The sequence below is a fragment of the Peromyscus californicus genome, unplaced genomic scaffold, assembly GCF_007827085.1.
Source record: "Peromyscus californicus insignis strain IS unplaced genomic scaffold, ASM782708v3 Scaffold_12__1_contigs__length_115047231, whole genome shotgun sequence".
NCBI classification, from domain to species: Eukaryota; Metazoa; Chordata; class Mammalia; order Rodentia; family Cricetidae; genus Peromyscus; species Peromyscus californicus.
This window is the reverse complement of record NW_026294413.1, coordinates 20,865,667-20,937,755: the sequence shown is the minus strand read 5'-3', so window position 1 is coordinate 20,937,755 and position 72,089 is coordinate 20,865,667.

Sequence of the window (72,089 nt, the reverse complement as noted above, 5' to 3'; positions counted from 1 at the left end):
AAGCCAATGTCAAGAAGATTCAGCAATAACTACTAAAAAAGAATTAGTGTTTTGGCAATGTTACATAATTGATATTGGCTATTGACTACAAAATTTAGTTTTGGAATTTTGGAAAAATAAATTTTAAAATTTGCAAAAATAGGAAAAGGGAAGACATAAAAAAAGAACTATGAGAAATTAGCCAAATAGATAGTCCAGAAGACTGGTTATAGAAACTAGTAACTTATGAGAACATTAGATATTAGTATGAGATTTCCACTTACAGCTTAAATGCAGTTGAGCTGTGTAGACTGGTTTTGAACTCCCTCTGTAGCACAGACTAGCAGGGAAATTCCATGAGACTGTGTCTCCATGATAGGTACTTGGGTTCAAACCGTGTAAGTCATTTAACTGGCTTCCAATCCAAATTGGCTTCCTCACTCAGTGATATGAATTTAAGACTCCTCCATGTCTGCTGGTGATCTGACAGCTTCTTTCTTCTCATCACTGACTGTGTCACCTATTGTGATTAAATAATAATTTGTCTATTGACTCATTGAATAAATAAATACAGAGAACAAGAAAGGAGTTTCTAGGAGAAAATTCGGAAGATCAGCCAAAGCCCTGAACCATTTGCATAGTCAAGAGTGTGCAGGTGGCACTTGGGGCTGGATTCCACAAGGACACAGATACACTAGAAGCAACAGCACCTGCTGTTCTGAGATGGCTAGTTGAGTGCTCATTCCCATTACCCACTAGTCAGAGAAATTTTACCATCCTCATGGCTTTTGGACCACAGAGAGAAGGGCCTCTCCACTTATCACTGGTTAGAGACTGAGAACTGTTACTTGTCCTACCCAACTAGTCTTTAAAGCTGGTCTAAAGTGATTGAATTGGAATACTACTCGATGGTAAAAATAATAAGCTACCAATAAACAGTACTGCATGAATAACTCAAAAAGTAACTATACCAAGTAGGGAAAACCAAACATAAAAGGGTACTCGATGTGTAATTCCACTGATCTAAAAATTGGTTGAGATTTGACATCAAGGTTAATTTAAGTTATCATTAGCTTCATAAAACAGATACATCAAGAATCATAATTGCAGAGTTGGGGGAGGGTCATCTAAAACTAAGTGCACTAAAATGATTTAACAAAACCTGTTACTTTATAAACTAATCAAAAAGTGAAAAGGAAGACTAATATAAAATGTCCACATTGAAGAGTGAGGACTAACAAAATTTAAAGACTGAAAAGAGGTACAGCCCAAGAAGTAAGAATAAATCAAGATCAGTGTGGCTGAGTACTTTGCTCTAGTGTGTTCAAAGACTAGTAGACATAGAGGAAAAAAGAATGGAGCTGAACTAAATTTGGAGTTTTCTGGAAGAGCATGCCTGAGAGTGAGAGGAACATGTAAGGGTGTCTGACAGGAAATTCTGATCAGAGAGCAAGGGATGTGTCTTAGGGTTTCTATTGCTGCTATGAAATACCCTGACAAAAACAAGCTGGGGAGAAAAGGGCTTATTTCACTTACAGGGTTACATCACTGTTCATCATTAAAGGAAGTTAGGACAGGAACTTAGACAGGGCAGGAACCAGGAGGCAGGAGCTGATGTAGAAGCCATGGAGGAGTGCTGCTTACTGGCTTGCTTCCTATGACTTGCTCAGCCTGGTTTCTTATAGAACCCAGGACCACCAGCCCAGGGATGACATCACCCACAATGGGCTGGGTTCTCCTACATCATTCACTAATTAGAAAATGTTCCAGAGGCTTGCCCACAGCCTCCATTTTATGGAGACATTTTTGCAATTGGAGTTTCCTCCTCTCAGATAACTTTAGCTTGTGTCAAGTTGACATAAAACTAGGCAGCATGGGATGTGAACTGAAGGCGAAGTGTTCAAGATTTGATAGGAATAAAGAGCAATGACAAAGTGCTTGAAAGCTGATTACCATGATGGCTAAGCTAAGTCACTGTCAATTTCATAAAAGTACAGTGAGAGCTGTCCTTATATTGTAAGTACTGTGCAATAGACAGTAATTACTAATACACTATTATAGTCAAAGAATTATTGGAACTTGATACCAGAGAAACTGAGCAGGGAAGTATTTGTCAATATTGCATGGAGGAAGAGGAAGGTGCAGAGGCTGGGGTATCAAGCTTGGTACCCCAGTGGATCTTGGAACAGAGATGTCAAGGAATTAAGAGGCAGGAGTGTTCTAGACAATTCGTGTGGACAACAAAATCACTAAGGACGGTGACAGTCAAGGAGGGACTAACCAACTATAATCTACTCAAAGTCACCTTAAACACATGCCAAGAGGATCCCAGTATTTAAAGAAATGTGAAATAAAATTACAGTGACAAATCTTATGAGATCAAAAGCCTCAAAAATGTAACTTCCTGCAAATGAGGGTGAACAAACACATGTTTAATAGAGTTTCCAGTATGGAGAACTTGTCAGCACAGGATCCACAGACAAGGATGGAATCTCCACTTGAAAGGGCTACTGGTGGCAGAGCCTTGGAGCAATCTAGATTTCCCTCGAAGCCGAAAGATGAAGGGAATGTTCAGGAGAAAGGGTGAGCATGTTTCAGTGGCACCAGGCTGTGGCTTTCAAGAGATGTCGACAAAGTTGTTTATGAAAAAACCCTGTATGTTTGAAAGGCTATAAGTAGATTTTGTCTTGTAAACTGTGTACTAAGGCGGATGTTTATGTGCAGATAATGTTTGTGGTTGACATCCCATTTCAATGAAAGCATTTTCTGTGGAATCAATAGAATGGACAAATACCAAAGATCTCTCTTATGTCCTCAAATTACGTGGATAGCTAACGTCTCTAACCTGGCAAAGCTGACTCAGGTTAGGATCCATACACGAACAATTAGCTAGGGAACAGAAGCTTTGTTAATAAGCACAACACACTTAGTTTATCTCAAAAAAAAATTTTAGTTTATCTCATAGATAGAGAACACCGTTAACCATGGCTAACAGGAAAGCTGATTTTCATTGTTTTCTGCTCGCCAGATAAATTAGGATCCTTTAGATTTCTCAATACACAGAATAAGAATGCTCAGCATGCTTGACTAAAAGATATAATTCCTTCCCAGAGAATCCCAGCTCCCCATCACCTCATTTTGCAGAATACAATGTGCATTGCAGGTGCAAAGGAAGTGGAAGGGTGGAGTTAGGACCCAGTCTCCTTGGCCAAGACACTACTTCCTTGACTTTTTCCTGCAGTGTAAGGGGGAGAAAGGAAGAGGCCAGTGCCAGGAGCTAGTTCCCACAGCAACAGCCCCTCACACCAATGGGTAGCCTGAAGGAGGGAAAGCTGAGGCACAGCTGAAGCCACAGGATGGCAAACCCACTCTCAGGCAAGTCAGAGAGGTAAAGAGCATCAATATTGTCATTTTTGCAACTGAATTCACAGAGGGGTGGTTTCCTGGTCTTGAAGAATCACACTTTTTTTCCTTATGCATCCTCAAAAACAAACAAACAAACACCTCCCAAAATCCTTGTTCTACACATACCCTAGACAAAAAAGCTTACTCTACTCTTGATCTCTCTATTATTCATCCTTTGTTCAAGTAAAAGACCTAAACCTTTCACTCATCATACTGCCAAACTTTTAACGTGACTAAATTAAACCAGCATATGAAAATTTAAAGCTTTATTATTGCAAACATATGCTCTTCTATGAAACTTTAAAGAAGATGGAATTTCAGAATGCATCCTTCTCTTCTGCAGATGGCTTCTGGGTTTTGCTGTTCTGCAGAGAGAAAAGAACTTTGAAGCCTGATAATAAAGAGATGATCTAATTTTTATACTTTCAGAGTAACTTTGTATGCTAGAAGTTGATACCTTTTTCCCCCCACCTAGACAGGGTTTCTCTATGTAGCCCTAGGTGTCTTAGAACTCACTCTGTAGACTAGGCTGGCCTCAGACTCAGAGATCTGTCTGTCTTTGCCTTTGCTGGGATCGAAGGCATGGCCTACCACTGCCAGGCTAGAAGTTGATTTTTTTCTTTCACAAAGATACATAATAAGTTCATTCCTTTAGTTCTAAGGATCAACTAAGAAAACAGACTGTGAAGAATTTTTCTGTCATTCAGACACCATGATTTATCTTCTTTCTCATGAAAACTTACAACTCTTGCTTGAGTGACAGTGTTTGAAACGTATATGTTACACAAAGTACCTATCAAGGCCTTTAAAATAAATATGTATGTAATTAACTTGTCATTTATATCACCATATCTACATAGTGATGATTGAAGATCAAAACATCCTTAAAAAGTCTTCCAAGGTAAGCCTTATCCTGTCATCAGCACTGACCACTGTAACAAGTGTTTCTGTCCAAGTTAATGCAAGCTTACATGAAAACATGACATTGTTAATTTTTCCTCTTCATTGGTATGTGTTCCTTTCAAGGGAAAATATTTGATGGGTTTAACAGGGTGATTTCTTAACCCCCAAACTTTGTTCAACATTGTCTTATGATTATTAGGAAAAGTAGACCTGGTTTGCTGTTGAGAATGTTTCATTTGTATTGCAAAAGGAATTTTCTTTATTTTTTTATAGACAATAAATATAGTTACTTTTTGTCTGAGACACTGTAGCTAGGAGCATTAAAATTTGTGTTGATCTATCTTCCTCCTGATAATTCATCGCGTATGCTCTAAATCCTTGCTTCCTGTTCATCAGTGCATTCCCACTAACTCAGGGATGAAGAACGTGTCCTCACCGTGGTCCTCAAGCCTTGCCTGGCTCATGTCCATCCCAGCGCACCTGCTTCTTGCCGCCTTCACAATCCCCCTTTACCCCATCATCCCGCTCATCCTCTCAGGAGCTGCTGAAGGTCTTGCTCTCCTCAAACATGCGGAACACCCAAGGCCTTTAAAGTTGCTCCCCTCGTGATCGGGGATGCTTTTCCTTCAGCTAGCCATGGATGGTTCCTTTGCTTTCTCCAAGCCTTTGTTTCAGAAAAGCCCCTAAAACCACTTTGATGCACAACTTTTCTCAAAACTCTCTTTCCATCTTATTTTTTTATTTCACCCATTTACCACCAGACATACTGCATGTGGATATGTACATTTGTCTTTCATGGCACTAACATGTAATTCTTGTTAATACCCACAACATTCTACTCATTGATAATGGATGGAATAGAAACTCCTATTTAAAATGAATAGGAGGAAATCTTTCTCTGTCTAAATCCACTTCTGCCCCAAAACTCTTCAGAGTTTTGAATATTCTTTTTCAGTTACTGTGCCCTGGACACATGGAAGGAATATTTAGAGTTATGAATAATCTATGAAGGTATAATTACAAATACCCAAGGTTAAGTCAGTAAGGCATAGGTTTGGCTTTGTTTAGTCCTTAATATGCTGTTTGCCCTTTTGAAAGCAGTATGATGAATTTTTGAAAAATAAAAATCAGAATAAGCACATAATTACTAAATAAAACATGAAGATATTTATGCCATCATTAAGAAACTTCTCTTCGTAGGTAACCCAGACCCAGAAAGACAAATGTCTCATGTTCTTTCTCATATATGGGCACTAGCTTTGAGTCTTTAGATATTTGTGTTTAAATTGAAATACCCATAGAAGTCAGGAACTGGTAAGGGACTATGGCCATGGGGAGCTTTAAGAAAAGAGAGGGGGAATAAGGGAGCAAGAAGGGTTATATGAGCTGGGAGAGAAGAGTATGGGTGGGTACAGGGAGGTATAACTAGCACAAAAGGCCTCCAAAGCAGCCTTATGCTGTTGCGGGGTGGGGTGGGGGTGTCTTTGCAGGTATTACAACTGGCAAGGAAAGGAACTTTGAAGAGTCAAGAACAAAATCTCAGTACAGCGAAACAAAAATTCAGTCAGCTGCATCAAAATTTCCAAAGAGTCTGATTCCATGGTTTAATTTTCTTTCACATTTAAACATGGTAAAACTTTGCGGGGGTTGGGGGAAGTCTCTGTGTCTCATCACAAAGCTTCAGAGATGGCTATATCAAAATTCCCTTGCAAAATACCCCACTATAGCAAAGTACCTGAGACCTTTATCCTAAGAATGAGTTCTGTTGACTTGCAAACAGTGTTCAGGGCTAGGACTTAGAAAGGAAGGATTTGTAAAAAGCAGAAGGATGGATTCTACTGATGGAGGATGCAAAGTCCATGGACCTCTTTCACTGAGAGACAATGTCCATGATTAGGGCCTAAACAATGCTCAGGATTTTTCAGAAATTCAGGTGGAGACTGGCTCCTACTAGAACAGCAAAGGATCACCAAGTTGTTAGACTACTTTCTCTCCCGCATTCCAGATGACCAGGCATCATTCTTCCTTCCTCTGAAGAAAGTATGCCCAAGTGTTTAACAAGTCCGGTTCCTTCAGTGCTTTCTTTAAGCTGTACCTCATACATTATGGAAACCCAGTACCGTAGATGCTTCCTAAACCATACACACACACACACACACTCATATATCAACTGTTGTTGCCTTGTAATGGAGGAACATTATCCCTCCCAGATACCAACAGTCTCTCAAACAAAATGTCCAGTTTCAGGTATGGGTTACCTCTTTTTATATTGTTTGAGGGACCCCATTAAGTGGGGTCCAACAACCCTCCAAACATCACAAGCTGTATTACCCTCCAGAACTTCTAACATCCTTGCTGAAGACACCACACATGTAAGACACAAAGAAACCAAGCTGGCACTGATCTGTAAGCTTCATCCCTGTTGATTAGCTTTCATAATGATAATGGATCTCTGCTTGCTAGTAATCAACAGTCTTAACACATGTCTGAACCCTGTGAATCATAGTGACAAGCAGTCTGGTAAGTCATGTCCACCGGCACAACAGTGCTATACAAGAATTTTTCTTTTCTCCTTGATAGTCCACGTCTTTACCAGAAAGCATCCAAATATCAGTATTTTTACTTTATGCGATTGACACTTGATAGTCATGGACTGACTAAAATCTTTCTTCCAATCTAAAACTTTTATTTACTTGACCTCATGATGCTGTTCTTCTGTTGCTATCTCTATTTTCTTTTTCTGTAGTATTAGTTGTTATGTGGTAAGTGCTCCCAAAGTGTTTTCTATCTCTCTTAATGACTTTACACTTTTGCATTTTTAATCTCTTTATCTCTCTGCAATGTTATGCCAGAATACATCTGTATTTCCTTCTTGTTCACTAACTGTCTCTATCCCTGGAACCAATCCATAAATTTTCTGCTTTTGCTCTCATTTCAATGACTATATTATTTGTAGTAGTTTGTTTATTTTTTTCTTTGTCTGTTCTCTTTACTATTTTCTTATACATTCTCCTGTTTCTTCAGTGGTTTGTATCTTACATTTTGTCGATGATCCTTAACAAACATACTGGAAATTGACTTTCATATTTCTCTATTAACTTTACTTTTACCTATACCAAGTTTATTACATAGCAATTGCTCCTAAATTCTCCCAGCTCATCATTTCCTCCTTCCATTTCCTCTTTCCAAACCACCCTATGTACAGTTTAATTCATTTCCTCTATTTATAACACAAAAATAAAAGGTCTGTGGTTCATTCAATCCACTACATTCAATCCAAATATTTCAATTGAATTTAATGATAGCATATTTACTTTTATTTGTTGAAAATATAGGCTTCATGATTCCTTACTTTCTAAGCATTGATTGTCCTTTGTATAATATCCCAGGAGACCAGAATGTGCTTTGAGAACTTACTACAAAAGATTAGCAATCTTTCATTCAGTGGATACGTTTTTTCCTTCAAATGTTCACGTGACTGATAGCTTATCATTGTCTATTGTATGTTACAAATGAACACATCAGAAAAGGAATTATAGATGTGAGGGAACCAGAGATAACCCTAGGAGCATTTCCCATGCCCCACCCCTGGATAATATTCAGAATGTAACTAGGAGGAAAACTACGTCATGACAATTAAAGAATTATTTTCAGAGTAGTTAGTCTCAGAACTATTGGGCTTTTAAATATTGTAAGATTTACTGTACTTTAGCTAGAATACATTCAGAGTGTGTGCAGCATGAGAGGTTGTCGTTACTCTTCTAACACTGTGGGAACAGCAAGCGTGAAGACATTCACTTTGGAAATCCCAGGGAGCATGGGTGGAGAGTCCTCTGATGGGGCCCACAAGTTACAGTGCTTGAGACACTCTTCCTGCACAGTCAGAAGCCGACTTCTCCCACTCAGAGCAACTTCACACACACTTTTCTAAAGTGTCTTCTGTTTCTCTGAAGTTGACGGCTTACATCTCGCACAGCATGTGAACCAACTTTTTCTCTAAACAAATTTCAAGTTGTTAAACAGCTGTCATTATTGCACAGATTTTTTTTTTTTTTTAGTCAACAAACCATGGGAAAGAAATAGCTCATGGGATGAAATAGGAGAGACAAAATTCCCTACAACTGAGACTTGATTAAATTAGGAAAATTTCGTTGCGTTCAGTGAGCTCAAACTTCAAATGTTCGTAAGAAAAAGGAAAGAGAAAAGTCTCCAAATGCCCAAAGTTCTGGGCATATAATGCTCACCAGGGAGACAATTATGGAACTCATAATAAAAGAAACAGAAAAGGGGAAGCCTGTAATTTTAGGTCCTCTAAACACAAGGGCTGCTTCACAGTGTGAGGGACAGAGGAATACTCAAAGCTATTTTTTCAATTAGTATATAAAATGCTGGATTTTATGACGGCATCTTCAGACACACATGTGTTTGTTACTCCTCTCTCACTCCCCACCCTGTCCTCCTGTTCCTTCACTGTGCCCTTCCACACTCAGTAGCTTCCTCTCTTTTTCTTATTACATGTGTTCTGTTTCTTTCCTCCTTCCAAACACACCCCCATTCCTGTAGTTTATAGTCTACTCCCCATAAGATATATAATGAAAATGTAAAGACTAGGATCTGCACATGAGCGATGACATACCCTTCTATCTGAATCTACCATACCTCACTTAATATAAAATAATTTCCAGATCCATCCATTTTCCTACGAATTTCATACGTTCATTTTTCTTTATTTCTGAACACAATTTGTATGTTCTACAATTTCACTCTTCCTTTTCTGTTGATGAACATTTACAATAGTTTCGTTTTCTTGTTCTTGTGAATAAATCAATACTTAACATAGATGCACAAGTACCTCTGTATAGGATAGAGAGTCCTTTGGTTATATGCCCAGGAATACTATAGCTGGGTTTTATGGTAATTGTGTTTTTATTTTTTTTGAGAAGTATCTAGACTGAGTTCATTAGTGACTGTACCAGCTTGTATTTCCTCCCCAGCTTCCTCCCCAGCATTTGTTACTGTTTACTTGATGATAGGCATTTCTACTAGGACTAGATAAAAATCTCAAAATAGCTTTAATCTTCAAAGCTACTTTTTGTGACATATAATAAATAACAAAACAATTGCTCAGGAAAAACCTGTGGGAAGGGAGGCAGCTAAGGGTGATAAGCAGACTATCCTCCTCTCCCTTTCTCTCCCTGGTTCCACTAAATGTCACTGTCCAAGCACTACCTACACAAAAGCAGAAAGGCTGTTCACTTCGTGTTGTATGGGCTCCTACTGTCCTTACGTAATGAGAGACACAACAATGCTAGGCGTTAGACTGAGATATTCAAGGTTTCAGAAGCAGTTTAGGACAAAGATTCCCAGCTTGGGCCACCTAAAACATATTCCTGAGAAAGCTAAAACAGAATTGGTCCAACCAGGGGGCGGGTGAGCCACCATCAATGGCAGCTGAGTGCAGGAGGGAAGCTACCCTAACTCTATATGGCTGTAACTGATAAAGTTGGCTTGGAAAGCAAGCGTCTATTTTCACAAATATTCACATGTACCAACTATAGCCAGACCATGGAAAGAAAAGTAGATAACATATTTACTTTGGGAGATAAATAGATGAATATTACCACTAGATGAAAACTGAAATGTTCCTCTAACTGAATGGGGAAGAGTTTTCAAATAAACTTAGTGGTTCAAAAATATTTTCATAGATGTAACTCTTAGATAAGTGAAATGATTTTCTGGTGAACACAGATTTTTAAAAGATTATCTGCACTCTTGGCTACTTGGATTAAATCTTTGTCCTAAATGAGCAACTACTTAGAAGGCACTCAAACAAAACATCCATGAATGTTCCTTGGTATCTGCAGTCCACAGATAATTGTGAAATTATTTATGTGTTTTAGTCTCCCCTCTTTTTATAATGAAATGCTGGAGATTGAGTAACTTCTAAAGGATAGGACTTCATCTGGCTTGTGGTTTTAGGGGCTGAGAAGTATGGAACCACCATCTGCCAGACATCTGGCTAGTGCCTTTTGGCTGGATCCTATACCAACAGGGACATCACATGGTGAAATAGAATATGCATATGTCATTAAGACTGATTCTCTTTCTTGGGAAACTACTAGTCCACTATGAAGCTGAGGCCTGACAATTTCATCTAATCCCAATTACTTCTCGAAGAACACACTTCAAAATGTCCTCAGCATACCAATTTGGAATTCAGTTTCCAACATGAAGCTGATAAGACACACTGAAACCATAATGATGTAAAATAATTATTATAGCTTGGAATCCACTAATTAGAAAGTTTGTTATCCTATTTAAATAGTCAAGGATGGGGGGCTGTCAAAGCAGAGCATTAAAACCTTTCAGAGAAGTGTGTTTCACTGTGTATCACTTGCCATGCTTAATTTCTATTCTTTTTGAGGACCTGCCCTGCTCAAGGCACCAAGTCAGGGAGCATAGAATAGGCTGTATTGATAACCAGAGCACTGCTTGCAAGGCTCCGAGATTCCCTGTGTTTATTCCACATGAGGCAAAGCTCAAATGAATTTCCTGGGTGGGGATACAGATCAGTGGTAGGGCAATTGCTTAATATGTGAAGCCCTAGGTTTCTACCCTAGAACACACACATACACACACACACACATACACACACACACACACATACACACACACACACACACACACACACACACACACACACACACACACACACAGAGACAGAGAGACAGAGACAGAGACAGAATCGAAAGGCAATTTTATACTATGTACTTGCTCTATCTAGCCTATTGAACATGTAGCCAAGCTACAAAGCACACTGTAGGGTACTGTTTCCTCTTGTGATTGTGTAACTTAAGGGAAGCTGAGTTTTTCTACCAATCATCATAAAGCACAGAACTAACCTGAGAAAAGTTCAAATTTAAAGTGTGATTCTATTGAGAGAAATGGGCTTGACACCATGATAGTTGACAAACTGAAAGAGGAATTGTCCTGTGTCAAGGACTGCCTGCATGTTGAGCACAGTGTCAGGCAGTGGCGAAGTAGAGCACTCAACCCTGACCTGCACAGCACACCTGTGCTAAGAGGATCCTGGGAAGGCTCCTACAGGGCAGGCAGGCCATGACCTTGAGCAAGCTCAGCCTCAGACTAACACCCACTGGGACAAGCAATGGGTGGCTGATGGTGATTAAGTCCCCTGTAACCCTTTCTCCTGTTGGGTTCTCAGAAACAATCCAGGACCCCACAAAGAGAATCTAAATTGACCTTTGTAGTTTTGCCCTCTGGTATAATTAATTAGCAGATTCTCAATCATAATGCAGATGAGTGCAGGGAAAAGCTACTTACATAATGAAATGTGGTGTACTGTGGGAACAGCTTCTTCACTTACTGTATAATGGATGTAGCTTTAAGAAAACAAATGTTTCGGAATTAGGTGGATATAGAGGAAAGATGTTTCTCTTGATCTCTCAGTCTCTGTTTTTCTCTGTGTCTCTGTCTCGCTTTCCCTTTGGGGACTTTCTGTACAACAGATAGACAAAGTGAGGTGGGAGGGTTATTTTCAGAAAGAAGAGATAAAGAGATGAAGTCGGGGACTCATCATGGAGGGAACATTGGGAGGATGAATGAAAGCATTGTGGGAAAGATAGGGTGTGATGGTTTCCATATAAGTTGGAATTAGAGAAGAGACAGATTGAGTGTGCTTGGTTGTACAACTCTCCTGCTTCTGTCTCATGCTGGAGTCTAATTCATTGAACAAGTTGGATGACATTCTAGTGGAAGTCTTGTGCATTTCTTCAGTACAAAACATAAAAGTAAATACATGGGTTTGTAAGTATTCAGCCAACCAGTGGAAAGTTTATATATATATATATATGTGTGTGTGTGTGTGTGTGTGTGTGTGTGTGTGTAGATAAAGAGGATATAATTAAGAAATTAAGAGTCACATGATGTTAGTACAGCCCATGACTGGTACTACTAAAATATCAAGAAAAAGAATGGTGTTTATGCTTAACGTTTAAAGTATGACTTAAGAAATAAACTCCAAACCTCCAAGAAGATTAACTATGAGCTGTAGATTAATTGTAAAGTTTAATGGAAGAGTATTCTCTCCTCAGAATGAACCCAGCAATGAGAATGTCAAAAGAGAACAATCGCCATAGAACCAAAGGGAAGATGGAGAGTGGTCGTGAAGGCTTCACACAAGGCAGCACCAGCCTCAGACTGCGCAGGCTCCTGCTTCACTGCCAACCAGCACCGCACAGCTGCAGAATCCGAAAGCTCCTAAATCCTTCCAGACCAGGGGTGGGGAGCAAGAGATAAAAAGAATTTTTGTTTAAGTGAGCAAATTATTTTTTTCCACCATCTAATAGATTTGACCAAGAAAGAAATGAGAAAGAGAATGTGGGGGGGGGGGAGGAAGATGATGAAGAGGAAGAGAAGGAAGAAAAGGAAAGAGGGAGGAAGAGAGAGGAGGAGGGAGGGAGGCAGGTAAAGAAACACCAAAGTCCAGTCTGATTTACTAATACCTATGTAAATATTATTGCATATTAATTGATTGTTAGGTTAATGAATAATAAGCAGAATTCAATAACACATTTAAAAAGAGAAAATTATACAAAATGACCAATTAAAATTTATTCTAAGAACTGAACAGTGGCTAAAGGTTAGAAAGTCCATTAATGAAAACCAGCACACCAGCAGAATTAAAGTAAAAGAAATTTTAGAAGCATATCATATACATACATACATATATGTATATACACATACATACATGTACATACATATATGCAAGGTGTTTGACAAAATACAGTACCAATATTTTTTCTTTTTTGCTTTCAGATGTTTTTTTATTTTTATGAAAATAAAACGTATATACAGTTTTAGAAGTTTGATAATTTTACATGGATTAAATGAAAAATAACAAACTACACTCTCAGTAGAGGTTCTGCCTTCCCAACCCCTCACTCACTCTCAACTGTTTTTCCCTTTTATTGACAATAGATTCTTTCATCATACAATATATTCTGATTATGTTTTCCCTCTCTCTACTCCCAGTTCCTCCCCACTGCCCATCCCTCCCAGATCCACTCACTCCCTTTCTATGTCTCATTAAAAAAGAACAGGCTTCTAAGAGATAACAACAAAATAAAATATAGTAAGATGAAGGAAAAACCATTAGATCAAAGTTTGACATGGCAACCCAACTGAAGGAAAAGAGCTCCAGAAACGGGCAACAGAGTCAGAGACCTACTCATTCTCACAGTCAGGAATTCCATAAAAATAGTAAGCTAAAAGCAGTAATATGTACACAGAGGACCTGGTGCAGACCCATGTTGGCCCTGTGCTTCCTGCTTCAGTTTCTGTGAACCCATAGGAACCTTGCTCAGTTGACTCAGAAGACTTTCTTCTCCTGGTGTCCTCTATCCCCTCTGCTCTTACACTCTTTCCTGACTCCTCTCCTGTGGGATAACCTGAGCTCTGAGGGGGAGGATTTGATGGAGACCTCCCATTTAGAGCTGTGCATTCCAAGGGCAGCCTCTCTGAGTAATGTCTGGCCGTGGGTCTCCGCATCTGTCCCCATCTGCTGTAGGAGGAAGCTTCTCTAATGATGACTGAATAAGGCACTGCTCTGAGTATAATAGAATATCATTAGGAGTCATTTTATTAATATATATATATATATATATATATTATACATATATATATTTATTAACCAAAAGTGTTCGGTTTTATCCTAGGTCTCTGGGCTCTCTAGTCTCTGGTTCTTGATTACCCAGGCAGTGTCAGGTATGGGTTCTGTCTCATGGTTTGGGCCTTAAGTCAAAGCAGATATTCATTGGCTACTCACACAAATTCTGTATTGGTGAAATTATGAAGGCCACTCCATGTAGTTAAAAGGAGATTTATTTAATGGCATAACTTACAAATGAAGGGATAGGTAGGTTGAGGGTTCTGGGGAAGACGCAGCACAGTCCGGCAATGTTCTCTGGAGAACTCTCCTCAGTCTGCCTCTAGTGTCCAGGGTCCAGGAAACAAGAGAGCGCAGCACATCCAGATCTCAGGTCTTCAGGCCCTCCCTTGGCCCCGCCTTGTGGGTGTGATAGTTACCAAAGCCTCAATGGGGGTTGGAACTTCCAGACCAAAGCTGGAATGGCTACCCACTACAATTCTGGACATGGGGTGGGTGGGGACTGGAACAGGAAAATTAAATGGGGAGGTGGCATAGGGTAGAGGGAGATAATGTGAGGAGAGATCCGAAATTGAAGGGCATTTGAGGTATGATATAGAAACTTAGTATAATGGAAACTTCCTAAAATATGTGAAGGTGATCCTAATGAGGTCTCTTATTAATGGGGGACACAGAATCTCAACTAGGCATCTCTTGTTACTAAATGAGGCTTTCAGTAGTGGGACTGGGAAGCATTCAGTTGAGTTGTTGGCCAAGCAGGTCCCATGGAAATCTTCAAAAACCCAGGCTGTTGCCAAGATAATGAGTTGCTCTCTGCCAACTGACAATAAGGCCCCATTGTCTAGGACAACACTTAAACAACTCATTCAACGTGGAGAAGTCCAGTTGATGCCTACCTGGAGCCTTTACCCTATGTTCCAGTGTCTTTGATGTGGGAAGGTACTCTGTAGGCGAGAATCATAAAACACCAACTTAGCCACCAAACCTTTGGCCTACTACCAGGACCTTTCATTATCTTGTTTCGAGAGAAGGTGTTGTTGAGTAGCAAATGGTGGCCTGGAATTCAAGATCCCCCTGCCTCAGTAACCTAAGTTCTTGAGTAACAGGAATGCACCACTAGGCCTGGCTACAAATATCTTAAGAAAATAAGACTCGAGCCAGGTGGTGGCGGTGCACGCCTTTAATCCCAGCACTCGGGAGGCAGAGGCAGGTGGATCTCTGTGAGTTCAAGGCCAGCCTGGGCTACAGAGTGAGTTCCAGGAAAGGTGCAAAGCTACACAGAGAAACCCTGTCTCGAAAAACCAAAAAAAAAAAAAAAAAGAAAAAGAAAAAGAAAACAAAACTCTTATTAAAGTTGGAATTGATGGATAAATCTTCACTGTTGCACACATCAATAGTCATCATTTTATTTCACATGGAGACACTTCTTGAAAAGCTCAGAACATGATCAAGTATCCACCTTCATAATACATAAAACCTTAATATTGTGAATATATTACAAAGTTCTGAAAATGCAAAACTGTAAGTCCAATAGTCCTATTAAAATTGAGCTTGATTGTCCATAACTCTAAAAATAATTTGAGGTTGAAATGATATTAAGAGAATTTTCTGTAATTTTAAGTGAGTTGTAAAGTAAATGAGCTCACAGAGGAAGAAACTGTGTTTAAAGCTGTAAATTATGTATAGGTGGCTCCATGCAACTTACAATAAGGACAATCCAGACTAAGAACCAGGCTGATATTCCATTTCTTACTTATTGGTTTCATCAGCTTGAAAAGTTTCCCCAAATTTACTAAGTAGCATGCTTAAGAAATCATCAATTGGGGGAGAAATGGCTCAGAGGTCAAGAGATGAAGAAAACATACTGTTCTTCCAGAGGACCTGAGTTCTGTCCCCAGCACTAACATCTGACATTTCACAACTGCCTGTTAACTCCAGCTTCAGGGAATCTGGCAAGCTCTTCTGACTGTCATGGGCACTGTACTCATATATACAATTCTGACCGCCTTCTCTGCAAATATTTGTATGCAGAATTAAAAAAAACATTTAAAAAAATCTTTTAGAAAATAAGTTAGGACTAAACATGTAATTTCATTTGTAACTACTGAGGACGCAGGAAAAGAATAATTGAGATGAGCAATATCTACAGTCATTGTTTATGAATTTATCCTCTGATCGTGGAAGAACAAAACTGGGAACAAACCAAAGCAAAGTACAAAAATATTTATACTCAGAGAAATTTTAATGCCACAACATGTCAAAAGCAAAATGCTATCTGGAAAAAAACCTTAATTATTTAGGGACTGGTAAAATAAAATGTGGTAAACTCAAGCAATTATTATATAGCTCTAAAGAGGGTGAGGATTTTTAAATGTGGCTTTATAAAGGAGAGAAAATGAAGTAAAGAATGTCCTATGAAGTACAACAGAATAGTCTAAGGATATATTATCACACACTAAATAAATAAATGGAAAAAATAAAATAAATACAATATAATAAAATGTCCACAAATAATTACTTTTATTAACTTGTTAATAAGACCCCAGTTTGCCTGCCCCTTCTCTATTAAATTTTTTCCCCTAATTCTTCTTCTGTGCTTTGCACATTACTCTGAAACGCTTGTCCTCTTGGAATTCTTTTATAGAGTATGGCCTCTTGTTAGGAACATCAAAATTGCACAACTTTTGTTTGCAATAAGCAACTCTAACAACATTTCTAGAATTGAAGACTGCGTGTTAGGAAAATTCTTCTGTAAATAAACTTCAGATTCACAAGTGATTTAGAACAAAAAACATCAAAGATATTGTTAGTGTTAGATCTCAATACGTCCTTGTTATGATACCACAAATCCTCATAGCATGCTGCTTCTTTACTTTGCACAAACATTCAGAGAAAGGAGAACAAGCAATCTCTGCATACAAAGACAGGATAATCATTCTGTTTTTCTGAAAGAAAAGCAAATTTCACAGGCAATAGTGTGCACCAAAGGCATCCGATTGGTATTTGGGCTAACGGAAAGGCAAAGCCTTTGATATTGCCATGGCTCCATTGGGGCTCAGAGCATGGTGACCCAAGTCTGATCTTCTGGCATGCTGAATATTTTAAAGTGAAAGAAATAAGGGTCTCGAAAACAAGGTGTCTGCCTCATCTTCTCCTACCCTCATTTCTTCTTCCCTTAAGTGAGTCATAGAAACCAGAGCTCTCCCTAAAAACAAGCTGGATGACACAAAATGCCACCCTTAGACCTCTTTTTCTTTCTGAAGTCCTTCACATGACATGTACCTTGCCCTATATCTTGAAAGGGATGTTATGCAGGGGTTGAGAAGACTCTGAACTTGCTGAGCCCTCCTTGCAGACAGATATTATCCATAGACCATAACTATCCTGGTTAGTTTCAATTATTAACTTGACACAACCCAGAGTCACCTGTGGAGAGAGTCTCAGCTGAGGGACTACCCAGATCAGAAGCCTGTGGCCCTGGCTGAAGGACTGTGTTAACTGTTAATTGATATGGCAGGGACTAGTCCTCTGTAGATGGCACCATTCCTAGAAAGGTAGGCCTGAGCTGTAAAAGGAAGCTAGTTGTACATGAGTCTAAGAGCAATCCAGAAAGCAGGATCCTTTTGTGGCTCCTGCCTCCAGATTCCTGCTTGAGTTTCTGCTCTGACACCCTCAAAGACGGACTGTCACTTGTTAGCTGAAACAAATTTTTCCTCTGTTTTATCACAGCAAGGGAGAGGTCGCTAGATAGTGTCCTTTTGTCCAGTCACATTTCTAGAGTAATCCAGTCTTCATGGAACATAAGGGTAAAAATAGTTTCCCCTACATCACTTTCTTATTTTAGAAAGCTCCCATGTTATATAAAATTTTGTAAAATAATAGCTGAGTGTGGTAGTGAATGCCTTTAATCCCAGCACTCATGAGGCAGAGGCAAGCAGATCTCTGTTAGTTTGGGGCCAGCCTGGTCTACAAAGTGAGTTCCAGGACAGCCAGAACTGTTACACACAGAAACTTGGTCTTGAAAAACCAAAAATAAATAAATTAATTCATATAATAAATAAATAATTTTAAAAAAATGTTACTATTCTGTTGCTAGCTTGTCTTTTGTGTTGGAGTTACACTGGTGGTGAATGGAGCCATAGGATGACCTTTTCCCCCCTATATCCCTATGGCCTCACACTATGGCCGGCATATTTTGAGGAAATGATTTTGGATGACTGAATGAATGTCATCTCAAGGTCAGCAATTGATATATCTTTTCTACTAGGTAAACTTCTCCTGCTAAATACATCTGGTTATACATTGAAAGTCTCATAAAATCATCTCTGCAGGGAAATTCCTTTCTTCTTTCAAGACTAAATAAATGATAAGAACTGCCAGCCAGTCTTCCTTACTGAGTTTCATCTAAATCATATGTAAGTAAGGGGGCAGACAGCAGTCTCCATTTGGAAGAAATGAAGCAATGAATAGTTGGAGTAATATTTTAATTATATAGAACTGTAATGACATGATTACATATACATCTAGTATATAATACAATCCATGTGCAATACAACTTAACCATGGCTTTAATATATTCACAGATATATGAAGAAACTATCATCACAATCAGTCTTAGAACATTTACATTACCCTAAAAAGCATTTTTAAATTGCTCTTGAAAGACAGCATCATGTGAAAATAGTAAGCATTTTTTTGATAATTGGTCTTGATCTATCTGACTGGATTAAGAGATGACTAGGCCAGGTGAAATTCACCTGTGTTTCTATATTTACAGAGAGAAAGTATATGGGTACAGTAACTGGAGAAAAGACCTGCCCTAAGTGTACATGACACTCTATCCATGGGCCTGTATGGAAGGAAGGTGACAGAAGACAGTCTGGGTGCAAGCTCTCCTCATATGAGTGTGGTTTTCCATCTACCATTGACTTCAGATGCAGCTTCTTTGGCCTTCCAGCATGTCAATACCACTGACTAACTAGGGACATTGTGGGCCTTTAACAGTGGACTGAGACTGCTGGGACACTCAGCTTCTTGGACTGAGCAACAATCACATTCTTGGTCTCTCCAGCATGTAGATGACTATGACTATTATTGGGCTGCCCAGACCTTATCATGCAAGCCAATCAAATTCACCCCATTTACTTTGTGTGTGTGTGTGTGTGTGTGTGTGTGTGTGTGTGTGTGTGTGTGTGTATTCTACTGGTTCCATTCCTAAGTAAACCCCTGACTAGAAAAGTTCTAAACAAGTAGAAGACCAGGAGAGGTGAGGTGATGTTTCTACTTAATTTCTCTCATCTGAAATCTTTCTTTTTTTCTTAGTAGTCTTGGGCTCACAGGCGTAAGGTTTTTGACAAAACACTCAGTACTAAGGAGCTCATCAAACTCCAGACATGGGAAGATTGGTACATGCCCAGAGCATGGCCCTGAGGCAGCAATGTTTACTGTAGACAGTAACAAGCATGACAAGCAATATGCCATCCTGACATTGTCACTACTGGCCACTGAAAATGCTGGCTGAGCATCAGCCTCAAGACCAATTCCCACAGGTCTGCTGCCAAACTATTTGGATAAACCCAAGCAAGTTTATAATTCTTGTTGTGGCTGAAAAAAATCTCTCTTTCTCTTGGCAGCCTAAATAGACTCTGGAGCATTTGAGGATGGACTGTCACTTGCTGTGCCTCAAACTTATCTTTACTGAAATGGAATTCATTTAGCATGCAATGAGTGCACTCATTGCTGTTGGCATACTCAACTGTGAAGCCATCCCTGCCATTTTAGAACAATTTGTTGTGTAACTGTTTCCTGAGATTGAAACATTCCATTCAGCAGGGTAACTCCTTAAACAAGGGGGAAAGCAACTCCAACAGTTTCAGGAACTCCCTGAAACTAATCAAATTCATTGGGCTCCTCCCTTCCAAAATAAATAATAAAGCTGCTGAGAGTCAGTCTTAGAGAAGCCAAGGTGGAAAGAAGAGTCTCAGATCAGACCAACTGCCTGGAAGAATGCAGCTGAGCAGCCTAGAAGAGATTTAGACAAACTGAATCACTTGAAAGGGACACTCCAACCTGCTGAGTGGCCTGCAGGTTGTACAGTAAGCCTCAGGTTCCCAGCTTTTGTGAACTGTCATCTATCCTGGGATATGCTTTGTTGATACAGCTGTTTGTAAGGCATTTCTGTGCCTTTAAATAATCCATATTCCTGTAAATAATCCCAGTAAAACTCATTGGTTCACCAAGTTAAACTTTGGTACTATCCGTACTTTGGTCTGTCATAGGATCCCAATGAGGGGCGGATAGTCACATGTGTACCATCTCCTTAGTAAACATTTTGTGACACAACATAAGTGTACGACCACCTCTACCCCACAAAAACATACTCTTGCTATTTATTTCTCTTCCTCTTTTTCTTTCTTTCTTAGTCTTCCTTCCTTCTTTCCTTCCCTTCCTATTTTTCTTTCTCCATCTCTCTTTCTTTCAGTCCATCTTTCTCCATCTCTCTTTCCTTTCAGTGTGGGCCTATACAATGTGTATGAGAGAACCAAGTCTTACTATGACTGAGATGCCTGTGTTCCCCTGTGAGTTGCATAGGAATTTTCTGAGGTGTGAACCTGAACCTTAACATGGGGATCCCTGGTCTTCTGCAGGCAGCAGGACACTGGGGGAAAAGCTAGAGTTTTCCTGCCTGGCCCACAGTCAGGACAAATCTCTGTCACCTGCCAGTCTCGCAGCCTCTCAGACCCAACCAAGTAAACACAGAGACTTATATTGCCTAAAAACTGTATGGCTGTGGCAGGCTTCTTGCTAACTGTTCTTACAGCTTAAATTAATCCATTTCCATTAATCTATACCTTGCCACATGGCTCGTGGCTTACCAGCATCTTCACATGCTGTTTCTCATCATGGCGGCTGGCAGTGTCTCTCTGACTCAGCCTTCCACTTCCTAGCTTTATTCTCCTCCTTGTTCCGCCTACACTTCCTGCCTAGCCAATGGCCAATCAGTGTTTTATTTATTGACTAATCAGCAACACATTTGCCATACAGAACATCCCACAGCAGGGGAGTCATGGGGCAAAACTCCTAAGGGCTGTGTATAGGCCTGGTACAGGAGGCCAGTGGCCTGGAATGTGGCTCCCAGAAGGTATAGGTAGACCTAAGCAGTGTGGACCCAGGAAACCTCGAGCTTCTTGTGCAGTGTGCATAGGCAGCCCTAAGCAGGGGAAGCCTGTCTCTCACTTGCTGCAGGAGGCCATGCAAGTTGGGAACTTGAAGCAAACTACCTGACACCTGTGGTCCTGTCTGGTATACCACCCAGTAGCCAGTGACTAGAGCCCTTCTTAGTTTATGGACGGAGAAAATAACTACTGAAAGAATTTTGTGGTCAAGCAAATAAATAAATTGAAATGGAAAGGTGCTGTGGGATATTCTGTGTGCTCTGAATGTGTTGCTCTGATTGGTTAATAAATAAAGTGTTGATTGGCCAGTAGCCAGGCAGGAAGGATAGGCAGGACAAAGAGAGAGGAGAATTCTGGGAAGTGGAAGGCTGAGTCAGGAGATGCTGCCAGCCACTGCCATGAAAAGCGACATGTAAGATACTGGTAAGTCACAAGCCATGTGGCAAGGTATAGATTTATAGAAATGGGTTAATTTAAGATGTAGGATCTAGCTAGCAAGAAGCCTGAGCCATTAGGCCAAAAGGTTTAAATAGTATAAGCATCTGTGTTTATTTGGATCTGAGTGGCTACGGGCCCGGATGGAACTGGAGATAACCCCAGCTACAAAAAGGAGCTTTAGTAAAATTTCTGAACAGATTAACTCCAAGAATACTTACTTAAAACTATTTTAATAATTCTAGGCCATTTCACTCTCCATGAACAAAAATAAATTTGATTCTGTGGACTTAGTATCAAACTTAGAAGGAAATAGCTCAAACTCAGAAACATAGCTGTCTGTTGTCTCCTGCGTCTGTACAGCACAAATGGAAAATGCTAGAAAGGATTCAGTTATTATTAGCATCTTGAAGAATCATGGAAACATAAATTTCAACACCTTTGCATGTAGAACAATTATGATTCCACCAGTTTTACATCTCAGAATATTGTAAAGATTAAGTAAACTTCTCAAGTTATGTTTCAACAATATGGAACCTTGCCCAGAGTAGGCAATCAGTCACTGATGACTTACTTTCTTTCAGCGTTTCTAAAGAGACTCATGGAAACATTGCTGAGAAATAGTTCTTTATTATTCTAAGAATGTTTCAAAGCAGGACACTGAGGCCAAACCTTTTCTGCAGTGAGTCTGAATTGAGGTTTGAGCTGCTCTGTTAAAGATTGGAGGAGTGGATGCCAAACTCTGTCCCTCTGGAATCTGAATAAAAAATTTCACAGTAATATTACTTTTAAAATATAAGATGTCTAATGGTCCTTTTTAATTTACCTATAGTGTGAATTACCATGATTTAGTGGTATTTTTTTATTTTGAGATTACAATTTAGTTACAATATTTCTCCCTTTCCTTTCCTCCCTCCAAAACCTGCCATATATCCCTCTCCATTCTTCTTCAAATTCATGGTTTATTCTTTCACTAATTGTTATTGTATTCATATATATATATATATATATATATATATATATATATATATATATACATAAAATACAGATATAGTCCTATAACCTACCAGTCTGTATAAAGCTACTTGTATATATGTTCTCAGGGCTGATGGTTTGGCACTGGACAACCAATTGATGCGTTCTTACCTAAGGACGGCCACCTCTCCCACGCCCAGCTTTTGTTAGTTGCCTATGTAGATGTCCTTAAAGTCCCTTCATTTGCATGACCATTTCTTTATTTGGTCATTAGTCAACTAACCAAATAACAGAACACGTTAAGGGGCAAAACCAATGTGAAGAACACACAGCACTTCTTGCCATCCAACTGCTTTTACCAGTATTTTTCCAGGAATAATTCCCTAGGGTACCAGTTCATTTCCTCCAGTCCATACATTATTTGCATCCTATGTTGCATCCTATGTGTTCCTTCCGCATCACCAGCCCTTCTGTAATAGTTGTGTTTTTCCTCTAAGCTCCACCACAGCACTCACAGAAACTGCACTTATTTGTTTTTGTAATTCCTTATTCAAAAAGTGCTGTGGGATGGTCTGTATGTCAAATGTGTTGCTGATTGGTCAATAAATAAATCACTGATTGGTCAGTGGCCAGGCAGGAAGTATAGGCAGGACAAGGAGGAGAATAAAGCTAGGAAGTGGAAGGCTGAGTCAGAGAGAGACACTGCCAGCCGCCATGATGACAAGCCGCATGTGAAGATGCCGGTAAGCCACGAGCCATGTGGCAAGGTATAGATTAATGGAAATGGATTAATTTAAGCTGTAAGAACAGTTAGCAAGAAGCCTGCCACGGTCATACAATTTATAACCAATATAAGTCTCTGTGTTTACTTGGTTGGGTCTGACGGCTGTGGGACTGGCAGGTGAGAGAGATTTACCCTGACTGTGGGCCAGGCAGGAAAACTTTAGCTACAAATGGTGTCCAATGTGGTGGCAAGAGTTTCCACCTAAAAACTGAGAAAAGATTCTAAAACGGAGCTAAAAACAGTTCCTAATTGTCTCTCTCAAATGAAAGGCAGCTGCCGGTTTGAGCTACTGGTGGGTTCCTAGCGTGTGCACTTGACCTGCAGTATGGCAGGAATGAGGCCTCTGCAAGTGGCACATTAAGCTGCATGGTGGATTTAGCCTTTGCTAGTACAAAACAAAAAAAGAGGTTTCTGGGCTACATGCTGCTTGGATAAAAGCATAGACCCACGATAGCTCCCAGAGCTGGTGGTAAACGTAGCCATGTTGGGAAGCTGAGGTGGGCAGAGCCAGCAGCCACAGCTGCTGCAGTTTAAAGCAATAGATTCACAATAAGACAGATTCAGATGTAATAGTTTAAAATGTATGTAAAATATACGTAGGCTTGAAAGAGACAAAAAAGGTGATATATACAGTTATAGAAACAAATACATAGTTTTAAAAAATAAAGTCTTTAAAGAGACAGTAAAAGTAATATAAAAAATAAGCCACATAAAGATGAATATTACACAGAGAATCTGGATTGTGTTGTCTTTGGGATTTTTAACTGCAGAAAAACATTTGTTTGTAAAAGCTGTTGAGTTATGTCAAAATGTATATTTTAAAGGTACCTTGACTTCAAAATTTGGATATAAGGATATGTTGCTTTGGAAAGGAGATTCTGCTTTTGTTCCCACAGAAAGCCAGAGGCTATGGATTTATTCCAGATTAAGATACATCAGGTTTGACCAGCCAAGACCCCCTGAAAGGTGACACCAAGGCCCAGATGATCCAACATCCAGAATGGTTTCAAGGCAACTGGCTCAGACGATACAGCCTCACGGACTACTCCATGATCCTAAAATTTTCTTTGTTTCCCCAGAAGATACAGCGCCCCCCTCCAGCAGGAAGTAGTAAGAGAAGCTACGCCCAAATTCCCAAATATACCAAGCTGACTTTGGAGATGTGTAAGGTTAAAACCTTCCTTTTTAAGAAAAGAAAAGGGGAAGTGCTGTGGGATGGTCTGTATGTCAAATGTGTTGCTGATTGGTCAATAAATAAATCACTGATTGGTCAGTGGCCAGGCAGGAAGTATAGGCGGGACAAGGAGGAGAATAAAGCTGGGAAGTGGAAGGCTGAGTCAGAGAGACACTGCCAGCCGCCATGATGACAAGCCGCATGTGAAGATGCCGGTAAGCCACGAGCCATGTGGCAAGGTATAGATTAATGGAAATGGATTAATTTAAGCTGTAAGAACAGTTAGCAAGAAGCCTGCCATGGCCATACAGTTTGTAACCAATATAAGTCTCTGTGTTTACTTGGTTGGGTCTGATGGCTGTGGGACTGGCAGGTGAGAGAGATTTGTACTGACTGTGGGCCAGGCAGGAAAACGTTAGCTACAAAAAAGTATTTGTTGGATTGGTGACTCTGACATCTGTCTCTGTAGCTGTGTCTACTCTGGATTTTCAGAGCTATACTTTCCTTTTCTCCTGATGAGTCTTCCCAGTGTCCCTCCTCTTTCATAATCGGTCTCAGCTGACAGCTCCACTCTCCAGATCACCTGTGGATCAGAAGTCTGGGAGGCATCCTGGAATCCCCTCTCTCCTCTCTGCAGGGTAACCATCCCTGGATCCTGGTTACAAGGCAGTTACTGCATCTACATCTTCACAACTCTCCAGTCCTGCTTGGCTCACCCTCTCAGTCTTCTGCTTGTTCATTCTACGCAAATTGTTTATTTTTCAGTAACTGTTTGAAATATTGCTTTTCAAATAGTTTAGCCCTTTATAATGCCATTTTGAAACTGGATCAACAAAAACAGATACCACTGGGGCAGGTTTTATTTCTAGTTTCTAATCAAACAATTTTCCTGAGTGAAACATTTTTACATTATATTCTAAAGTTTCTTTCAAGAACATAACTTGGGCTAGAATAAAGAGGTTTTCCTTTAAAACACAAATTGTTCTAGAGTTAATATCTAGGCACAATTTCATGGTTACTTTCTTCTCCTAAGTTTCCTAGATACTATTTCATTTTAGAATGATTTAAAAATGAAGATGAGAACCACATGAAAGGCAGAATGACCACATAATAAATAGAGCTTTGACCCAAAAACTAGACAAGAACCATCGCAGGAAGTTGAAGAGCAACCTCTGTAACAGCTAGCCTCCTCCAGGTCTTGCTCAATAAGCATCAGCTTCCTTTATTTTTGCCTGTGCTTTTAACTCAAGATAAACTGCAGAAACCAAATGTGTTTCCCAAACTAATTATATGGGGTGTTCTGCTTCTAATTGGCCCATGTCTACATTCCCCTTCCCAAAAATTTGCTGTCAGGGCATTTATCTAATGGCCTCCTTTTTATCAGTATAGTTTTTTTTTTCTGCTCCAAGTTACTGAGAAATGCATTGATAGTGGCTGATTACCATACTATAACCAGCTCCCGATAAATAAACTCTACTTTTCACTTGAGTAGTCTTCAGTTATTTTCATACCTGAGTGATATAGAAATCTTAACAATACTCAACCTATATACATGTCTCTTATTCCAGTTATAAAATACTGAGCTTTGACAAGAAGAGAAAGGATTTACTTGAGACAGTATCATCTGTTTGGAGCCTGGCTGGCCTGGCTGAGGTCACAAGGCTGGTACCCCCGAAGGTCTAGCTACTTCCTAGGAGATTTGTGAGGCCCAGAGTCTCTTGTGTAAATTTCCTCTACCCTGGCCCTTCCCTAATGAACTGAGGGAACACCCATCCTAAGATAAGCCAAGTAAATAGTCCATTGTTTGCTCCAAATGTAGAGTGTCTTAAGAGCTTTCATAAGGCCTCTTATCTCTTTAATATTTCTGAGATGGGTCCTAGGCTTCAAGGGAGGGAAATGTAAACACTGGGCATTGTGCTAATCAAAAGGTTCAATGCTGAGAAGCAGGACAGACTTTATTGGATGGGGGTAGTAAATACCCAGAGGCTAACTGTAGGCCAGAAAGCTTTCAAAGACTGTGAAAATATTCCCAGATTTCTGGCCCCAGTACTGCTTTTGGTAATAAGCAAATTAAAGGAAAGTGTTCTGTTTCTGAATGGAAAACAAGATAAAAGGATTATACCAGATGGCAACTCTCTATGTAACTGCAACATGGCTCGTGATTATATGAGGAGCGTTTGACATCTTTGCAAGGCCTTCTACCTTCTGATAGGGCCAGATAGCATCTGGACAGTTCACATTGGCAGTATTTCCTCTGGAAACCAGCGTGGGGGAAATGGTAAAAGCCAGCCTCAGAAACCAGTGGCAACTCATCCATCACTCCTCGCTAAAATGCTTTGTTTGCTCTTTACTAATGAAGTGGGGAGTTTGTTAGTACCTTTTGGAACTTGTAGGGTATGTGTAGCACAAATTGTTAGAAGATCTTATTAATAAAATCAAACCTGAGCCAGGTATTGGGTTAAAGCTGGAAGATCAGAGAAGCAGAACAAGCCACAGCTTCCTCACTTTGCCAGTTCCTCAGCTGATCCTGTTTCCTCAGACTGGAAGCTCCTGAGTTCTCATCCAGATGGATCTCAGTTGAACTGCTGCTCAAAAGCCTAAGAGCTTAACCAGCTCTAGTTCCTGGTTTTCACACCTTTTATACCTTTCTGCTTCTTGCCATCACTTTCTGGGATTAAAGGCTCTTGTAACCACACCTGGCTGTTTCCAGTGTGGCCTTGAATTCACAGAGATCCAGGCATATCTCTGCCTCTGGAATGCTAGGATTAAAGGCAGGTGCTACCACTTCCTAACCTTTATGTTTAATATATGGCTGTTCTGTTCTCTGACCCCAGACAAGTTTATTAGGATGCACAATATTTTGGGGAACACAATATCACCACAGGTATGGCTCTCATGGACTTCTGTAGTGCTCCAGGTTTTACTGGGGTCCCTTTGTCTTTTAACTAGGTTTTAATTTTAACATTAGAGTCACTGTGTCTACAAATATTATTTTATTGCTGTTTGATCATTTGAATTGAATAAATGCTATCTTTCTTTAACTATTAGCTATCAAACTTGACTAACAGATACTGAAAATGGACACTAAGACATTTCTAAAATGCTTAGTGAGAAATATTTTAACACTGAATGACATGACCACTCCAAGGTATGGTTGAAGAGAAGGGTTCATTGTAGATGTGAGGGAGAGAACGGCCAAAGACCTCTAGAAGGGTCCAGACTAAACATGGCCAGCGGACTGAACAGGGCCCTGAGATGAAAGAGGGATTGAGAGAGGAAGAGAAGGGGGGCAAATGAAACAAGAGAAGAGTGAGTCATGGACCAAGTGTCTAAGAGTGAGCCAAGAGAAGAGTCATAAATCAAGTGTCCAAGAGTGAGTCAAGAGATCAAGAGAATGTATAGCCAAGATGGCTGACTTACACTGGGATCAGAGGTTGGAGAAAGAGAAGAGAAGCCCAGCCCCTGGGTTGGAGTGGTTTAGGGTAGCGGGTGGGGTGAGGAGTGCTGGGAGGAGCCACAGGTACTGTGTGAGACTTGTCCCAGGTCCTTTGAGAGCTAACATTCCAGCCTTTTGTTGATGCTAAGGGGCTACATAATCTCCTCTATAACTACTTCCTACTGAAACTGGGGCATTGTATGGAAGGGCAGGAAGGCTGGAATAATGGCCAAAAGATGAAAAGGGAGAGGGAAATACCAACTTGGAGATATCTGTTTTTCTCTCACTGCCAGGTTCTGTGAGGCCACCTGTGGCTAGTAAAGTGTAGGCCACTTTCCAGCAGCTGGGATACAGGTTTCAAAGGAACACCTGGGGCTGGTGTGTTATAGGCAGCTTGCAGTCTTCAGTTGACTGGAAATCTTCTGGGACAGTATAAACTAGGGGCATAAAATAAAGTTAAATGGCATAGAGGATAATAGTTATCCTTGAAATTTCCAAGTTTCTTGGTAGTGGAAGGAGGAGAATAGTTCTAAGACTAAGGCAAGGGGGAGAGATCCTACCCTCAAGAATAGACAGGTGGGGGGCTGGAGAGATGGCTCAGAGGTTAAGAACACTGACTGCTCTTCCAGAGGTCCTGAGTTCAAGTCCCAGCAACCACATGGTGGCTCACAACCATCTGTAATGAGATCTGGTGCCCTCTTCTGGTGTTCAGGCATACATGCAGGCAGAACACTGTATGCATAATAAATAAAAGTTTAAGGTCAATTTGGGTAACAGGAGACCCTGTCTTCAAATTTAAAAAAGTAAAAAAAATTTAAAAAAAAGAATAGACAGGTGGGGAACATAGGCTGTTGATTGACAGGAGTACTTATCTTGAGTCCATTTGACCCGTGACAGGTATATCTAAGTCTCATGACTCTCTGAAGCTTACAAGAATTTTTTAAGATTATAAAAAGAGATAAAAGTTTTAGCTATATCAGTATCACCACTGTAATCTGTACTGAAATCCACACTGTAAAAAAAAAACAATAGACTCATGCCTTTGAGTCATAGAAAAAGCTTGGGGACTCAAAGATATGGTTCTGGGTTAAAGGCATTAACACTTTTCTCATATATCTAGAGAACTGTTCATATAGATTGGACAGAAATGAGTTTAGCATGAATGAGAAGCACTTCTAAGTCTATACTTAGAAAACAACTAAAGAAAATTTAAAAATCTGAGCTTGTGACTATGGTGTGGTCATTGCTATACTAGGGCTAGATTAATAGCTTATCAGAACTCTGTTGATTAATTCTAAAACTCTGAACTTTTGAAGTCTTAGTATAACGATAGCATAGCAATAGAAAGAAGCCTGAAACATTTCTCATTTCTTGCATACCTTAAATCACTTTCTTAGACCCTTACAACTTAAACTTTGAACATTTTTTCAATCCAATCATTCACAACAAGACACAAATAGCTGCATATTGAGAGAAGCCATTGCAAAGCAAGTTCCTTTAAACAAAGGAATAGTAAAGAAATTATGTTGAAATATGTTTTGTGAGTTTATTTCTTTTGGAGTCTGCCAGCAAGTTAAACTGTCTGTGCCTGCCTTTCTTGGCAGGAGACCTTGCAGCTCTAGAAAAGTGATGCCTGATTTTAGATGTGAAATGAACTGACCAGGTAGCTGCAGCCTTGGCATGGAGGGGTTTGCCTGCTGCTCTTAACATAATGCTATAGTTAGCTGTCAATATTATCAGAGATCTGAGAAGAATAAATTATAACAGGAAGTAAATGGCCTATGTATCAGTTAAAATGATAGTGACTTACTGCTTCCTGGATGGTTACCCTGGGCTCCCATGGTCTTAATGGCTCTGCTGGGGGCAGAGGTCCCAGGGCAGTGTCAATCTTTGGTCTTCAGGCCCAGAATATCCAAGAGACTTTCTGATGAAGGAGGAACTTGGGGACTGATCTACCTTGTCTTGGCAAAATGGGGCAATCAATTCTCCAGTGTCTTGCTTGTCCATACAATGTCCTGGTGATGGGTGAAACATAGAACAGTTTTTCCCATTGGTTTACATTACCACAATCCAGGTGGAGATGACTGTGCCCTCACCTTCTTTGGAGACTCTAGCATTGTGACTAGGAGCTTGCATTTCTGTCTATTATGGTAAGCTTTTTCTATTAAACACTTTAAATGCCTTATATAGCACATCTCTGAAGAGTTTGAGGGCCATTATCTATTAAATATACCTGATTTTAAATCAATGTTACTTGTTTTTAGTTACTTGCTTTAGATTTTACCTTGAAAAGATATATAGGAGGCTAAATAAAGCTTCTCACTAAATGAATTACATTTGTACTTATCATGGCAATAAGCCTAGTTCTGAGTACAGTAAGAATTTTATCATTTATAAGGCGACTGAGCATTAACTTGTGGGTCTTAATCACCTTCAACACTTTACAAGTTAGTAGCTTTTGTAAGATTAAGATTTTATAGCTTTATTACTGTTAAGTTTGAGCCTTAAAAATTTTAGATGAAGATTTAATTGAAGATCTTTTAGCATCAAAATAAACCTTTTAGCATCAAAATAAACTGTGGTAAACTTTACAGTGCACCATTATAGAATATCAGTTTCTTGTATGACTCAGTTTATCCAAATAACTAAAGCTTAACAAAGTTAGCAAACACAAAAAGGCTAGACATATATCTTCAGATCAGTTACTGTTAACCTGAGTAGACCTTAGGAATGTATAAACCTTATTTATTAAACATAATTTATTTTATGTTTTAGGTTAATTAAGTCAGCTTTTGTTAATCTGAGTAGACCTAAATAACCTTAGGAATTTATCATACAAAAATTCATACTAATCAGAAATATTTTGGAGATCTGCTATTGTCTTCTAAATCTAAAAAGGACATACAGTGATAAACCGACAGTCCAGTTTTATAATTGTTGATTTGTACTACACGGTCATCTAATCCAAAATGGCAGTTAAGTGCCATGACATATACTCTTTAACCTTAGTTAAAAATGGTGGCCAGCCATATGTTTGCTTCCATCCTAATGATGTAATCATCCAAGATGGATGCAAATCACATGACTGGTATTTAAAAACATCTGTTTTCCTTATAGATATATTTTAAAATAAGCATTGAATCCAAGTGAGAAGGATTTTATATACATATATATTTATATATTTAAAGATAATTATATATTATATATCTTAAATATGTATTTTCATATAAAGATATATTTAAAATACATGTATTAAATAAGAGATGTATTGCATATACAATATACTGTAGCAAATTAAAATATCCTATGTATAGATTTTTTTAATGTATAGCTTTTTTAACTATTAACCAGTTTTTGGTTTGTTTGTTTGTTTGTTTTTCCAGACAGGGTTTCTCTGTGTAATTTTGGTGCCTGTCCTGGATCTCTCTCTCTGTAGAGCAGCCTGGTCTCGAACTCACAGAGATCTGCCTGGCTCTGCTTCCCGAGTACTGGGGTTAAAGTCATGTGCCACCACCTCAAGGTAACTTTTCATTATAGATTTTACAATTTTTTTTTAACCTCACCTAATGAACTTACAAATTTTGAGATAAAGGGTGTTTATGTAATAGTCTTAGATGATTTCTTGAGAGCAGATCACAGAGAAATCATGGATAAGAGACTCTGGGGAGTGTAAAGCAGAGAAAGCTTAGATATAAGAGATTTGGGAGCATTTTTTTCTGTAGTGGCTGAAGTTACCCTATAAGAGAATTTGAAAATCTAGTGTGCCGATCTTTGGTCGTTGATTGAGCTGCACTGAGACTAAGCCATTTGCAGTAAGTTAATGAAGCTTTACTAAAACCTCTGAGGATTCCAGGAAAGGCACAAGCTACACAGAGAAACCCTGTCTGGAAAAACAAAAGAACAAAAACAAAAACAAAAAATCTCTGAGGAAGAAAAGATATAATGTCCAGGATGGTATGAGGAAACTAGAGGCCCAGGATTGTGTAAGGAAACTAGAGGCCCAGGATAGATGAGGAAACTAGAGACCCAGGATAGATGAGGAAGCTAGAGACCCAGGATGGATGAGGAAGCTAGAGACCCAGGATGGATGAGGAAGCTAGAGACCCAGGATAGATGAGGAAGCTAGAGACCCAGGATAGATGAGGAAGCTAGAGACCCAGGATGGATGAGGAAGCTAGAGACCCAGGATAGATGAGGAAGCTAGAGACCCAGGATAGATGAGGAAGCTAGAGGTCCAGGATAGATGAGGAAGCTAGAGGCCCAGGATGGTGTAAGGAAGCTAGAGGTCCAGGATGGATGAGGATGCTAGAGACCCAGGATGGATGAGGAAGCTAGAGGTCCAGGATGGATGAGGAAGCTAGAGACCCAGGATGGATGAGGAAGCTAGAGACCCAGGATAGATGAGGAAGCTAGAGGCCCAGGATGGTGTAAGGAAGCTAGAGGTCCAGGATGGATGAGGAAGCTAGAGACCCAGGATGGATGAGGAAGCTAGAGACCCAGGAGTGTAAGATGAATTGCTAAGCAGTCTTATTAATAAAAAAAAAAACAGAGCTAGATATTGGGATAAATACCTGAGAGATCAGAGGAATAGGAAAAGCTACAGCCAGCCTCACCTTACAGATGCCTCAGTCTCCAAAGAGACCTACTTCCTGTATACCCACACCTATATGCCTTTCTGTTCTGCAATCTCACTTCCTCTCTCCACCCAACTACATCACTTCCTGTCTGTCTGTATACAGACCTCCAGACCTTTACAGTTAGTGCTGGGACTAAAGGCATGTGTCACCATGCCTGGCTCTGTTCCCAGTGTGGCCTTGAACTTACAGAGATCCAAGTGAATCTCTGCCTCCCGAATGCTAGGAATAAAGGCGTGTGCTACCACTGCCTGACTTCTATGTTTAATATAGTGGCTGGCTTTGTCCTCTGATCCTCAGACAAGCTTTTATTGGGGTACATAGATAAAATATCACCACACAGGAGGGCATAAGAAAGAGACAGAACAGACTTCTGAAAGGGGGAGACAAGGAAAAGGGTCACAGTATAGATTTAGGAGGATATAAAGAAAGTACAGGAATTCCAGGAGGGAGCTGAGAGACAGAAGGGGACAGGGTCACTCAGGCCCAGGAGGGCTTAAGAAAGCTGTGAGACATGCAGCTCTTAGGGGGTAGGCAAGAACGCTGGCTCCAGGAGGCAGCTGAGAACAAAGGGGACAGAGGGGTAAGTGTCTTGGTGACAATAATTTCAGTCTGGGGCATACCCAAGCAGAATGAGAGACTTGTCAGAGAGAAATGTCCCGGATCCCAGAGGAGAGACGTCCCTTTCCATGTGAGGGACCCAGTAGGGTGAGAGGAGCATCCTGCACACCGATGTGACCTTTGTAGTAATAGTAGACAAAGCAGGAAACTCCGGGTTGATACTTATCCAGTAGAGGAGAAGAGAGGAAAGCAGCTGGAAAGGCAAGAGAGCCTTTTGGGAAAAGTAAGGGTTCAAATGCAGGGAGTTGGGGGGAGTGTCTTAGTAGAAAATTGCCCATGTGGTGTAAGGAAGTAAGCTTGAGATGCCCATGTGATGGGCACCCTGGAAGGTGTAAGAGGCTTCAGGAGCCAGAGACGGGACATTTCCCGAGTAGTTAAGGGCAGGTGGATGGTTAGAGCAGGTGGCTGAAGAAGTGGACTCTAGAATTTGGAGTCAAGTACGGTGAGTGGCAGAAGCCAGCAGAAACAAATGATCTGCACATAACTTAGGAGAGTCAGAGCAGCGGCTTGATTCTGAGAGTCCGAGTCCCTCGGAAGGGATCTCATATTCTGCTTCTGGGGTTTTGGTAACGGATGAAGGAAAATAAGGGCATGAGCACTCTAAGGTACGGTTGAAGAGAAGGGTTCATTGTAGATATGACTGCAGCCAGAGGCACTTGGGAAGGTCCAGACTGAATATGGCCAGCAGACTTGGGAAGCCACGAGAGGAGAGGGGGATGGAGAGGAAGAGAAGTGGGGAAAAGGGGGCACTAAGAGAGGAGATGTGGCCCACGTGTCCAAGAGTGAGCCAAGAGACCAAGAGGGTGTATAGCCAAAGTGGCTGAGTTATACCGGGATCAGAGGCTGGAGGAAGAAAAGAGAAGCCCAGGCCCTGGGTTAGAGAGGTTTACAAAAGGGGGTGGGGTGAGGAGTGCTGGGATGGGCCGCAGGTACCTAGTGAGACTTGCCCCAGGTTTATTTGAGACCTAACAAACACCAGACCAGAGGCTTGTAGGATATTAAGGTAGTCTCAGAACTTCCTTCAGCTGAGCCTCTAAAATTGAAGAGTTTGAAAGGTAGTAGAGGTGAGAGGACTTTGTGAGCTTTGCAGAAACGTTAGGGAAGATCACCAGTAACGGAAAAAAGGCCTTTAAACCCAAGTGAGAGAAAAGAAAGGGCTTGAAAACGTCAAGAACACAGTTTCCCACTCTTCTAGGACACGTGGGCTGTGGGGCTGGACTGTGTGGCCAGTCTGGCAGGTGTAGATGACAGCTGGAAATGCCCTGTAGGATTCAATGTGACATAGTAGTCATGAGAAAGTCAGTGGAGAATGTGCAGAAAGGCTCAAGATGACTCTGTATCACAGGCACATCTTTTACATTTTCAGGATATTCTCTTACATGTAGACTGGGTTGAGGATGGCTGTCTATGATGATTTTGCCAAATAATCCACAGTATGAGATGAGTGACTAGTCTTATAGTTGTGAGAATATAAGAGCATGAACGCAAAGAATGTTTGAGCTGGCCAGTATAATTATTATTGGTTCACAGCACAATATAGTGCTTGTTAGTGTGCTTTTAAGGTGGAGGAATTTTAAATAAGTCCTCTCTGGATTGTTGTTTGAGTGGCTTACCAAAAGAAAACTTAAGCACACTGGTTACCTATTGGAGTCCATTTTCCTGAAGAATTTGTGAATCTTAACTAAATGAACACTTCCCAGTTCTTATGTCTTTTTACACACCCTAGAAAGTCAGTGGGAGAAATGAAGAGAAAAATGGGGTTACTGATAGATCCTACATAAAGTGATTTTTATATTAAGTTTAAAGAAATATTTTGTTGGAATTATAAATACAATAAAGCTAAAACAATGAAATGGAGTTTATATAGACACTGAGAGTGTCAGTTACTAAAATACACAGTATTTTTTGATTCTTCAGGGACAACTTGATAACCTCATAGAAAATTCAGCCAGGCGTCGTCTTTGGACGAACTAAATTCTTTGGAGGTAAAGGGGGATCATATTCATTTGAGCATCACTGAGGAAATCTCTTTTTGGTCCAGTAATTAAAGATTTTAGGTCTTTACTGGTATACTTCATTCACTCTGTTGTGAGTTCTTCCTTTAACAAGGTAGTTAGGAGAGTCAAAGCCCCAGAACAACTTACCAAACATTCATTTAAAACGTGTCTCACTAGAGTGGCCTGGAGATGGAGATGTCATGATGGGGGCAGAGTTCTCTCATTTAGAATGTGTCTCACTAGAGTGGCCTGGAGATGTCATGATGGGGCAGAGTTCTCTCATTGAGAACGTGTCTCACTAGAGTGGCCTGGAGATGTCATGATGGGGCAGAGTTCTCTCATTGAGAACGTGTCTCACTAGAGTGGCCTGGAGATGTCATGATGGGGCAGAGTTCTCTCATTGAGAACGTGTCTCACTAGAGTGGCCTGGAGATGTCATGATGGGGCAGAGTTCTCTCATTGAGAACGTGTCTCACTAGAGTGGCCTGGAGATGTCATGATGGGGCAGAGTTCTCTCATTGAGAACGTGTCTCACTAGAGTGGCCTGGAGATGTCATGATGGGGCAGAGTTCTCTCATTGAGAACGTGTCTCACTAGAGTGGCCTGGAGATGTCATGATGGGGCAGAGTTCTCTCATTGAGAACGTGTCTCACTAGAGTGGCCTGGAGATGTCATGATGGGGCAGAGTTCTCTCATTGAGAACGTGTCTCACTAGAGTGGCCTGGAGATGTCATGATGGGGCAGAGTTCTCTCATTGAGAACGTGTCTCACTAGAGTGGCCTGGAGATGTCATGATGGGGCAGAGTTCTCTCATTGAGAACGTGTCTCACTAGAGTGGCCTGGAGATGTCATGATGGGGCAGAGTTCTCTCATTGAGAACGTGTCTCACTAGAGTGGCCTGGAGATGTCATGATGGGGCAGAGTTCTCTCATTGAGAACGTGTCTCACTAGAGTGGCCTGGAGATGTCATGATGGGGCAGAGTTCTCTCATTGAGAACGTGTCTCACTAGAGTGGCCTGGAGATGTCATGATGGGGCAGAGTTCTCTCATTGAGAACGTGTCTCACTAGAGTGGCCTGGAGATGTCATGATGGGGCAGAGTTCTCTGACCTTTTGCTATTCTTTCTCTCAGCCTTACTCCAGCTCCAGGACAACCAGACACCTACCTGCTCCAGATACAGGCTAGACATTTTGTGTGTTCAAATGTCTAAACAAGCAAGCAATATAGTTCTTAGCAGGTGACTGAGACAGAGCAGTGACTCAAGATGGTGAAATGTCATCTACAGCTTTCATTTCCCTCAGCTTCTCCATCAGTCATTCTTACCTTTGCTCTTTTCTTCACTCTCAAATAAATTTACTAAACATTATGCAATTAGAAATGTACCCTGATTTTTTATATTTCTGACAGGACACACCTCAATAAGAACCTAAAAAATGTTCCCCAAATTAAAGTTTTAACAAACATTTTAGCATTTTAATCATTTGTGACACATAATCATCCTTTTATGATTTTGATGGATACCATCCAATAAACTAATATTCATGACTGTATATCAAATCATATCACCATCTGTCAGGGACTGTTGTGGGGACCAGATTTTATGATGAGCATTTGCCTTATGTGGTACTTAAAAAACAAATGGAATCTCTTCAAAGATCTGTCATATTATTTAATAATAAATGGATTTTTTTCTCCTTGTTAGTACATAGAATGACTACCTAAGAGAGTAAATACAGTTTTAAAAAATGAATTAAGTTCCCCTCCCCAGCCATTGCAGCCCCACAGACCTGACAGCAGCCTCCTCCCACACCCCCTCACCAACCATCCCATGCAGTACCAGCAACCACTGGAGCCATACCCACCCCCCTGCACTGATGGGAAGAAGTAAGGCTCTGATTGCCCAGCTGGACAGCCCAGTTCTCTATCCCCTAGGCCCAGAAGGCACATTCCGTGACCCTCCCACACCAGCCATTACAACCCCAGAGACCTGGGTTCAGCCTCCTCCTCACCCCTTCTACAACTATTCCCTGCAACACCAGTGACCACTGGAGTCATAAGCCCCTCCTGCACCTCCTGTGCCCACTGGGAAGAAAAGCAACCCAGAGCTCCATCTGTAGGGATTAAAAGAAGAAATGGGTAGAAGGCAGTGTAAGAACACATTCAACAGCATAAAGAACAATACGATACCACCAGAACTTAGTGATCCTACAACAGCAAGATCTATTTTTATAGAATCCCAACTAAGATGATCCAGAAGAAAAAAACCTTAAAACAACTTTATGAAGATCATAGAGGCCCTAAAAGAGGACATAAAAAAAATCCCTTAAAGAAATGGAGGAAATCAGTAAATCCCTTAAAGAACACCAAGAAACCCAAGAAAAAACAAACAGGAGAAGAAAACAGTTCAAGACTTGAAAATTGAAATAGAGGCAATAAAGAAAACACAAACCAAAGGAATTCAGGAAAAGGAAAACCTGAGTAAACAAACAGAAACTACAGGGGCAAGCATATAACCAACAGAATACAAGAGATGGAAGAGAGAGTCTCAGGCTTTGAGGATACAATACAGGAAATAGATTCATTTGTCAAAAAATGTTAAATCTGGCAAATTTTTAACACAAAACATCAAAGAAATCTGGGACACCATTAAAAGACCAAACCCAAGAATAATAGGGATAGGAGAAGGAGAAGAACTTCAGCTCAAAGGCACAGAAAATATATTCAACAAAATCATAGAAGAAAACTTTCCCAACCTAAAGAAAGACATGATTATGAAGGAACAAGACGCTTACAGAACACCAAATAGACTGGCCCACAAAGTAAAGTCCCCTTGATATATAATAGTTAAAACACTAAACATATAGAATAAAAAAAGATTATTAAGAGCAGTAAAGGGAAAAGGTCAAGTAATATAGGCAGACCTATCAGAATCACACACCACTTCAGAGTTTCTCTGGAAACTCTGAAAGCCAGAAAGTCCTGGACAGACGTTCTACAGATACTAAGAGACCACAGATGCCAGCCCAGACTACTATACCCAGCAAAGCTTTCAATCACCATAGATGGAGAAAACAAGATATTCCATGACAAAACCAGATTTAAACATACATATCCACAAATCCAGTCCTACAGAAAGTACTAGAAGGAAAACTCCAATCCAAGGAAGTTAGCTGCAACCACTAAAATACAGGCAATAGATAACCTCACACCAGCAAATTCCAAAGAAGGAAAACACACACACACACACACACTACCATCACCACCAATAAAACCAAAAATAACAAGAATTAACAATTAATGTTCATTAATTTCGCTTGTGCAATTCATCTATAAAAAGACACAGGCTAACAGAATGGATAAAAAAAAAAAACAGGATTCATCCTTCTGTTGCATACAAGAAACACACCTTAACCTCAAAGACAGACATTATCTCAGAGTAAAGGATTGGGAAAAGATTTTCCAATCAAATGGACCTAAGAAACAAGCTGGCGTAGCTATCCTAATAGCTAACAAAATAAACTAAAATTAATCAAAAGAGATCGAGAAGGATATTACATATTCATTAAAGGAAAATTTCATCAAGATGAAGTCTCACTTCATCTGAACATTTATGCCCCAAACACTGTAGTGGGTAGCTGTTCCAGTCTTGACCTAGAAGTACTACCCCCAGTGGAGCTTCCGGTAACTGTCACCTATGACCTGCCCCTGAGGCTGGGCCAAGATGGGAGCCCTTAAGATCTGGATATGTTGGCTCTCTTGGTTCCTAGTCATCCTGGACTGCACTTCACCTCTCCCAGATCTTGTAACCTATCCCTTTACTTGTTGTAAGTTACCCCAAAATAAACCTTCCTTTTAACTACGTGGAGTTGCCTTAATAAATCCCCCAATATCTGGAGAATTCTGCTCGGTCTACCATCCAGCATCCAGGATCACCAGAAACCAAGAGATCTGGCACATCCAGATCTCAGGTCTTAAGGGCTCCTCTCGCAGCCCCACCTTAGGGACAGGTTATAGGTAGGCATGACAGTTATGGAAACCTCAAAGGTCAAAGCTGGAGTAGCTACCCACTACAAAACACAAGGACACCTACATTTTAAAAATAAGCATTACTAAAGCTTAGATCACACATCAAGCTTCACACACTAATAGTGGGAGATTTCAACACTCTGTAGATGAATTTCTAAACAGTCTTATTAAATAAGAAACACAGAGCCAAATACAGAGGTGCAAGCTGTAGAAATCAGAGCAATAGCCACCAACTAACCTTAGCTTACCACCTTGCCATAGCTTCCCAAGAAAGAGCTTCTTCCTGTCTAACCTGCACCTTTATTGCCCTCCTGTTCTGCCTGCTCATTGGCTCTAAGCCCAGCCCCATAACTTCCTCATCACTGCCTATCTACACAGACCTCCAGGTCTCTATGATTGGTACTGGGATTAAAGGTGAATGTCACCATACTTGGCTGTGTCCTTGAACACACAGAGACTCTACCTGCCATGTGATCAGATTAAGGGTATGTACTACCACCACCTGACTTCTGTTTATGGCTATGATCTCTGATCTCCAGGCAAACTTTATTTATTAGCATACAAATAAAATCAAATTTCAGCACAAATAAATTATCACCACAACACTCCACTCTCACCACTAGACAGGTCTGCCAGATAGAAACTTAGCAGAGAAATAAGAAAACTAACAGATGTTATGACCCCAGTTGACCTAACAGACATCTATAGAGCATTTTACCCAAATACAAACGAATATACATGTGGTGATATATTGTGTACCCTAAAATAATTTACCTGAAGATCGGATGCCACAACAAACAAACCACTAGATTAAACATAGAAGTCAGCCAGTGGTGGCACACACCTTTAATCCTAGCACTCAGGAGGCAGACATCCATTTGGATTTCTGTGAGTTCAAAGCCACCCTGGACTACATGATATTGACTCAGTCTAGGAGAGAAAGCAGAGCCAGGCAGTGGGTGGCATACACCTTCAATCCCAGTACTGGGAATCACAAATGCCATTAATCCTAGGAAGTGATGGCAGGGCAGAGAAAGGTATATAGGGCATGAGGAGACAGGAACTAAAGGCTCTTTCAGGCTGAGGAATTGTGAGGTAAGAGGTGGTGGCTGTGGCTTGCTCTGCTTCTCTGATCTTCAGGTAAATTTTATTAGGGTACACAGTATATTACCACATATACATTCTTCTCAGCACCTCATGGAACCTTCTCCACATATTCAGTAACAAAACAAATGTCAACAGATACAAAAAAATTAGAATAACCCCCTGCATCTTATTGGACCACCATGGCTTAAAGTTAGAATTCAACAACACCACAAATTGCAGAAAGCCTACAAATTCATGGAAACTGAACAATGCCCAAATGAATCACCAATGGGTCAAGGAAGAAATAAAGAAATTAAAGACTTCCTAGAATTCAATGAAAGTGAATGCACAACATACCTAAACTTATGGGACACTATGAAAGCAGTGCTAAGAGGAAAGTTCATAGCACTAAGTGCCTACATAAAGAAGTTGGAGAAATCTCACACTAGTGACTTAACAGCACATCTGAAAACTCTAGAACAAACAGAAGCAAACTCACCTAGGAGGAGTAGACAACAGGAAATAATCAAATTGAGGGCTGAAATCAATAAAACAAACAAAGAGAACAATACAAAGAATCAATAAAGCAAAGAGTTGGTTCTTTGAGAAAATCAACAAGATAGACAAACCCTAATCCAAACTAACTAAAAAGCATAGAGAGAGTATCCAAATTAACAAAATCAGAAATGAAAATGGGAACATAATAGCAGATACTGAGGAAATCTAGAGAATCATTAGGCTATACTTCGAAAACCTGTACTCCACAAAATTGGAAAATCTAAAAAAATGGACAATTTTCTGGATAAGTACCACATACCAACATTAAATCAAGATCAGATAAACAATTTAAATAGACCTATAACCCCTAAGGAAATAGGAACAGTTATTAAAAGTCTCCCAACCAAAAAAAAACCCAGGACCATATGGTTTCAGTGCAGAATTCTACCAGATCTTCAAAGAAGAGCTAATACCAATACTCCTGAAATTGTTCTGAACAATAGAAACAGAAGAAACATTACCAAACTCTTTTTATGAGGCTACAGTCATCCTGATACCCAAACAACATAAAGATACAGCTAGGAAAGAGAATTACAGAACAATCTCCTTCATGAATATTGATACAAAAATACTCAATAAAATGCTAGCAAACCGAATCCAAGAATACATAAAAAAAAATCATCTACCATGATCAAGTAGGCATCATCCCATAGATGCAGGAGTGGTTCAACATATGAAAATCTGTCAATGTAATACACCATATAAACAAACTGAAAGAAAAGAAAAAACCACAGGTCATCTTATTAGATGCTGAAAAAGCCTTTAACAAAATCTAGCACCCCTTCATGATAAAGGTCTTGGAGAATACAAGGAACATACCTAAACATAATAAAGGCAATATACAGCAAGCCAAGAGCCAACATCACACTAAATGGGAAGAAACACAAAGCGATTCCACTAAAATCAGGAACAAGACAAAGATATCCACTCTCTCCATATCTATTCAATATAGTACTCAAATTTCTAGCTAGAGCAACAAAACACCAAAAGGAGATCAAGTGGATACAAATTGGAAAGGGAGAAGTCAAACTTTCAATATTTGCAGATGATACGATAGTATACATGTGACCCCAAAAATTCTGCCAGGGAACTCCTACAACTGATAAACACCTTCAATAATATAGCAGGATACAAGATTAACTCAAAAAAATCAGTAGCCCTCCTACATACAAATGATAAATGGGCTGAGAAGGAAATCAGAGAAACATCACCCTTTACCATAGCCACAAATAACATAAAATGTCTTGGGGTAATTCTAGTATGACAAGAACTTTTAAGTATTTGAAGAAAGAAATTGAGGAAGATATCAGAAAATGGAAAGATCTCCCATGTTCTTGGATAGGTAGGATTAACATAGTAAAAATGGCAATCTTACCAAACACAATCTATAGATTCAGTGCGATCCTCATTAAAATACCAATGCAGTTCTTCACAGACCTTGAAATAACAATACTCAACTTCAAATAGAAAAACAAAAAACCTAGGATAGCCAAAACAATCCTATATAATAAGGAACTTCCAGAGGTATCACTATCACTGCCTGCAAGCTCTACTATAGAGCTATGGAAATAAAAAACAGCTTGATATTTGCATAAAAACAGATATGTTGATCAATGGAATCAAATCGAAGACTCTGACATTAATCCACACACCTACAAACAACTGACTTTTGACAAAGAAGCCAAAATTATACAATGGAAAAAAGAAAGTGTCTTCAGCAAATGGTGCTGGCATAACTGGATGTCTATATGTAGAAGAATGCAAATAGGTCCATATCTATTACCATGCACAAAACTTAAGTCCAAATGGATCAAAGACCTCAACGTAAATCCAGTAACACTGAACCACATAGAAGAGAAAGTGGAAAGTAGCCTTGAATGCATTGGCACAGGAAACCACTTTCTAAATATAACACCAGTAGCACAGACACTGAGAGCAACAATTAATAAATGGGACCTCCTGAAACTGAGAAACTTCTGTAGGATGAAGGACACTGTCAATAAGACAAAAATGGGAGCCTACAGAATGGGAAAAGATCTTATCAACCCCACATCTGACAGAGGGCTGATCTCCAAAATATATAAGAACACAAGAAACTAAACATCAAAATATCAAATAATCCAATTAAAAAATGGGGTGCAGATTTAAACAGAGAATTTTTAGCAGAAGAATCTCAAATCGTTGAAAAACATTTAAGGAATTGTTCAACATCCTTAGCCATCAGGGAAATGCAAATCAAAACAACTCTGAGATACATTACATCTGTCAGAATGGCTAAGATCAAAAACACTGATGACAACTTATGTTGGAGAGAATGTAGAGAAAGGGGAACACTCCTCCATTGCTAGTAGGAATGCAATCTTGTACAGCCACTCTGGAAATCAGTATGGTGGTATCTCAGAAAATTTGGAAATCAACTTACCTCAACACCCAGCAATACCACTCTTGGGCATATACCCAAAAGATGCTCAACCACAAGAACACCACTAGGACACTTGTTCAACTATGTTCATAGCAGCATTATTCATAATAGCCAGATCCTGGAAACAACCTAGATGCCCATCAACAGAAGAACAGATAAAGAAAATGTGGTACATATACACAATGGAGTATTACACAGTGGTAAAAACAAACAAACAATGTCATCATGAAATTTGTAGGCAAATGGATGGAACTAGAAAAAAAAATCATCCTGAGTGAGGTAACCCAGACCCAGAAAGACAAGCACAGTATATACTCACTCATAAGTAGATACTAGATGTAAAGCAAAGGATAACCAGGCTGTAATCCACAACCTCAGAGAAGTTAGGTAAAGAGGAGGACACTAAGAGGTACACAGGAAAGGGAAAGGGTTAAGATCTCCTGGGTAAACTGGGAGCGGGGAGCAGATGGGAGGGGATAGGAGGTAGGAACATGAGGGTTCAAGATGACCGAGTTGGGGGAGGGATGGAGAGGGAGAGAAATGAAAGAGATATCTTGACAGAGTGAACCATTAAGGGGTTAGGGAGAACTCTGGAGCTAGGGAAATTCCCAGGAACTCACAAGGATGTCCCCAGCTAAGTCTCATAGTAATGGTTGACAGGGTGCTTGAACTAACCTTCCCCTGTACTCAGATTGGTGTCTACTCTAATTGTCATCATAGATCCTACATCCAGTGACTGATAGAAGAAGATGCAGAGACCCACAGCAAAGCTCTTGGCCAAGCTCCTGGAGTTCAGCTGAAGAGAAGGAAGAGGAATTATAGGAGCAAGGGGGGCCAGGATCATGATGGGAAAAACCACAGAGATAGCTGACCCAAGTGACCCAAGCTAGTGGGAGCTCACAGACTCTGGTCTAACAGCTGGAGAGCCTGCATGGGACCAAACTAGCCTTCTAAATGTGGGTGACAGTTGTGTGGCTTCATCTGTTTGTGGGGCCACTGGAAATAGGACCAGGACTTACCCCAGGCACATAAAGTGGCTTCAGAAACCCCATTCCCTATAGTACAATACCTTACTCAGCCTTGATGCATGGGGGAGGGGCTTGGTCCTGCCCAACTTGGTATGCCAGCCTGTGTTCACTACCCAAGGAGGGTACTTCCTATGAGGAGAGGGTGGGGGTTGGATGAGGGGAGGTGGGAGGCACAGGAAAATGGGATGGAGGGGAAGCAGAGGTTGGTATGTAAAATGAAAAAAAATTAAATAAGAACTATGAAAAAAAGGATAAATTAAGAACTTGGGTTGGAGGGAATTTTGCTCCGTGACTAATAAAGTTTGTTGTGAAAGCATGGAGACCCGAGTTGAGACCCCCCAGCACCAAGTAAATGTCAGGACATGGAGCAGGCAGAGGCAGGAGCTTTACTGTGACTTGTTGGCCAGCTTATCGAAGACTGTCAAGGTGCGAGTTTGGCAAGATACCTGATCTCAAGGAAATAAGATGGAAAGTGATACACCAGGACATACAATGTCCTCCTCGGGCCTCTGTGTGTGCACAGATGCACATATAAATGGGCACACACATACATAAAAACATATACATGTTTACATAATAATTTTTTAAACCACTTGAAAAATATTAGTAACCATAAGCAAGAAAAATCTACCCAAACTGGTCGAGTTATATTATGTTTCTAATTATGCTAGTGTAATTAACATTAAGAATACATTTAAAGACACAAAGTTATGTATAATTAAACCCTGATAATTTAGGGGAAAAGGAGTACCTTATTTATGTATTGTGAGAGTTGCAAGAAGATCTGGTTAATTGAAATGACATCAGATGATTGAGAGATTTTAGAGCTGATTTTTCATACTAATTCATAAATTGTGTGAATTCTCGGAAAGAGAAATAGATACAGCTTAGAAGAGGAAGAACATGGGTTCTTGGTCAATGAGTTTCTCTACACAATAAGACTTCAGATAGTTACAAATGCAGAGGCCATCAATTTTGCATTCTACCTTGTAAACAGAGGATTACAGAGTACACTGAAAGATGTTCATCCTTTTTCTAATTTTAATGCGCAGCTTAATCAGAGGCTATATTGTGGTTGAAAAGCAAAAGGAATAAAGGATTAGATGATATGTTCATTTCTTCACATAAAGAACTATTATACAAAGAGATTCCATACTGTAATATATCATAGAAGCTAGAAACTGAAAAGACACATTAGGTCATCTGGTTGCTCTCTGTACTAAGGACATCATTGTTTGGTACAATACACTCTTCAGTGTTTTGTAATGGCAAAATATTCTAAACAACTAAGTCAAAGAAGAAATATCTTGTAACCCTAGAGTTATGAAATAAATCAAAGTGATGGGAGATTAGATTGCTTCTCAAAGCACCGTCTATACCCTTTTATTCTATTAATGAATGAAGAAGTAACTGAGAAAAGAAACTTTCAAAATAAGGACTATAAAACCCTGTTGGGGCAGAAAAGTGAACTTAAGAAAGCAATGTTTAAATGACTTGGAGTCAGAACAGACTCAGACATGTATGCAGCCAAAATGTAAAAGACTTCTCCTATGAACTAGCACTGTAGTTCTTTACAGGTGACTGAAACCAGAGGGATGTGTTCTGAATTTTGAACCACTGTAGTTTTCTGTAATGGTCTCCTTTTGTAAACAAATGTTTCTTTGATGAATGAGAGCTACGTTTATCTGTAGATAGAAGAACAGATGTTTATAATGCAGTCAGGTGAGTGGGGTTACTCAGCCCCAATTGATACATCTACAACACAACCTTAGTACCTAAGGCTCAGGGGACATGGAAGAAGAAAAGTTGTAAGAGCCAGATGACCAGGAAAGTTGCTGTGAAATTGTATCTCCTAAAAATGAGAGGGAAGCTTTACCCATGATAGCTCAACAATACGGCAGTCCAAACAAGACCCAAAGAAGTACAACATCAATAGACACGATACCATGGAAAAGGACAGATCCCATGGGGACCCATCCTTAAACAAAGAACTGCGTGCAACCAAGGAATACTGAGAGTAGGATAAATAGTCTTCCCCAGGAATTAGTTCCTTAACCAGTAATTCCATACCAATGTCAGCCCTGAAATCAATTACATATAAGTAACACTAAATGGATTGAGATATACATACAGTAATAAGTATAGAAAAAGAAGCCATGATTTCAAAGAGAGATGGCATATATGTGAGGGTTTGGAATGAGAAAAGGAAAGGAGGAAAAGATGCCATTGTATTTTGATTTTTTAAAAGAATATTAAAATAATTGTTACCATTAAAGAAAGAACAAGAGTGACACTGAGCTGTGAGGTGAACACTGTGGGTATTGCACAGGACTTGCAGAGACTGAGGAAGTGTGTGCATAGTTCTCCTTTGATGTCTTGATTGGTCAGTAGAATGTGTAATCTCCATGTATTTGTAAATCTTCCAAATTTTCTGTAATTTGCAATTCCAGACCACTGTGATGAGAGAAGGTACTTGATATGATTTGAGTCTTTTGATGTCTGTTAAGACTGATTTTGCTGTTTTACGTATGATCTTTCTTGGGGAATGTTCCATGAATATTTGTGAAAAACGTGTATTCTGCTGCTTTGAGCTGGAATGTTCTGTAAATGCCTCTTAGGTCTTTTTGGCCTGAAGTGCAGTTAAAGTGCCATATTTCATTGCTGTATTTTTATTCTTTCCGGTTCCCACAGAACAATGCTATATTCCTTAAACATTTGTCTTGTCTTTGTTAAGATTGAGAGAGACAGAAAAGTTTTCTTCTCTTCTGTGTAATATATTCTGGAACAGCGACTGGAGTATCTGCAGCATGCACAAAATGAACTCATTCGTAAATAATGAACTTGTACTAAAAGACCAACACAAGGTCACAAAATTTAACCTGTAAATTTAAAGACTCAAATCCAGGGTTTTCTATTATGATATGATGGCACAGTCCTTCTTGTATAATTCTCAAAATCTCCCTATGTTGAGAAAAGGAAGGGAATTCCACAATCAGTGACAGTCTTGAGATTTGAAATCTACCACTGACATCTCTGGGAACTGCCCATTTGCAATATCTAAGTCTTGGATGTCTATTGAAAGAGGCTGAATATGTATATGGGATATAAACACTGCTTTCATCTGAATAATTTTAGCACATACCACTTTGGATACAAAGCTTTAAGAACAAAATCTACTGATATTGAGATAACCTTAAAAAGTTAGAAGAATGTAGCACTACTAGATGAGGTCACCTGGTTTTCACACATAGTGGATAGGAAAGGACCTTAACTTAAAAATCTAGACTGAAAATAGACTTTCACTGGTACTGGACCAAGTTACTGATGCTACAGTTGAATTACAGATGAGATTTATCAATCATCTATAAAATAACTGAAACTGTTCCCTACTTCTTGACTCTTTCAATAAACATATTCAGTCAAAACAATCGGTACTTTGCCCACACGAGAGACAACAGCAGGCTGGTCAGCAGCTGACAACACTCACCCAAAGTATTTGACCCCTGAAATTGACACTTCCATGCAGAGTCCTGGACTTCAGCACCTTTTCCGACTATCACAGTATATTGAAATGTATCATCAAATAATGTAAGCCCAGCTGAACCTGGTAACTTCTCTCCCTTGTTGGCAAGCATATTATGGTGAGTGTATTGCTTTTTTGGGGAAATACATTCTCATCCTTTCTGAATATTTATGTCAGTGAATTCCTTTCTGGAATTCAGAGACCTGGAGACTTAGTTTTGGCAGGTATGAGAAGATCCCTCTTGAGTATACAGATTAAATACACTGGGCTTTGCATGTTCTATTTGAATCAAGATGTAAGCTCAGACATGCAGACTGATTTCAGTGTTCTGCAATACCATTCACATCTAGCAGTTCTTATCAGGTGTAAAAGGCAGGTACCTTATGTACACTGTTTTACAAATAAGTCAAATCCATATCTTCCCTTTAAATAAAATACAATATTCTTTTTTTTTTTAGTTAGAAAAAGCTTTATTATAAAAAAAAAAAAAACAGGCCTGGAGAGAAAGGAAGATGGCGGGAGCAGAGAGAGAGAGAGAGAGGACAGAGAGGAAACACAGAAAAGAGCAAAATGCCACATTATTAACAAAATATAGCAGGATATGAACTGAGGGAGAACACTAGCATATTATCACAAAATATTGAAAGTAATGTGTTAAAGACTGTCTTCAAGACTCACACTAAGAAAACTCAGTTCCTTTTCTTTGGAAAGTACAAATCAAACAACAACCATAAGAGAAAGTATATAATGTAAAATACCTTCAGATTCTATAGTGACTTACTGTAATTGATGGTTCTCAATACAAGAGAAGAAATACAAGGTAGACAGACAGACAGACAGACACACACACAAATGGATATATATATATGGGTATGTGATTTCATTTTGATCTTATATATTTTATATTTCATAGTAAAATACATAGGATAATCACAAAATAGTTATATTCTATTAAAACATACTAGGTATCACACATGCCACATATATACACAGTATGTGGCTTCATTTGGATTATTATTTTTTTTTTTTTTTTGGTTTTTCGAGACAGGGTTTCTCTGTGTAGCTTTGCGCCTTTCCTGGGACTCACGTGGTAGCCCAGGCTGGCCTCGAACTCACAGAGATCCGCCTGGCTCTGCCTCCCGAGTGCTGGGATTAAAGGCGTGCGCCACCACCGCCCGGCTCATTTGGATTATTTTTAAGACAAGGTTTCTCTGTGTAGCTTTAAGCCTTTCCTGGAACTCACTTGGTAGTCCAGGCTGGCCTTGAACTAACAGAGATCCCCCTGGCTCTGCCTCCTGAGTGCTGGGATTAAAGGCGTGCACTGCCACCACCCGGCATAAGTTTTATATTTTATAGTAAAATGCATAGGATAATAAAAAGATAGTTATATTTTATTCAAAACATGTTAGGTGTCATATGAACAACTTGAAACATGGAAGTTTAACTCAGCTAGTAAATGGTTGTTCCCCAAGATCTCAATCTTACTCCGAGGTACAGCATAGCTAATACTTATTGTGTATTCTGCTACTTTGATCTGGAATATTATATAAATGCCTGTCAGCTGAGTATGAAGCAATCTATTATGTCCTATATCCTCAAAACAACCCCATGAGATTAGTAGAATTAGTATTATTACCTTTGTACTACAGATAAATAGGCCAAGGTTTAAAGTTTTAAAGAGCAACTAACCATCCCAGAGGTTGCACAACCGTCCTGAGGTTCACATCAAGTATGAGCGTTATTCTATCATTCACAGGTTTCACACCCTACTCTTGTGTAGAGGTGATTCTATTCCTTCCAGCAAGTAGGACCTCTGGTTCAGGGACCACCATAGAAGAGGAGATAGAAAGATCATAAGAGCTAGAGGACCAGGAAGTATGCTGTGAGACTGTGTCTACTAGAAATGGTTGTTAAATAAGACCTTAACCATGACAAAACAAGTAGATACACCAACACAGAAGGAGAAAAATCTCACTAATGACTGCTGTGACAAGGAGAATTAGCATCTCCCAGGGATGAACTCCATAATGGGTTATTCAGTACAAAGTGGTCAACCCTGTAATCATACATATACAAGTAACAAAAATAGACTGAGCAAACTAAATTTGTACATTTATTCATTTCTGTGTATCCATAATAAACAATGAAAAAAAAGCCATCAATTTGAAATACAGGAGGGGACATGACAGGGGCTATAAGGAATGGACATGGAAGTTTGGCGGGAACAGGAAGAGGGAAGTGATATAATTATCTTTTAATCTAAAATATATAAAATTGGCCAGGCGGTGGTGGCGCACGCCTTTAATCCCAGCACTCGGGAGGCAGAGCCAGGCGGATCTCTGTGAGTTCGAGGCCAGCCTGGGCTACCAAGTGAGTTCCAGGACAGGCTCCAAAGCTACACAGAGAAACCCTGTCTCGAAAAACCAAAAATAAATAAATAAATAAATAAATAAAATAAAATATATAAAATTTAGAGAGAGGGGAAAGATATATATCTATATCTATATCTATATCTATATCTATATCTATATCTATATCTATATCTATATCTATATCTATATCTATCTATCTATCTATCTATCTATCTATCTATCTATCTATCTATATATATATATATATATATATATAGAGAGAGAGAGAGAGAGAGAGAGAGAAACGGTGATGGGAGTGTAAGGGTGGGTTGGTTCACAGATCCGAACAGATTTCTATGCAGCTCTTAGTCATACCATGTCCTTTCCTTGCAGTGCCTTCTTGTGACTTCTTCTGACTCCACCCAGGAAAACAGTTTAGGAGAAAATTCCCACAATTTATCCCCCCCACAACACTAAAGCCAAATAGGACTAAACAATTAATTATAACAAATAGAATGCAAGAAATTTACCCATTTGTATTTAAGTCCACAGGTTTCTGCTGTGGAATGTTCTGTATGCTGTAAATGTGTTGCTCTGATTGGTTAATAAATAAAGTGCTGATTGGCCAGTAGCCAGGCAGGAAGGATAGGCAGGACAAAGAGAGAGGATAATTCTGGGAAGTGGAAGCCTGGGTCAGGAGATGCTGCCAGCCGCCACCATGAGGAGCAGGATGTAAAGTACCAGTAAGCCCCGAGCCACATGGCAAGGTATAGATTTATAGAAATGGGTTAATTTAAGATGTAAGAACTAGATAGCAATGTAGCTGGAGTTTTCTCTCCGGTCCCGCCAAGCCCCAGCAGTCCACAGCCCACAGTATCTTACATGTTGGTACTAATGGTGGTGGCTGGCAGCATCTTTCTTCCCAGCCTTCCTGTTCCCAGAATTTTCTCCTCTGCTTGTCCCGCCTATACTTCCTGCCTGGCTACTGGCCAATCAGCATTTTATTTATACAGAGCAATATCCACACCACTTTCCCTTTTCTTTTTCTTTTTTCTTTCTTTTTTTTTTTTTTTTTCCATAGCTAGAGTGTCCTCCAGTCCTGCCTGGCCCACGGTCAGGATAAATCTCTCTCACCCGCCAGTCCCACAGCTGCTCAAACCCAACCAAGTAAACACACAGAGACTTATATTACTTATAAACTGTATGGCCATGGCAGACTTCTCACTAACTGTTCTTATATCTTAAATCAACCCATTTCTGCTAATCTATAAGTAGCCACATGGCTCATGGCTTACCAGTATCTTAACATCTTCTCATGGTGGTGGCTGGCAGGAACTCTCTGCCTCAGCCTTCTACTTCCCAGAATTCTCCTCTCTCCTTGTCCCGCCTATACTTCCTGCCTGGCTACTGGCCAATCAGTGTTTTATTAACCAATCAGAGCAACACATTTAACATACAGAACATCCCACAGCATAACAAGAAGCCTGAGCCACATGGCCACATAGTTTATAAATCATATAAGCATCTGTGTGTTTATTTGGGTCCGAGCAGCTGCAGGATTGGCAGGTGAGAGATATTTGTCCTGACCGTGGGCCAGGCAGAACCAGGAGATAACCCCAGCTACAGGTTTCTGTCATGGAAACACAACATACTTCATCCTTATTTTGCTTTCTTCTTTATAATTACTAAAAAAAATTGTATACTAAGATTTATTGTCACTGGCCCATTTAGCCAAGTTTGTAGGTAAGGCGACAGTCACATTCCATGATGACGTTCTTGTCTTAGATGCCATCTTTGGGAGTGACAGAATTTCTTTATTCAGAACCCAGAGTCAGGTACTGTAGATTTTCCATTCTCTATGATTGCAGAGTAGTGGTGACAGTGAGTGAAGGTGTGCTAGTGTGTCCTCACTTAAGGCAAGAAATGGGTTATAATGCTTCCTTTTCTTGTTCTTTTTCATTATGCTTAGTGTATTCTCATCAAAGTTACAATACAATATGGCAAGTGCCCGTTCAATGCCCAGCCATTCCTTATTTTATTATTTTATATTTTATTTTAAAATTTTTGAGACTAGATCTCATGGAGCTCGGGCTAGCTATGAATTTGACATGTGACCAAGAAGGACCTGGAGCTTCCTGATCCCCCTACCTCCACCTTCTGAGAGCTGACATTACAGGCATGTACTATAGTATCAGGCTTATGATTTTCTGGGGTTCAGACTTTCAAGGATTCCTGGATGCTAGGAAAGTACTCTATCAGCTTAGTTACATCTGAGCACTACTCCTTTATTAGCTGTATTAGTTACTTTCCTATTGGTGTGATAAAGCACCACAACTAAGGCAACTTAGAGAAGAAGTAGTTTATTTGGGGCTTATGGTTGTGGAGGGCTAGGGTCCATAATGGTAGGGACAGAAGGCTATGGACATGGAGGCTGGAGCTTGAAGCTGAGAGCTCACATCTTGAAACATAAACAGGAAATTGAGAGCTAAATGGCAATGGTATGTGGCTTTTTAAACCTCAATGACTGTTACCTGTTGTGGTATTGTATTTCCCCCAAATATTGTGCATGCTAATAAACTTATCTGGGGTCAGAGACAGAGCAGCCACAATATTAAACATAAAGGATAGGCAGTGGTAGCACACGCCTTTAATCCTAGCATTCCAGAGGCAGAAATCCATGTGTTCAAGGATACAGCCAGGCATGGTGACTCATCATGCCTTTAATCCCAGAAAGCAATCCTTTAATGCCAGGGAGTGGTGGTAGAAAGCAGAAAGGTATATAAGGCGTGAGGACCAGAAACTAGAAGAATTTGTCTGGTTAAGCTTTTAGCTGGTTAAGCTTTTAGCTGGTTAAGCTTCAGGCTTTCGAGCAGCAGTTCAGCTGAGAGCCATTGGGATGAGGACACAGAAGCTTTCAGTTGAGGAAACAAGACCGGCTGAGAAGTTGGCCAGGTGAGGTTAGCTGTGGCTTGTTCTGTCTCTCTGACCATCCAGCATTTCACCCCTATAACTGGCCTCAGGTTTGATTTTATTAATAAGACTCTTTAAGATTCCTGCTACATCTGGTGCCCAATGTTTGTGGTATGAATTCATGAAAAACTGCTTGCCTGTGGCCTTGTGGTGGTGGCACACTGGTTGGATTTGCTGAAGAAAGCAGAGGCAGGAGGATCCCGAGTTTGAGGCCAACCTAGGAGAAACTTCAGCTGGGGCCGAGTCACAAACAATGGTGGGACCATGGAGGCAGTGGCTGCTGCTCCAAGTTGCTGGCTTCTTCTCATCGTGTTGGTGACTGCAATGATAATGCTACCTGGGACAAAGGGTTTACTGCTGCTTTTTCAGAGAATTGCCAGGACCATCGTGTTACAAGAAAGCATCGACAAAGGTCAGTTTGGAAAAGTTTGGCAAGACAAATGGTGGGGAGAAATTGCTGTTAAGATATTCTCTTTTAGGGAAGAATGTTCATGGTTCCGAGAGACAGACATTTATCAGACTGTGATTGCTCCAAAACACACACACACACACACACACACACACACACACACACACACACACACACACACACATAATCTAAAGGGAACCATGGCCACGCCTAACAGCAACTTGAAATCTTCAAAAGGATGATAGGATCCCACAATGATGATTCCACATGGAGTATGATAAAGCCATTAAGCCAATTAACACCATGGAAAAATCGACTTTGGACTACAAACTGGTCAGGACAATTTCGAGATGACCAGCTGAGATGATCCAGCCCGAGAGACTACTCGAGCAAGGACTTGTGACAAGCCCTGAACTTTCCTTTTATGCAGAGACTGGACAAATGATACAGGACTTGACAATTAACCCAAAAGTTTTCTTTTCAAGATTCCCTAAAGATATCTTCACCCCTAGAAAGCAAAAAGAAAAAGAGAATAAGATATGAGATAGATCATTGAATCTACTCTGAGAAAAAAGATAAAGAAATAATAGGATAAATAGGTAGATCACTGAATCTACACTGAAGAAAAAGGGGAAGATATAAAAATGACAAAAGGTAGACTACTGAATGTATTATGAAAAAAAAGAGAGAATATGGATATGATAACATAAAAAGGGAGATTATAGAATCTACTTTTAAAAAGGAACTACTTGTTTTAAATAAGATAAGTAATGAAAAATTTTTGGTCTGAGTTTATCAGATGTTACTGGACTGGACATTGTTAATATATATAATGGAGTTTTTATCTGTCAAATGTTAATGGACTAGACATCTTTAATGTAATCTTGACTGTGCATATTATATATACTTACTGGATATAATTTTTCTTGTATTAGTTATAAGTTTTTTAAAATTTTAGACAAAAAGAGAGGAAATGTGGTATTGTATTCCCCCAAATATTGTGCATGCTAATAAACTTATCTGGGGTCAGAGACAGAGCAGCCACAATATTAAACATAAAGGATAGGCAGTGGTAGCACACGCCTTTAATCCTAGCATTCCAGAGGCAGAAATCCATGTGTTCAAGGATACAGCCAGGCATGGTGACTCATCATGCCTTTAATCCCAGAAAGCAATCCTTTAATGCCAGGGAGTGGTGGTAGAAGGCAGAAAGGTATATAAGGCGTGAGGACCAGAAACTAGAAGCATTTGGCTGGTTAAGCTTTTAGCTGGTTAAGCTTCAGGCTTTCGAGCAGCAGTTCAGCTGAGAGCCATTGGGATGAGGACACAGAAACTTCCAGTCTGAGGAAACAAGACCAGCTGAAGTTGGCCAGGTGAGGTTAGCTGTGCCTTGTTCTGTCTCTCTGACCATCCAGCATTTCACCCCTATAACTGGCCTCAGGTTTGATTTTATTAATAAGACTCTTTAAGATTCCTGCTACAACCTGTGGCAAATTTAGTCTAGCAAGGCCACACCTCCTAAGGCCCCCACCACACACACACAAACAGTGCCAACTGTGGACAGACTGTTCAACTGCCCAAGACTTTCAGGGAAAAATCTCCCTCAAGCCATAACATTAACTAAGCCAGCTTTAGTAGATGGCAAATTTCCAAGTGGTTTTGGGCTGTTGTCAACATCCACTTTAGGCTCCTGAGAACTGATGTGTTGCCAAAGACTTCTAAACAGATTCTTTAAAGGGATTGCATTTGATTTTTATTACGATGATGAAATACTCGACATAGGCTACTAGTGAAGAAAAAGGTTTACTTAGCTCAGTGTTGGGGATTCAAAGAAGGGCACCTGCATTTTTCAGTTATGACATATCATAATGTGTAGCACTGATAGCACAGGTAGTAACAGGTATGTGTTATATGTTGAACCAGGAGCAGACAGAGAAGGGAGACTGGGGACTCAGGATCCTTCCCAATATTGTGCCTACAACGACTTAGTGCCCTTCCGTGAGACTCCACCTCTTTTAAACAATGATTCTTTGGCAATTTCCTACATTTATATTCTGAATTTGGGGCATCTTAGAACTTCATTACCTCTGGGCAGTGGTAGTGCACGCCTTTAATCCCAGCACTGGGGAGGCAGAGGCAGGCGGATCTCTGTGAGTTCCAGGCCAGCCTGGTCTCCAAAGCGAGTTCCAGGAAAGGCGCAAAGCTACACAGAGAAACCCAGTCTCGAAAAACCAAAAAAAAAACAAAAACAAAAAAAAAACCCAACTTCATTACCTTCTACTACCACCCCCTCTCAAATAAAATGCTTCTTCCCAATAGGTTGCTTTTCACTTTCAGGTCCTTTCCTCCCATTCCTTGAGTTCAATCATGGTTGCTTACATCTGCATAAACAGAGGGATGATTAACTGCAACAGGGGCAACAGGTCAGTCAGTGGCCACACCACAGAAGTAAATACATCCTCCTCATCTAGCACCCATTAACTTCCCTCAGCCCCTCACTGAGAGGTGAAGCCTAATGAGCTCCTCCTCCACACATGATGAAATAGTGTCAGGTCTAAGCTTGTCCCCATAACCAGGGGCAGTTGGTTTATAGGTCAATGGCTTTGTCATAGCTGGAAGACATTTTCATAGCACTCCACCCCAAAACTCTGATTGCTCATCCCTTCTGCTCCCTTTAGGCTTCACCTCTGAAAGGTCCTCGTCACGTCCAGTGCCACCACATCAGAAACCAAGTCTTTAGTCACACTGGGCCATTAGGAACACAAACCATAGAGAGTGTTGGGGAAAAAACTGATTTTACCTTCTCCTGTTTTTCACTCTGTTCTTTGGGTGGTTAGTTGGCTGAAATTCTATCATCTGTCCTGGAAACAAGTGTCTACATTGAGTATGGAGGCAATACACCAAAAATGGTGGGACAGAAGCACAGAGGAGTCTGCATGTCTGGTGACATCATGGAGGGACCGCACCAACCTCGGACTTTCTAACGAGGGCTTATTTGTGTGCCTGAAAATAAGTTCATGAGTTTTTGAGCCATTGTTATTTTAGGGTTACTGCTATTCTTAAGTGATACAAGATCTTTTAAAAACAAAAATAATTACACCATGTTGAGGAAGGAGGTAAATGTAGCACAACATACGAGGTGTGATATATATATGCCCTACAGTAGCCCTATGCATGGCTAATACAATCTCTATGCATAATTACAGAAAATAAGCCACTAGTCGCATATTGTAGCACTTACTTAGTTCACATATAAGTAGTCCTAGTTAAAACTGATATCTGTAAACTTATCTTTTCTCCCCTTACTATATTTCCTACCTATGAAAATTTATTCTTATTTCTACATTTCTTGTCTTCATCAAAACCTGCCTCTGATACTTCTGATTTGGGGCCATAGGAGATAATTTGGATCCATTTATGCAGAACTCTTCAAAACAGCCTGTACATATAATATTTGTAATAAGTACTGTTATACTTTAAAATATTTACATTTATTAATAAATCTGTTTTAAGTGTCGTGGTGGCAGAAAATGTACTTGTGTCCTTTCTGTGTTTAAAAACATTTAGAGCCATGTGTTTTTGCCTTGTGAATGGCATGTGGATTTTTCACTGGCCTGCCTGCAAATGTTAGTTCCACTTAACTTGCTTGGAAAGCAGTTTTCTCGGGCAGGCTTTGCTTGGTGCTCTGGTTAATTTTATTTTAATTTTTTTTTTTGCTTATTTAGACCTATTTTGTGATAATTTTCATGCCAGATGACTAGTTAAGTCTGAAGAATATAATTTGCTGAGTGAAACAGAGGTCAATTATCAGTCATTCTCTAAGCTTAAGTCATTAATTAATAGAATTTAGCCATAAAAGCATTAATTTGTAAATCATATTAAGATGTAAAATCTTTTATGTCTAATCTTAACCATCTTGAAATACTTAGACTGAACTCAATTTTAATTTTATCATTTACTTATGAAAAATAAGGAAACATTCTGTTATTTATATTTAATTATAAAGTACAAGAAAATCTTTGTTTTGTCCATGCAAAACCATTTTAAAACTGACAAACTCATCCATTATACTCAAAGCTCAATTGTTGATGCCAAACTGCGTCAAACCAGTTCTCTCTTCAGAAGCATGTTTCATAAGTGTATCTATCATAAATCATAAATAACTCAACAAGATTTGCATAAATATTTATTTTTCTTTTAGACATATTTCAGGAGGACAATCTTGGGTCGGATGTTAAATATTTATATCTATAAAAAAAGACAACTTTAAAGTAAAATGTAGCTGCTCAATGTTCCTTTGGGATCTCACATTTAGAGACAAATCCTCCAACGTTATCGTCTGCTATTTGTTAGACTAGCATGTGGACTTTGAAGGAGCTGACATCTTTTTTGCACAGGAAGTTTCAAAGCAGAGAGCATGAACTTGAATTCAAACCAATTAAGGCAAATCACATTTGCTTGGCAAGAATACAAAGTACTCTAAGAAAGTAGACAAACAAAATATGACTTTATCTCATCCCATACAACTATTGGAGTTTTTCATTGTAGCTATTTGAGAGTTGGCAACAATTTTGTGTACAGCAGTAGCAGAATTGGAGAATCCCTGTGTTTCATTGAACTTACATGTGAGTAATTAACAAAATATTGTTTGCATATACCCTTAGTTAAAGAAATGACTAGGGAAGATTTTCATAAACATATTATGCCACAGTTGGTAAAATATTTTGAAAATCATAATTTGATGGGTTATATTCTGTTCTCCACAAAAGCATCTTCCTTAGAAATCATACTATTTCTCGGCTGACTGGAACAGAGAAATTGTAACTCTCATAATGCTTTTTGCTTTCTAGATGTTTCAGTCAATGGATTTTTTCTTCATCGTGGGAAGTAGTCAGTCAATGGGTTTTCTCTTCATAGTGGGAAGTAGTTGCCTGCTTTTTTTTTTTAATTTTATTTTATTTTTTTTAATTTATTTTGCAATACAATTCAGTTCTACATATCAGCCACGGATTCCCTTGTTCTCCCCCCTCCCGTCCCCCTCACCTTCCCCCCAATCCCCCCCCATTCCCATCTCCTCCAGGGCAAAGCCTTCCCCACAGACTGAGGTCAACCTGGTAGACTCAGTCCAGGTAGGTCTAGTCCCCTCCTCCCAGGCCGAGCCAAACAATCCTGCATAGGCCCCAGGTTTCAAACAGCCAACTCATGCAATGAGCACAAGATCTGGTCCCACTGCCTGGATGCCTCCCAAACAGATCAAGCCAATCAACTGTCTCACCCATTCAGAGGGCCTGATCCAGTGGGGACCCCTCAGCCATTGGTTCATAGTTCATGTGTTTCCATTCATTTGGCTATTTGTCCCTGTGCTTTATCCAACCTTGGTCTCAACAATTCTCGCTCATATAAACCCTCCTCATTCTCGCTAATTGGACTCCCAGAGATCCACCCGGGGCCTAGTCATGGATCTCTGCATCCAGATCCCTCAGTAGTTGGATGAGGTTTCTAGCACAACAATTAGGGTGTTTGGCCATCCCATCACCAGAGTAGGTCAGTTCGGGCTGTCTCTCGACCATGGCCAGCAGTCTGTTGTGTGGGTATCTTTGTGGATTTCTGTGGGCCTCTCTAGCACTTTGCTTCTTCCTATTCTCATGTGGTCTTCATTTACCATGGTCTCCTATTCCTTGTTCTCCCTCTCTGTTGTTGATCCAGCTGGGATCTCCCGCTCCCCCAAGCTTTCTTTCCCTCAACCCTCGCCTTTCATTACCCCCACTCATGTCCAGGCTGTTCATGTAGATCTCATTCCATTTCTCTGTCATTGGGCGATCCCTGTGTCTTTCTTGGGGTCCTGTTTTCCAGGTAGCCTCCCTGGTGATGTGAGTAGCAGACAAGTCATCCTTGTTTCATGTCTAGTATCCTGCTATGAGTGAGTACATACCATATTTGTCTTTCTGAGTCTGGGTTACCTCACTCAGGATGATTTTTTCTAGATCCATCCATTTGTCTGCAAACCTCATTAATAAAAACAGCTTGGTACTGGCATAAAAACCGACATGTGGACCAATGGAATCGAATTGAAGACCCTGACATTAATCCGCACACCTATGAACATATAATTTTTGACAAAGAAGCCAAAAGTGCACAATGGAAAAAAGAAAGCATCTTCAACAAATGGTGCTGGCAAAACTGGATATCAACATGTAGAAGGCTGCAAATAGATCCATATCTATCACCGTGCACAAAACTTAAGTCCAAGTGGATCAAGGACCTCAACATAAATCCAGCTACTCTGAACCTGCTAGAAGAGAAAGTAGGAAGTAGTCTTGAACGCATTGGCATAGGAGACTACTTCCTAAATAGAACACCAGTAGCACAGACTCTGAGAGAAACAATCAATCAATGGGACCTCTTGAAACTGAGAAGCTTTTGTAGAGCAAAGGATACGGTCAACAAGGCAAAGCGACAGCCTACAGAATGGGAAAAGATCTTCACCAACCCCATATCTGACAGAGGACTGATATCCAGAATATATAAGTTGCCTGCTTTTTTGCAAACTTGGAATCTTTTAAGATTATAGTCATGGTAGATTTTACTTTACCGGGTTCTGGATGTTCATCTCTGTGCATGGACATGCACATATGTGTTAGCTGATATTCCTGACCTCTGATTCATGACAGTTATTTGAAAAGCAAATAAATTTAAGTTGTTTTTACATACTAAAGGATGCTGTGTTGGATAGTTTTATATCAACTTGATGTAAGTTAGTCATTTGAACAGAGGAAAAGTCAGTTGAGAAAATGCCTCCAGCCAGGCAGTGGTACCTCATGCCTTTAATCCCAGCACTTGGGAGGCAGAGCCAGGTGGATCTCTGTGAGTTCAAGGCCAGCCTGGTCTACAGAGTGAGATCCAGGACAGGCACCAATACTACATGGAGAAACCATGTCTCGAAAGAAAAAAAAAAACAAAAAGAAAAAAAAAGGAAAGAAAGAAAATGCCTCCATAAGATCAAGCTGTAGGGCATTTTCTTAGTAATTTACAGAGGAGGACCCTGTCCTATGTGGTCCTGGGTTCTATAAGAAAGCAGGCTGAGCAAACCATCGGGAGCAAGCCAGTGAGCAGCACTCCTCTACGGTCTTCTGCATCAGCTTCTGCCTCCAAGTTCCTTTCCTGCTTGAGTTCCTGCCCTCACTAGCTTTGATGATGAACTACCATATGGAACTATGAGTAACATAAAACCTTTCCTACCCAACTTGCATTTTATTTTTATTTTTATTTTATTTTATTTTATTTTTTTTTTTTTGGTTTTTCGAGACAGGGTTTCTCTGTGTAGCTTTGTGCCTTTCCTGGAACTCGCTTTGGAGACCAGGCTGGCCTCGAACTCACAGAGATCCGCCTGGCTCTGCCTCCCGAGTGCTGGGATTAAAGGCGTGTGCCACCACCGCCCGGCTCAACTTGCATTTTAGTCATGGTATTTCATCACAGCAATAGAAACCCTAACTAAGACAGATGATATTACCATTATTATGACTTAATTATTAATTAATTAAAAGGACTCCATGTGTTTGAATTAATTTGGCTCATTTTAGGGAGTATTTTATCCTTTTTCAGGTATTCATTCTGTCTGTGCAAATAAAGTTTTTAATTTCTCTTAAATTTTTATATAAAGTTACTCATATTAATTAAAAACACATTTAGTTTTATTGGAATGTGAACCATTGAGCTGACAAAAATTTGGGAGACATAGGAGGAATTGCATTAATTACATAACATTTAGACATAGATAATATGTTTACTATGAACTGAGCTTCCCTGTCAAAATTAGGAACCGTAATACTCATTATTTTTCAATTATTTTACATCAAATATAATTTTAAAATATGCTATTTTAAAGTAGGATACAAGCGATATGAAGATGGAAATTAGAAATCTGGAGGTGTTTAATTGGGAAGTGGATGGAAGATAAATACAGGAGAGGGAGGGAGAAGGGAAAAAATAGTAAGGATGTTTGCAAAAGTCATAAGCAATCATATTATTTTTAATTTACCTAAAATCACATATAACAAATTTAAATGTTTGTATAATATATAAATGTATTTGTAAAATATATATTATATGCATGTTATAATACATATAACTTAAGTTATGCTGTTATGCCACTTGTGGTGAAAACGCTACCCACAAGAGGAATAGACTACCAAACAAAAATCTCAGTAATGAGTCTAAGAAACCCTCCATGGAGTATTGGTCTAGGGATATGGTCTAAGGCCAGCCTGGTTTGAAAGAAAATAAACCCTACAGTGAGTGGCACTATTAGGAGGTATGGCTTTGTTGGAGGAAGAAGTACGTCACTGTGGAGATGGGCTTTGAGGTCTCCTTTGCTTAAGCTACACTTAGTGTGATACAGTTGTATTGTTGCCTCCAGATCAAGATGTAGAACTCTCAGTTCCTTCTCCATCACCATGTCTACCTCCATGCTGCCAAGTGTCACCATGATGACAATGGACTAAACCTATGGAACTATAAGCCAGCCCCAGTCAGATGTTTTCCTTTATAAGAGTTGTTGTGGTCATGGTGTCACTTCATAGCAATAGAAACCCAAAGGAAGACAGAAGTTGGTACCAGGGACTGGGTTCTTGCTGTGACAGGCCTGAACATGGTTTTGTTTGGAGGAATTTTGACTTTGGGAGTTTGGATTAAGAAAGCAGTGGAATGCTTTAAGCACTGCTTAATGGGCTATACTTGTAGGAGCATGGAAGACAGTGGTGTTAATGGTAATTTGAACTGTGGGGGCCTGGCTCAAAATGTTTCAGAAGAAAAAAATTTTAGTATGTTGCTTAGGGATTATTCTTGTGATATTTTGGTAAAGAATGTGGCTGCTTTTTTCTCATGTCCAAAACATCTGCCTGAGGCTAAATTGAAGAGTTTTAGATTAATTGCATTGGCAAAGGAAATCTCAATACAGCCTAGTATAGATTCTGTCATGTTGTTAGTAGTGTTGACTCTTATGAAGGTTTGTAATAAAAGGAGCAGGCTGAATGTGGTAGTTTGAATGTAATTGACCTCCATAAGCTCATAGGGAGTGGCACTATTGGGAGGTATGGCTTGGTTGGAGTAGGTATGGCCTTGTTGGGGAAATGTATCACTGTGCAGGTGGGTTTTGAGGCTTCCTTTCCTCAAGCTTCTCTCAGTGTGATACTCAGAGCACTTCCTGTTGCCTACAGGTCAAGATGTAGGACTCTCAGCTCCTTCTCCAGCACCATATCTGTCTGCATGCCACCATGTCACACCATAATGATGATGGACTGAACCACCAAAAATGTAAGCCAACCCAATTAAATGTTTTTCCTTTATAAGAGTTGCTGTGGTCATGGTGTCTCTTCACAGCAATAGAAACCCTAACTATTATAGCAGTTGGTACCAGGAGTGGGTACTAACTTGCTGTGATAAGCCTGACCATGTTTTTATTTGGAGGAGTTTGGACTCTGGTAATTTGGGTTAGAAAAGCAGTGGAATGCTTTGCGCACTGCTTAATGGGCCATATTAGTAGAAGCATAGAAGATTTGAACCATGGGGGCCTGACTCAAGAGGTTTGAGAGGTGGAGAATTTTAGTATATTGCCCTAGTAATTATTCTTGTGATATTTTGGTGACAAATGTGGCTGGCTTTTTGTCTGCTGAGGTTAAGTGAAGAGTTTTGGATTAACTCTGTTGGCAGAGGAAATGTCAAAACAGCCTAGTATAGACTCTGTTATGTGGTTACAAGTGTTAACTCTAATGAAGATTTATAATGAAAAGAAGCAAGCTGAGCAAAGAAAAACACAAAATGTACAATTTGAGGAGAAAAGGAGCACCAGGAAGTTGAATGGAGCTAATTTCTGTGTTCAAGGAGATAAACAGATTAAGAAATGGAATAAAGGGGTGTGGTGACCCCAGGACAAAATCCCACCCAACTAAGTTTCCAACTTGTGAAAAATTGGCTTTCAGGTCTCCTTTTCACAAGCTACATTCAGCTCAGTGTGACCCAATTGCTCTGGATGCCTGGGGATCAAGATGTAGAACTCTTAGCTCCTTCTCCAGCACCATTTTTACCTATATGCTTCCATTAAGATAATGGACTAAGCCTCTGAAAATGTAAGCCACCCCAATTAAATGTTTTTCCTTGTCAAAAGTTGCTGTGGTCATGGTGTCTCTTCACATCATTAGAACCCCTAACTAAGACAGGGAGTTCAGGAGAATCCATAAATAATTCAGGCTATTGTCATTGTCTTTGGTCACCTTCCAGATATTGAAGATAAAGACCCTATTGCTGAAGACATCATGCACTACAGACATAGGACTCAGAGGCTTGTTTCTGGATCTAAGCCGCTGTGACTCTTTAATATAATTCTTCATGTTATGGTAACCCCCAACCATAACATTATTTTGTTGCTTCTTCATAAATGTTATGAATCATAATGTAAATATCTGATATGTGGGATATCTGATATGAGACCCCCAAAGGGGGTAGTGACCCACAGGTTGAGAACTGCTCCTTTATAAAATCCTTTAATAATACATTTTTAAATGTTGGTAATTTTAGCAAAATCATATTTTCCAAAGGTTTGTTAAGCACTGAGCTCAGTCATAGATTCATTTTAAAAGTGATTTATTGATATTTTTAACTTGTAGTTTTCTTGGTAGTGGTCTATTAGAAAACATTCCTTAATAAGTGTTCTATTATGATATTAATAAGGAGGTTTATAATTTTCTTCTTATTTTGTGCAATCATATTTCATATGTTAGTTCAGACATGAACATTTCCTTAGGAACACAAAACTTGTGGCTTATCACTCTGAGTTCATTCCTTAATGGACTAATTTTCATAAAAATACTGTTGGAAGGAATGGATCTCGGTGACTCTCAGAAATATCTAACAATGCAGTCTAAAACATTTTGTTTACTTCTGAAGAAAAATGATTAAAATGGGTTGCTGTGGAATGTCATTCTGTATGCTATGAATATATGCTGCTCTGATTGATAGATAAATAAAATGCTGATTGGCCAGTAGCCAGGCAGGAAGTATAGTCAGGGTAAGTGGATGAGGAGAATTCTAGGAAGAGGAAGGCTGAGTCAGGAGATGCCAGCCCACTCTCCAGGGAACAGCATGTAACGGCACACAGGTAAAGCCACGGAACATGTGGTAACATATAGATTAACAGAAATGTGCTGATTTTAAAGTGTAAGAGCTAGTCAGTAGTTAGTCTGAGCTAATGGCCAAACAGTATTAATTAATATAAGCCTCTGTGTGTTTACTCTGAGCGGCGTGGACCAGGCAGGACACAGAAAAACTTTAGCTACAATGGAAAGTCATCCAAAGGAAGACCACACAAATCTAGGTTTTTAATGTATTGCTATTTGTTGAAGTTTCTGAAAATGGTAAGGCAATTTTAGTAATATATAAGATGATAAATTATTCCTTAGGTCAAATGCCTAAAGTACCAACTGTACACAGGTACTAGTAAATTTATGTTTCAGCTTCTAGCACAGTGTCTAGTAAATAAAATTCCATTGAAGAATACATATTAAATAGATCAACAAAGATGAGTGTGTTACCTGCATACTGTGTGACTTTCCTGTAACAATTTCTGATCGGTGTTTTAATTGATTATTTATACAGACTGCCTTAGTACAGTTTTCAAAGTAATACCAATGCCTGAAATTTCAAGTGTATCTTATAGGTCCTCAGAACATGCAAATACAGCTATATAACATGCAGGTATCAGATACTGGGAGGAAATTATATTTAGATGATGGGAAGTATTCTGCCAAGCTTCTAACTAATTTTTACCAAGAAAAGGCTATGCCATAAGCTTTCAGAATGAAAAAAAAAAACAAGATAGTTTTCAAGCAAATGGAAGTTATTCTTAAATACATATACCTATTTTTTCATAAGAATATTAAATGAAGCTGTTTTGCAGGTTGTCTTTTATGACTTTACTGTTAATTGATCTTTTTAAAACATCTTTAAAAAATACTTCGTAATTGACTTGCAGAGTCATGGGCTTCCCAATGAGGTTTTCATATATATATTTCATTTTGGTTGATTTTCCCCCCATCCCCCCTCAAGCTCATGGCTCCACTTCCCCAACCGTAGCCTCTCACCTCAGTATTTCTCCCATTTTTCTATTGTCTCTCACTTCTTCCCTTAAAGCTCACTACCAGTACAATTCCCTGAACTTCCCAGTTTCCTGAACTTCATCTACATTACTATCTGCATACATATATGTAAAGAGGCTAGGTTCTACATATGAAAGAAAACAGATGCGATATTTATCTTCCTAAGCCTAGGTTACTTCATTTTATATATTTTTTTTCCAGTTCCACCTATTTTTTTTCCTGAACTTTCACTTTTCTTTACAGCTAAATAAATTCCATTGTACATATGAACTAAATTTTGATGATCCATTCATTTGCTGAGGGACATCTAGATAGACTCAATTTCCTTGCTATGGAAAAAGCAATCAGTAACAAATATGGATGTGCAGCTACCTCTATAGTGAGATTTGGAGTCTTATGAGTATATGCTTAGGGGTGCTATAGCTGGGTCTTGTGGTAGTTCTGTTCTATTTTTAGTTTCTTGAGAAGCCTCAACACTAATTTCCATACTGGATACTTTATACTTTTGTAAATTCATGAACTCATAACTGCTGTGACTGCTCACACAAGACCTGTATAGTATCAAGCTAACAAAATCTTAGCAAGATGGTAGAGGATATCATGAAGTCCCATCCCTAGCTGTGAAGCTATTGGCAGTGGATGACTGATGGCAGATGCGGAGTCTGTTCTCTTTAGGGATGCAGCTTCTGACAGGCTATACAGGCTTCCACAGATGCTCCTACATCCATCCACATTAGAGCAACATTAAGTGGATTCACTGGGTTTAAAAAAGTGAATACATGAAGTTGGGAGAAAACACTAGTGGGAAAACAGGTGAGGAGCTGGAAGTGAGGACATGGGGCTAGATTTGATCAAAATGCATCATATGCATGTATAAAATATTCAAATAATAAAAAATAATTTAAAAAGTTATGTAACTGCCTTAAATGGTTTTAAGTTTTCATTGGCTGAAAACCATGGATATTAAAAAAAAATAAAAATAAACAGGGTCAGACTACGTAGCTTAGAACTCTCTGTGTAGATAAGGGTGGTCTCTACCTCACAGAAATCTGCCTATCTCTGTCTCTCAAGTGCTAGGATTGAAGATATGTGCCACCATGCTCAGCAACATCATGGATTTTAATTATTTTCTTAATGTGTCTGTCTACAGTAACGGTATACCTAACTTTAATCGTAGTTTTAAAATTAAGGCTAAAGCAGGAAAGTTTGAAGTATGTATACTTTAGGAAGCTAATTTTAGTTGGACATCCTCCAGCAATTATCTGATTAGAGAAGGCTGTCATCCAGAAGAGGAAGTCGTTAGTATTTAACATGATGAAGTACATTCATAATGTTCAGTGTTTCTATGGAAGAAATCTTACAAGTGAATAAATCCACAAAGCTGTGAATACACAGAACTTGAATAACTGATTAGGAAAGAATTTTCTTCAATGTAGAAGAGCTATTCTGCTAAGGCTTCATTTAAATACAAATTTGGGAAAAAATGTATAGAACAGGAAGTCAAAATACATTAATGTTTTACTTATTTAATTGTAAATATTAGAATATATTTAAAATATGTCAAGATATTTAAACATATATCAAAATGGAGAGAAAACATAATTTTCCTAATCCTAACATTAAGTACAATTTAATAGGAATTATATACAAAACATAAAAGGATTTGGAGATGTGGAGGAGAGCCTGAAGGCTATACATGCCCTAAGAATTTAGTTTTCCAATGAACAGCACAGTAACAAGTTGCTGAGTGTCTTAGTTACTTTTCTATTGCTGTGAAGAAACTCCATGACTAAGGCAACTTATAAAAGAAAGCATTTAATTTGAGACTCATAGTTGTAGAGGGTAGTAGAGTCTATGGCCATCATGGTGGGGAACATGGCAGCAGGCAGGCAGGTGTAGATCTGAATCAGTGAGTAGCTGGGAGTTTACTTTTGATCCACAAGCAGCAGGAAGAGAGAGAGAGAGAGAGAGAGAGAGAGAGAGAGAGAGAGAGAGAGAGAGAGAGAGAGAGAGAGAGAGAGAGAGAGAGAGACTCTGACTTGGCCTTTAGAAACCTCAAAGCCTGTCCCTAATGACACACCCCCTCCAACAAGACCGTATCTCCTAATCTTTCCCCAAATAGTTCCACCAACTAAGGACCAAGCATTCAAATATATGAGCCCATGGGGGTCATTCTTATTCAACCCACCACACCAAGGCTTTCTTTGTGTCTCATACATTACAGATTTGGAAGTGAACAAGGCAGTTCCCCAAAGCATGATTCCTTCTAAAATGTTTTGCAGTGACACAGTGTAGAAATGGGGAACCCACTGGTGGTTTCATGGCCACAGAGAACATGAGGAAGGAGAAAGTGTGACTAGAAACATATGGTTACTTTTCCTTGTCAATTTTATTATGTTAAAGGTTATTCAGCAAATGAACTGTCAGTTTGTCAATGAAGATATTTCTGGAAAAGATCAGCATTTGCATTAGTAGTTGAGGAAAGTAAAATTGCTATTGCTACTTTGGATGGTCATCATCTAGTTCAGTCACAGCTCCAAAGAACAAAAAATACGGAGGAAGGCAGGGCTCTCTCTCTCCTCTCTCTCTCTCTCTCTCTCTCTCTCTCTCTCTCTCTCTCTCTCTCTCTCTCTCTCTCTCTCTCTCTCTGCCACTTCTACCTCTTGGGCTCTAGCATTCATCTTCTCTTGCTTTACATCATCACAAAATGTGGTTCTCTGCCTCAGTTTCCAGAACCTACACCATTGGTACCTTGGCTCTTAGATTTTTGCCTCAGACTCAGTTGATGATCTGGTTCTCCAACTTGTAGAAAGCACATTGCAGGATGTCTAGGCTCTCATATTCTCATATATAGTCATATATGTGACTATGTATTGATATTAGAATTTATAAATGTGATTAAAATTGATAGACAAAAGTTGGCATTTTTATTAACAGGATCAGATATCAAAGTTTCTAGCAGAAACAAATAAATACCATTTTTATGATTCCTTTACTTATGAACTGTTTGAGTCTCTAACACCTCATGTCTGTCTGTATATTTGAAGTACACAAGAGAGAAACAGAGATATAAATGTCGTAAAAACTAGGTAGACAATATTACTGTTGTGTGACCAAACTCTTCCTGGGGATGCATAACACCTATATCTACTCATCCCAGACAGGGAGCCTGAAGGGACTCTAGCTAGCCAGAGCATGGCAAACTTGGCTCTGACAGGCCTTGCCCTTCTTCCCCATTCCTTCTGCCTTGCAATAAACTGTTAAGATATATTGCTAGAGCTTGCAATTAAGATCTATTCCCATATTTGACCATTTCCTCCACCTGAGGCTGACTACTATGGTCTAGCTAACAAAATGTTGAATTCCGGCAATCAAAAGCCTCCTTTAGCTCAACTAAATAACATGCCCAATTAAAATTAAACACCTCAACTTAACACAGGGTTTCTACTTTTACCTTTATCAACTGCCATTTGCCTAAGGGCCACAGTCTGTCTCTGCTCTAGTGAGAGGCAGTCCTTTGTCCTGCCCTTCTGCCCCCTCCCCCGCAAATATCCCTGAACTCACTTGCTTGTTCCCTTCCCTTCTCCCTCATCCTCTATCTGGATCTCTTATTCCTGGATCTCTTATCCCTCTGGGGCAAATAAGTCTCCTTTTTTCTGATGAGAACTTGGGCTTGAGCCAATACCAACCCCTTCAGAGCCCACAACAGACCAAAATACAGACAACACCAAAATCCAGCCTAGTGAACCAATTATTTTTATTGAAGTTACTTACAGGAATATGGGTGTTTACTTACTGAGCAGAAATGACTCAAAATCAGCTGCATCACCTAAGCCCAACCCAGCATTAGTGATAGCTCACAAAGCTGAGAACCTGCAGCATACTGCACAGCCTATAGCCAGCTCAACATACTGGAAAGTGTCCATTCCTTGTGCCTCAGTTGGTATAAACCTCTTCCAGGCAGCGTGGCTGGTGTCTTAGGGTTTCTATTGCTGTAAGTGGACCCTATGACTTCAGCAACTCTTACAAAGGAAAACATTTAATTGGGGCTAGCTTGCAGTTCAGAGATTTAGTCCATTATCATCATGGAGGGTGGTGGCATGCAGGCAGGTACTGGAGGAGTTAAGAGTTCTACATCTTGATCTGCAGGCAACGGAAAGTGAACTGTCTCACTCGACACGGCTTGAGCATCTATGAGACTTCAAATCCCCCCCTCCACAGTGACACACTTCCTCCAACAAGGCTACATCTACTCCAACAAGGCCACACCTCCTAATAGTACCACTCTTGATAGGCCAGGCATTCAAACGCACCAGTCTGTGGGCCCATACCTATTCAAACCACCACAGCTCATTTCTCTTTACTCTTGTGACCTGCTCTGGTCCCAGAGTCCTCTTTGCAGCTTAGCTTGTTTTAGTTTGGGCAGGAGAGACCCAGAGAGTCTGGTCAGTTTCAGGGATTTCCTAAAGCTATTTTGAGTTTTTACCTTTCTGCTTAAGGAGCTTCACGCACAATGGAATGTTTCAGTCCCAGAGGAAACTGTTACACAACTACCAACACCTCTCATTTATTCTTCTTTAAGGCTAGTGAAGAATCATGCAGAGTCTTAAGGATTATTTCAAATATGAAGTCTCAGTTATTCACTCTTCACTATCATAACCACCGTCTTGACACTGTCTATAAAGGAAGCACAATAGCCCATTAAAATAAGGATGATTTGACACCTGTGCATGTATACTTGTTTAGTGTGCTTATGAAATTTCTTAGCATTATAGCACATAGTAGGCTGAATGCAATAAAATGTGAATTTGAAATTAATTGAACGAAGACTACTCTGTCTGAAGCAGAGAGAGGATCCTTATGTAAGAGAAGTTAGTAGATTGGAAAAGGCAGGGATTCCTGAATGATCATTCTCTCTCCCCTCCAGTCCCTGCTTTGTTCATTCAACAAGCTAGAGTTTATTTGAGGCAATGGGTTATAAACATGCATCAGTCCATACACATGACAGTCTTAAGAGAGTCATGGAAGCATCTGCTCATCTTGTGACCCCACTAAAAAGCTCTTCAAAGGCCACTTTATAGAGCTTTCCCTATGTTAAATTGGAATTTGGAAATAACAGAAGATTTGTATGGCAAATACTCAAAATGGTGAAATTAAGTTCTTCTGTGAGAAGTAAGGTACTCGCTCTAATCAGAAGTGGGTATCTCCTTCAGAGAGAGACCTTTGGGCTCTAGTCTAGCCTTGCAGTATAGTTTGGGAAACAAACCCTGAAAGTCAAGCATGGGAGTCTTTTATTTTTGTCAAGGGCTAGAAGAATAAGTATGTGGTGCTAGAACTGCTATCAATAAGGACTCTGCCACTAGGTTGGGGTAAGACATGCACCCCATCACTGGGGACCTTAGGATTGCTGATGTGCTGTTACCATGGGAGCACATTGGGCAATGCAGGCTGCTCCCATCACTAGTGCTTTACAGAAAATGACCCAGTACTAGCAGCCAAGTAGATGTTGAGCAATAGCCTCCCCCCTCCTTTCCTCCAACTTCCCTTCAGAACATCCCCACCCAAATCCCTGCAGATGTTAGGGCGGGGATGACCCTGCAGATGGCTGCATCAGGGTGAATTTGTGAACTCAAGAGTTCTTCTCCGTCTCTTCCTAACTTCTCCCTAGCAGCTCAAGGTGCTGTGGGAAAGGGGAAGTGTCCTGACAATAGGGGAAAAACAATAAACAAGTCATGAGTTAGTCAGGTTTTGAGGAGTAACTGCCGCATCATACATTGTTCTTCGTTACAGTAATAGTGTCAGTATGACACATCAGTTTCTGGTATGTGGTATCTGAGCCATGCAGCAACTTAAACAAAAGCAGGATCTTGATCAAGAGAGTTTCTGACTCAGCAATAAAGAAAGCATTTAAGAAATTGTATATATGTTAGTGTGTGTGTTTGTGTGTATATGTGTGTGTAATCAGAAAACAATCTTCTTTGTATCCTCATTTGAATGTACCACCTTTCAATAATTCTTTAAACTCCCATCTCAGACCTTGTCTGAAAGATGTACAGCCATACTTCAAAATGTTGTATATAAGCACATGCACCTTAAAATCATTTACAAAAGGACTCCTTGGAAATAGCGTAAGAATCGTAAGTATACTATTGATTGAAAGAATTATAAAATATTTGTTATAAAAATGATCCTCAAAAGCAGTTTAGATGAAAATCACGAAACAAAAATTATACATAAACTCAATAAAATCACAACAACACACACATAGTATACTTATTAAAATATAACGTGAAGTTTTTCTCTGTTATCATGGAAAATTCCACTCAATGATGAGAGTAGTTATCAATTCTTACAGAATTAC